Consider the following 72,089-nt stretch of genomic DNA (forward strand, 5'->3'; position numbering starts at 1 on the left):
CTGGACTATAATTCTAAAATTCAAAAAGTTTGTTTTAGTCTCAATGAGCAGCAAGACCAGATGTGATCTGAACTCACATAGTGGCAAAAAACATCCATTCAAACAGAGTTTAATTTATAATCTTTACTTACCCCACTTAAGGTAAATACTATAGGCCCTGAAGAAGTATTGTGTTTGATTGCAGTGTCATATGACACACTCCATGTGTACTATGTTGTCTCTCTAAAAGAAACATCATAGGTCTAAATTCTGAGACACAACTGTCTCAGAGAATTAGCATTCTCGTGCTAACAATTTAGTCTTCACAACCGCCTTATAAAGTTGGCACTGTTAAAATCTCCATTTCACAGAGAAAGACATTGAAACAGAGATATCAATTATGAAATATTTAACAATAATGGCTGTTTTAAAGTCTGCATTTCTTTGGTTAGAAAATTCTTTGAAAAATTTCTGAAGTGTCATCAGTCTTCGTGACACCTTTTAGATTCACCAGAGGAAAAGGTGACTTACCATATTAGTACCTGTTAAAACTGCTAGGCTTTATTACAATACTACTGCTACTATTTCTAGGAAGTTACAAATGAATTAGAATAAAAATTTAGAAATATGTTTCTTTTGGGTGATTCCTACTGCCAAAGGATGATGTTTCTCTGTCGTGTGGAAGAGGCAGCTCACACTGGGATCACTTCACTAACATCTGGCTTTATTTTTGCTACACATCCAGTAACTGTTATGAGCTTTTAAATGTAGGTATTTATTGAGATTTAAGTTTAAACTGCAATGTAGTCATGTTTTTACATCAACTTCAAACATTTTTCTGAGTATAATGAATACTATATTTAATGATTTTACCAAGTTTCTTTCAGAGTTTATAATTTGTGTTAAAATAAACATAACTGTGATTAATTTCCCATATACTCTTATGATTTGTTACATGATTTGTTGATCTTTGTGCACTGATATATTTCATAGATGGTGGCAATGCACTCATAACTGTATTGAAGAGAAACTTTCAATACCAACTTAGGTTGTGCTATCATCCCTGTCAAAGTTGCTGCCTTTGGCACTTTTGCTGATCGTAAATGCAGTAGGATCCTGGCTTTGCCTTCAGAGGATAACCATGCAAAGATGCAGAGCATCTTACCAGTTGTTGGAGCAGAGGGTAGTCGTCTCAGATCACACTCCTGCCTGGGAAGAAGCCAATTGCCCAGCTGAAGAGTGATGCTGTCTATGATGCATATAGTTGCCGTTGTGATAAGCTTCCCAGGAATGTGTGGTGGAAGGAGGATGTAGTTTAGTTCAGGTTGCCTTGGAAAGTACTAATTTTCCCTTGGCTGTCATTGTATTAATGTGTTTTGATGTGTGAAAAAATTTATAAACAGAGATCTCAATTAAATAGGGTGTGGAGACCAGAAGGGGGATCTCTCACACTCTGTGGTGATAGGTGAGCCCAACAGGAAGGAGAAAGACTGCTCTTCTTTCCTGGCAATGACCCAGCCAATGAAAAGCCATGGACCCTTTGCTCACAACAGCCCTCCTGAATTCCTTTCCCTCTCTACAAAAGTGTTCTCTTTCTCTTGCCATGTGGGAATTTGCACTTGACTCACCATGTTTGCAGACCCCAAACTGCAATTCTCTGCTGATCCCAAATAAACCCATCTTTGCTGGAGTGTGCTTGTTTCAGCTCAACATATTTAATCATTTTGAATCCATCTGAAAATTGCCAGTGATTTGAGAAAATTTTCTGACCTACTGCAATTGTTTGGCCCACACTTTGAGTGTAGAATCCTTCCTTTCTGTCTGCTTACAATCATTTTGCCCTCATCACATTGTCACAATAGGTTCCCTCACATTCACATACCTGCAAGGAATATGAATCTCTGTCTTTCCCTTCTCTCCCTCAATTCCATCTTCTGTGCATGCATGCATGCAGGTGCACACATGTGCTCACGCACACACATACACACTTAGCTTTTCTTTATAAGCACACAGGATTCTTCTTTTATTAAGCTATTATTTGATGCTTCTCCTTATATTTTGTGGAGAGAAAATATTTTATCCTTTAAAAATATTCTACTTAAATTTTTTTGGCAAGAGTAGAACTTGATGTGGAATATGAGGCTAAAGGAAGCCATTATCTCTATGTCCGTCAGGGTTGTTAAAATGTCACAACATGTGTTAAAACGTATGAAGAAGTCACACGTGAATGACAAGCTGCTTGTGTAGTGAAGCATTATTAATTTGGAATTTCTTGATCAATTAAGGATAGTCATTGAGGTTTTTCAGTGAAGGATTGTATTTAGAATGGAGAAAATATTCTGCACCTGTTTCTTCAGCTTTGCCTCTGGGGAAAAATGAGAACTATTGATTGTGACCTTAAAAGGATGAATGTAGCTTTTTTCCTCATATAAGTTGTGTGTAGTCAATTGAGACTCTCCCACTGAAGAAGAAAGAGGGTTAAACAGATAGTGTCTCAGAGAAGCCTCAAATTAAAGTCAACTTAGTTTTTTTCTTAAATCTGAAGGAATGTTTAATTCAAGGTTGAGCAGAGATTGAAACATTTAAAATGCAAGCTTGTAGTGTTGTGTGACTAAATTGGGTTGGGAGATTAGATATAAGATAGTTCCTAGATTTCCTCCAAACCCATGGTTTCTGAACTATAGGGTGAGGCATCCCAGGGTACTGCATCAAACCCCCTGGAATGCCATAGGATATTTTAAATTTTCAAGGGAAATACAGCAATACTCCATACCACTTGATCACCACATGTTGCTTGAGGTAGTTCACAGTTTCAACAGTGGATCATGTTACCTTCTTTTTGCTGATGTCATATCTATGAAACTGCATTTTTAGTGATTTCTAACTTGTTAAAAATGAAGTTATTAAGCATTTCTGTTGGTCTAGAGGGTGCCACGAAAAAGTCACTGAAACACTAAGGATGCCATGAACAGGGAACATTTGGAAACTTTGCTCTCATTCTGTCTCTGTATGAATATAAGTATGTATGAATATACATATATACATACATGTATAATACAAATATATTAATAGTAGTTAATAATTATATATTTATTCTCACGCATATTTTATAGAACATTACTAATAATATGGAGTATTAGACCTAGAGTCCATAAATCATGTTTCTAGAAAGTCATTCTACCAAGATTATGAGAACTTAGACTAAGTGTTATCATTCACTTAGTGCACTTAACCAAAGTACACATCTAGTGCTTTGCACGGAAATTATAGAGCCTTCCTGACTAACATGGCTCTGAAGTGAGACCATATCTGCATTCCTTTGATTTTCTCATTCAGTTCTTGAGATTAAAAGAAACTTAAACTTGTCCAGTTGAGTACAATTCTCTCCATTTCCAGGGAGTCACATTTAGAGACTGCTCAACCTCAAGATCTCATGTTTTGACTCCCCTTAGGATGCAGACAAGAATTAGGTTAGTGAGTGAGATACTAGAACCAAAGTTGAACAGAGAGTCTGCACGTGATGAATTTGTGTCATAATATTGTGCTTACTCAGGATACCTGTTTGGTAATTCTTCAAAATTCCTGAGTCCTACAGCTGGTGAGTTAGTGGACAGTTTCATATGTTGTAATCTAATTAAAGTATCTAGTTTGCCCAAAATATATCAATTCCTTTGACATATAAGTTCTCTCTAAAAGGGAAAATTTGTGTCTCAGATTCTAGTTGTTGATGGCCTTCATTATGGCAGAGCTGTCAAAATTATAATAGTACCTTTAGTCTCTGGGTCAGGGGATTTTGAAACTCGATTTACATCTATGTTTCACATAACTCTCAATGAGAGTCATTTCTAAACACTTGTTCAGCTCTCCCCCTGTCTACACGGCCCATTACCCTATTCTCAGAACCCCCTTTGTCTACTCAGTTTTGGCTCTCACATGTGATCTGAGCACTGCTGGAAAGCTACAGCCTTTGTTGCATGATGTCTGTTAAAATCTGATAGGGGCATGAGGAGAAGCTTCTGAAACTTCAAGATGGACTGCTACCCACAAACCAGCCCTTGTCGTGACACTGCTAGCATCTGTCTCTTGTTGTCATTTCTTGACTCTCTAGAATTCTCTGCTAAGACATTGGACAAATGTATAGGTCTTCTTCACCCTACACTTGAAGCATCTCTGTCTGTGATCTTAAGATATATGTATGATCTTAAGTGGCAAATAGGGAGAGATGTTACTTATGCAAGTAATTTAGAGCAGTGATTTTCTAATATTTCAAAGTGAAATGTTTTTCAAATGAAATTTTGCATAGCTCTAATATATAAAGTAGGAAAAAGAATAATTAGGCTGTTTCAAGTCAGAGCATGACCAATCATTCCCATTTTCTTCTCCAAAAACCTTCTCTCTCCTCCATGTAAGGAACGTAGGCCGTAGGGGAACATCTTTTGGAAAGAACAGATTAAGACATGTTATTGGTAAATTTAGAAAGAGAACTCATCTGATTTTAAGGAAAATTTCTATTTATTAAATATATAAACCATCACATTCTTAGATGCTTACATGACAGTTGAGAGTCTGACATAGAGCAGGAGTTGGCAAATGACAGCTGGAGGGCCACATCTGACCCATCACCCCTCCCACTCCCTAGGTCTCCCCATGATCTGCACACACCATCTCCCCTCCTCTCTCCTGCACCTCCCAGTGCTGGGGCATATGATCTCATTCTTCCAAATCAGGGTTTGGCATGTGAAAATCACAAATAATTAACCAAGTAAATAACGAGCATCTTTAGTATCATTAGGTCAATGTACAGAAATCAGAGGGTAAGTGATCGTATCTAGAATTTTATTTACTTTTTCATCCTCAGTGTTCTAGGAACTCTAAGGATACCTCTGACAAAGGGCAAGCTTATAGATTCACTAGTGCTTACAGTTTCTTGACTCTTATTGGGAATTGTGAATGCCATTTTTATTTTCAGTTTTTAAATGAAGATGAATTTTTAATTTAGATACACTGGAAGATATTGTTTCAGTGGGCTAACATCTGGCTGCTTCCTCAGCATATGCTGAAGCCGGCATTTCTAGCACTGGGTAGTTTATTCCAGGAACACAAAGTGCTTGTTATTTACCATTTTAATTTTCTTGAACTCTTGAAAAAAATCAGTGCTTCAAAAGTGCAAACTTAAAGGAAAATAGGAATTAAAGCTGATAGAGTTCAAAATGTTGATTTTTTTTATTGTTTTCTCATGGGCTCATCCTAAAATGATTCTTTTTCAGAAGACCATAAAAGAAAGATGAAATTAGATTATTTTCTACTTCTTATATAGACTACAGCTAGTCATTCGTGATTCTAAAATTTCCACTTTATGGGCATGCCTTGAAATCATAGAATGCATCACTTGATCTTGAAGGGACCTTAGAGGTTATGAGTTTATGCCTCCTATGCAGTTCAGAATCATCCTCTGCTAAATCTTTGGCAAAGGACACTCAGGCTTCTTAAGCTCAATGTGCACTGTTCATAAGATGCTCTCCCTGGGGAAAAACCAGCCTCTCCATATATTTTTAACTTGCAAGTACATTATTAAACACCACTTATAATATGGAAAATAGATGCAATTAATCATTCATTTATTCATCAATTCACTCTCTCACTTGATCCAAGAGAGATTTACAATTTACTTGATATACGCTATCCGAAAGAGATTTAGTATTACAGTGAAAGTGGGATAGGGTGGTGGGTTTTGTAGTCAGATCTGATTCTTTCACAAATTTATTTCATGTGACAAGTTAGTTAAATTTCTAAGCCTAATTTTCTTTATCTGTTAATGGGAATTTAATAACAGGACCTACTTGAGTTGTTGTGAGGACTGAATGTGTATTGGGAAATTAATAAATAATTCATGTTAAACACTAGTATGAGTTACTAGTTTTTAATCACTTGTTGTAGCAGGAAGAGAAAATGTCAGACATTAACAATATACAGGAATGCATTTCACAGCCGTGGGCATCCACTAACCAAATTTCTGTCCCTATGGATTTGCCTATTATAGACATTTCATATAAATGGAATCATACAATAAAAAAATATACAGGGATGTAGCAAAATTCATTGGCTTATTTGACTGGGGGAGCTCTATTAAAGTTCTCTTTGTTTCTTCAAAGGAAATCTGAGAGGTTAGTTCACCTTTTCTAAGAAAGCAGATTTGAGATGCTGAGAATGGGTGAGGGTCATGGCTTATCTGACAGCTAGATTAGTGGAGGGAGACCTACCCCAGCAATTTGATACAAGAGGGGAAAACAGCAGAAAAGAAGTTCAGGAATTGTTCCCTCTTCCCATGCATTGATTTTTTTGGACTTTGTAAAAAAATTTCAGCAGTTAGTCCCATTTATGTGACAATGAGGGAAGAAAAGATGATCCCAGAAACATGGAGAGCATAAGAATATTAAAATTTATGATTACATCTAAGGAAAAAATAACAAAAATGAGACATAATTTTTTCAATAAATATTTATTAAGCTCCTATTCTTTTGTAGTTTCTGGAGATAATTCAGAAAAGAAAGATTAAAAAAGAAGGAAAATTCTTTCTTCATAATGTTTACATTCTAGTGAGTGGGTATGAAAATGGTAAATATTAACTACATTATAGTCAGACAGTAACTGCAATGTCAGGGTATAGAGAGTGATGGAAGATTCTTTGAAAAGGTAAGCAGAGATCTGAAAGTTGTAGGAGCAAGCTATGAGAAGATTAAGTGTTAGTGCATTTCAGGCAGAGGGAAGAGTAAATACATGTCTTGAGCTAAGATTATGCCATTGTGGCTGAGTGGAATAAGATGCTGGGAGTGTGAAGGAAATTAGTTCAAAGAGGCACACTAAAGCAGCAGAGAAAGAAAAGGAAAACTAAGGGTAGGAACAGAAATTGAAGTCAGGAATGGTCTTGTACATAATTAATATTTAAATAATTGGGGTGTACTAAAATCCATGAGGCTTCTCAATAGAACTCTTGTGGAAGAGTTTCTAGATGTTAAAAGATGAGGGTCAGCACTGGGATGGCATCAGTGGGAATGGACATGAAGTAATGAATCTGAAACTATTCAAGAAAAGAATAGAAGCCTTGGTAAATTGGACCTAGAAGATGAAGGAGAGGGCTGACCCAAAGACCATCTTAAAGGTCTTGTTGATTGGGAGAACTCTGTGGTGGTATCACTGACAGAGAAGAAAATTAGAGAATAATCAGATGATGAGCATGAGTATGGAATATGCCTAAAGGTGAGCTGGTGGCAGCATATTCCAGTGGAAATTTCCAATTAGATGTTAGGCCATTTACTGATGCCTTCTCATACCCCAGAAATGGTCACAGGCCACTGCTGACTCCCTCCTGGACCCCAGGACTGGTCACCCCAGGAGTGGTCACAGGCCCTAGCTGACACCCACCCAGACCTCAAGAGTGGTTGCAGCCCCCCCACAGTTCTTCCTAGAACACACAGTGGTCACAGATACCTGCCAATGACCATTTGGACCACAGGAGTGATCTCGGGTCCCTATGACCTACTGCCTGGAACAGGGATACAATGATAGTAGGAGACTTTAACACCTCACTCACATCAATGGACAGAACTTCCAGACAGAAAATTAATAAGGCAACAGAGATACTAAATGATACAATAGAAGAGTTAGACTTGATATTTTCAGGGTATTACACCTAAAAAATCCATAATACACATTCTGTTCAAGTTCACATAGAATATTCTCTATAATGGACCACATAGTAGAGCACAAAGGAAGGAAGCCTCAACAAACTGAAAAGAATAAAAATTATGCCAATCATCTTTTCTGATCATGCAACTAGAAATTAACCACAGAAAAACAAATGCGAAAAAGATAATTACATTGAGACTAAAAAACATACTACTAAAAAACCAATAAGTCAATGATGAAATCAAATTGGAGATTAAAAAATATGTTGGGACAAATGACAATGAAAACACAATCATAAAGAATCTATGGGATGCAGCAAAAGCAGTTATTAGAAGAAATTTCATAGCAATACAGGCCTTCCTTAAAAAACAAGAAAAATCTTAAATAAACAGCCTAACCTACCACTTAAAAGAATTAGAAAAAGAAGAACAAACAAAACTTAAAGTCAGCAGAAGGTAGGAGATAATAAAGATCAGAGAGGAAATAAATAAAATAGAGATTAAAAAATAGAAAAAATTCAAGAAAACCAAGAATTTGAAAGGATAAAAAAGATTGACAAACCTCTGGCCAGCTCACCAAGAAGGAAAGAGAGAACACAAATAAAATAAGAAATGAAAAAGTAGATATAACAACTGATGCCACAGAAATACCAAAACCCATAAGGGAAAACTATGAACAATTATAGGTCAACAAATTTGACAACCTAGAAGAAATGGACAAGTTTCTAGAAAAATACAGACTGCCAAAACTGAATCAAAAAGAAATAAATAGTTTGAACAGATCAGTCAATAGAACTTAAATAGAATCTGTAATTTAAAAAACTCCCTACAAACAAAAAGTTCAGGACCGGATGGATTCAGAGGCGAGTTCTACCAAACATACAAAGAACAACTTATACAGATCCTTGTCAAACTCTTCCAAAATATTGAAGAGAAGGGAACACTCCCAAGGACATTCTATGAAGCTACCATCACCTTAATACCAAAACCAGATAAAGATACCACCAAAAAAGAAAATTACAGGCCAATATCTTTGATGAATATAGATGCAAGTATTCTTGACAAAATATTAGCAAACTGAATCCAACAACACATAAAAAAAGATCATACACTATGACCAAGTGGGATTCATCCCAAATTCACAAGAATGGTTCAACATATGCAAATCAATCAATGTGATACACACACAAACAAAAGAAAATACAAAAACCACATGATCTTCTCAATAGATGTAGAAAAAGCATTTGACAAAATTCAACATCCATTCATGACAAAAACTCTTATCAAAGTGGGTATAGAGTGAACATATCTCAAAATAGTAAAAGCTATTTATGACAAACCCAAAACCTTTTTCACAGAACTAGAACAAATAATCCTAAAATTCATATGGAACCATAAAAGACCCAGAATTGCCAAAGCAATCCTGAAGAAAAAGAGCAAAGCAGGAGGCATAACCATCCCAGACTTAGGACAATACTACAAAGCTACAATAATCAAAACCACAAGGTATTGGCACAAAAAAAGACAAATGCATCAATGGAACTGAATAGAGAGCACAGAAAGAAACCCACACTGATGGTCAATTAAGTTTCAACAAAGGAACAAGAATATACAATGAGAAAAAGTCTCTTCAGCAAGTGCTGTTGGGAAACATGGACAGCTGTATATTAATCGATTAAGTTGGAACACACCCTCTCACCATACACAGAAATAAACTCAAAATGACTTAAAGACTTAAACATAAGACATGACACCATAAAACTCCTAGAAGAGAACCTAGGCAAAACATTCTCTGACATAAATCATACAAATCTTTTCTTAGGTCAGTCCCCAAGGCAGTAGAAATAAAAATAAAAATAAACAAATGGGAGCTAATCAAACTTTTACAGGCTTTGCACAACAAAGGAAACCATTAAACAAAATGAAAAGGCAACTACAGATTGGGAGAAAATATTTGTAGACAATGTGAACAGCAAGAGCTTAATTTCCAAAATATACAAACAGTTCGTACAACTCAACAACAACAAAAAAAAAGCCAAAAATCCAGTAAAAAAATGGGTAGAAGACCTAAAGAGATATTTCTTCAAAGAAGAAATAAAGATGGTCAGTGGGCACATGAAAAGATGCTCAACATTGCTAATTATTAGGGAAATGCAAAACAAAACTACAATGAGGTACAACTTGACACCAGTCAGAATAGCTATCATTAAAAAGTCTACAAATAACAAATGCTGGAGAGGGTGTGTAGAATGAGAAACCCTTCTACGCTGAAGGTGGAATGTAAGCTGGTGCAGCCACTGTGGAAAACAATATGGATATTCCTCAGAAAACTAAAAATAGAATTACTGTATGATCCAGCAATCCCACTCCTGGGCATATATCAGGAAAAAACTATAATTCAAAAAGTTACATGCACACCTATGTTCATAGCAGCACTATTCACAATAGTCAAGACATGGAAGCAACCTAAGCATCCATCAATAGATGAATGGATAAAGAAGAAGTGGTACATATATACAATGGAATACTACTCAGCCTTAAAAAATAACAAAATAATGCCATTTACAGCAACGTGGATACAACTAGAGATCATCATACTGAGTGAAGTGAGTCAGAAAGAGGAAGACAAATACCATATGATATCACTTATATGTGGACTGTAAAAGGTGACACAATTGGACCTATCTATGAAACAGAAACAATATCAGGAACATAGAGAATAGACCAGTGGCTGCCAAGCATGTGGGAATTGGGAGAGGGTTGGATTGGGAGTTTGAGATTAGCAGATACAAACTGCTGTATATGGAATGGGTGACGAACAAAGTCCTACTGTAGAGCACAGGGAGCTATACTCAATATCTTCTGATAAACCATAATGGAAAAGAATATGAAAAAGATTGTATGTATATATATATTTGTATAACTGAGTCATTTTGCTGTACAGCAGTAATTAACACACCATTTTAACTGAACTGTAATTTAATAAAAATAAAATAAATTCCAACAAGAAAAAAAATATATTGATTATACATTGAAACAATAATAGTTTAGATATATTTGGCTACATTAAATATGTTGTGAAAATTAATTTCACCTTTTGTTTTTATTTTTTTTAACGTGGATAGTAGAAAATTTTAAATTGTATGTTTGATTCATTTGTGGCTTACATTCTCTTTCTTTTTCTTTTTGAAGCGATATATTTAACATTTTCATTAAATTGTGTCAATACAATTTTAAGCAAATGCCAACTGGAAGACTAGGCCCAGAAATTCCTAAAGGAAATAATCTTCCAAACAACAAGGAATGCCAACACGCTCTTCCACTCCAGCTGCACCATTAATGGCCATGATGGTGCCAGTCAGCCAGTGTTATCCGGATTACTGTGTGTTTACCACATCATCAATTTTCAGAATGCTCCGGACAGTTTCAGTTGCTAGAGTCAGTGCACCAACTGAAACCAACAGAGGCTGGACAACCACTTCCTCCAGCATGTTGGAAATACTACCCTTTTGGATATTAATGCCTGTAGTTTTTTCTTCTTAGGCATGTCAGTTCCTTAGTTCTGTTACTGTAGAAATGGGATTCAGGCCAGCATTTTCAGCTAGTGCAGATGGAATGACCTCCATAGCATCTGCAAAAGCAGGAAATCAGTAGGATTCCATACCACTCAATGTTCATGAGCATTCAGTTAACTGTAGGGACAACTCTATTTCTACAGCACCACATCCTGCAATAAAAGCTCTCTTCTTCACTGAACAGCAAATAACACATAGGGCATCATGAATGGAATGCTCAGCTTCTTCAATCACCAATTTGTTAGAATCATGAACAACAATTGTAACTGTTTTTCCAGGGCTTGCACAGCCTGTAATCTTGATCAGTTTGCCAGAACCACTTAAGTTGACCTCCTCAGCTATCTCAGCCAATCCCAGCATGTCAGCAGTGAACTAGCCCACAAGAGCAACTGATTTGTTTCCAATAGTCTTAAAAATGAGTTCAGTGTTTTCCCTTTCAATATCTTTAACCACCATAATCTTCATTTTTTCTTGTAACTTTTTTTTCTTTAAGAACTTTTATTGAGATACAATTGACATACAATAAACTGCATATATTTCAAGTACACAATTTGATATTTTTTTCTTATTACTAATGTATATATGACAAATGCAAACTTCCAATTCATCCTATCCCAACCCCCAATGCCTCCCCCACTTGGTGTCCATATGTTTGTTCTCTACATCTGTGTCTCCATTTCTGCCTTGCAAAGTGGTTCATTTGTACCATTTTTTAAATCTTCTGCATGTATTAATATACGATATTTGTTTTTCTCTTTCTGACTCACTTCACGCTGTATGACAGTCTCTAGGTCCATCCATGTCTCTACAAATGTCCCAGTTTTGTGCCTTTTTACAGCAGAGTAATAGTCCATTGTATATATGTACCACATCTTCTTTACCCACTCATCTGTTGATGGACATTTAGGTTGTTTCCATGACCTGGCTATTGTAAATAGTGCTGCCATGAACGTTGGGGTGCATGTATCTTTTTGAATTAAGTTTTCTCTGGGTATATGCCCAACAGTGTGATTGCTGGGTCATATGGTAACTCTATTTTTTCTTTTTCAAGGAGCATCCACACTGTTCTCCATAGTGGCTGTATCAATTTACATTCTCACAAGCAGTGCAAGAGCTTTCCCTTTTCTCCACATCCTCTCCAACATTTACTGTTTGTAGATTTTCTGATGATGCCCATTCCAACCGGTGTGAGGTGATACCTCATTGTAGTTTTGATTTGCGTTTCTCTAATAATTAGTGATGTTAAGCAGCTTTTCATGTGCCTCTTGGCCATCTGTATGTCTTCTTTGGAGAAATGCCTATATAGGTCTTCTGCCCATTTTTTGATGAGGTTGTTTGTTTTTTTGATATTGAGCTACATAAACTGTTTATATATTTTGGAGCTGAATCCTTCATCTGTTGATTCGTTTGCAAATATTTTCTCCCATTCTGAGAGTTGTTTTATTGTCTTGCTTCTAGTGTCCTTTGTTGTGCAGAAGGTTTTAAATTTCATTAGGTCCCACTTATTTATTTTTGTTTTTATTCCCACTCTAGGAGGTGGGTCACAAAACATCTTGCTGTGATTTATGTCAAAGAGTGTTATTCCTATGTTTTCCTCTAGGAATTTTTATAGTATTTGGCCTTATATTTAGGTCTTTAATCCATTTTGAGTTTATTTTTGTGTATGGTGTTAAGGAGTGTTCTAATTTCATTCTTTTATGTGTAACTGTCCAGTTTTCCAAACACCACTTATTGAAGAGGCTGTCTTTTCCCCTTGCCTCCTTCATCATAGATTAGTTGACCATTGTTTATCTCTGGGCTTTCTATCCTTTTCCATTGATCTATATTTCTGTGTTTGTGCCAGTACCATATTGTCTTGATTACTGTAGCTTTGTAGTATAGTCTGAAGTCAGGGAGTCTGATTCCTCCAGCTCCATTTTTTCCCTCAAGATTGCTTTGGCTATTCAGGGTCTTTTGTGTCTCCATACAAATTTTAGGATTTTTTGTTCTAGTTCTGTAAGAAATGCCACTGGTTATTTGACAGGGGTTGCATTGAATGTGTAGATTGCTTTGGGTAGTATAGTCATTTTCACAGTGTTGATTCTTCCAATCCAAGAACATGGTACATCTCTCCATCTGTTTGTATCATCTTTGATTTCTTTCATTAGTGTCTTATAGTTTTCTGAGTACAGGTCTTTTACCTCCTTAGGTATGTTTATTCCTAGGTATTTTATTCTTTTTGTTGCAATGGTGAATGGGATTGTTTCCTTAATTTCTCTTTCTGCTTTTTTGTTGTTAGTGTATGGAAATGCAAGAGATTTCTGTGTGTTAATTTTGTATCCTACAACTTTACCAAATTCATTGATTAGCTTAAGTAGTTTTCTGGTGGCATGTTTAGGATTTTCAATGTATAGTATCAGGTCATCTGCAAACAGTGACAGTTTTACTTCTTTTCCAATTTGGATTCCTTTTGTTTCTTTTTCTTCTCTGATTGCCATGGCTAAGTCTTCCAAAACTATGTTGAATAGTAGTGGTGAGAGTGGACATCCGTGTCTTGTTCCTGATCTTAGAGGGAATGCTTTCAGTTTTTCACCATTGAGAATGATGTTTGCTGTGGATTTGTCATATATGGCCTTTATTATGTTGAGATAGATTCCCTCGATGCCCACTTTCTGGAGAATTTTTATCATAAATGGGTGTTGAATTTTGTCAAAAGCTTTATTTTCATCTATTGAGATGATCATGTGGTTTTTATCCTTCAGTTGGTTAATATGATGCATCATTGATTGATTTGCGTATATTGAAGAATCCTTGCAATCCAGGGATAAAGCCCACTTGATCATGGTGGATGATCCTCTTGATGTGTTGTTGGATTCTGTGTGCTAGTCTTTTGTTGAGGATTTTTGCATCTAAATTCATCAGTGATATTGATATGTAATTTTCTTTTTTGTAGTATCTTTGTCTGGTTTTGGTATCAGGGTGATGGAGGCCTCATAGAATGAGTTTGGGAGTGTTCCTTCCTTTGCAAAATTTTGGAAGAGTTTGAGAAGAATGGCTGTTAGCTCTTCTCTAAATGTTCAACAGAATTCAGCTGTGAAGGCATCTGGTCCTGGACTTTTGTTTGTTGGGAGATTTTTAATCACAATTTCAATTTCATTCCTTGTGATTGGTCTGTTCATATCTTTTTATTTCTTCCTGATTCAGTCATGGAAGGTTATGCCTTTCTAAGAATCTGTCCATCTCATCCAAGTTATCCATTTTATTGGCATATAGTTGCTTGTAGTATCCTCTTATGGTGTTTTTTATTTCTGCAGTTTCCATTGTAACATCTCCTGTTTCATTTCTAATTTTATTGATTTGAGTCGTCTCCCTCTTTTTCTTGATGAGTCTTCCTAGATGCTTATCAATTTTATTTATCTTCTCAAAGAACCAGCTTTTAGTTTTATTGATTTTTTTCTATTTTTTGTTCCTATTTCATTTACTTCTGCGCTGATCTTTATGATTGCTTTCCCTCTACTAACTTTGTGTTTAGTTTGCTTGCTTTCTCTAGTTTATTTAGGTGTAAGGTTAAATTATTTATTAGGGATTTTTCTTGTTTCTTGAGGTAGGATTGTATTGCTATAAACTTGCCTCTTGGAACTGCTTTTGCTGCATCCCATAGGTTTTGGATTGTTGTGTTTTTGTCATCATTTGTCTCCAGGTATATTTTGAATTTCCCTTAGATTTTTTTCAGCGATTTCTTGGTTATTTAGTAGTGTATTGTTTAGCCTCCATGTGTTTGTGTTTTTTACAGTTTTTTTTTCATATAAATGATTTTTAATCTCATAGTATTGTGGTGGGAAAAGATGCTTGATATGATTTCAGTTTTCTTGAATTTACCAAGGCTTGATTTGTGACCCAAAATGAGATCTATCCTGGAGAATGTTGCATATGCATTTGAGAAGATCATGTAATTGCTGTTTTTGGGTGTAATGTTCTATAGATACCTATCAAGTCAAGCTGGTTTATTGTGTCATTTAAAGCTTGTGTTTCCTTATGAATTTTCTGTCTGGATGATCTGTCCATTGGTGTAAGCGGGGTGTTAAAGTCCCCCACTATTATTGTGTTACTGTCAATTTCCTCTTTCATAGTTGTTAGCATTTGCCTTATGTATTGAAGTGCTCCTATATTGAGTGAATATTTATTTATAATTGTTATCTCTTCTTCTTGGATTGATCCCTTGATCTTTATGTAGTGTCCTTTCTTGTCTCTTGTAACATTTTTTATTTTAAAGTCTATTTTATCTGATATGAGTATTGCTTCTCCAGCTTTCTTTTGATTTCCATTTGTATGGAATACTTTTTTCCATCCCCTCACTTTCAGTCTGTATGTGTCCCTAGGTCTGAAGTGGGTCTCTTGTAGACAGCATATATATCGGTCCTGTTTTTGTATCCATTCAGCCAGTCTGTGTCTTTTGATTGGAAAATTTATTGCATTTACATTCAAGATAATTATCAATATGTATATTCCTATTACCATTTGTTAATTGTTTTGAGTTTATTTTTGTAGTTCCTTTTCTTCTCTTGTGTTTTGCACTTAGAGAAATTCCTTTAGCATTTGTTATAGGGCTGATTTGGAGGTGCTGAATTCTCTTAGCTGTTGCTTGTCTGTAAAGCTTCTGACTTCTCCATCGAATCTGAATGAGATCCTTGCTGGGTAGAGTATTCTTGATTGTAGGTTCTTCCCTTTCATCATTTTAAATATATTGTGCCACTCCCTTCTGGCTTGCAGAGTTTCTGCTGAGAAATCAGCTGTTAACCTTATGGGAGTTCTCTTGTATGTTATTTGTTGTTTTCCTCTTGTTGCTTTTAATAATTTTTCTTTGTCTTTTATTTTTGTCAATTTGACTACTATGTGTCTTGGTGTGTTTCTCCTTGGGTTTATCCTACCTGGGACTTTTTGCAGTTCCTGGACTTGGGTGACTGTTTCCTTTCCCATGTTAGGGAAGTTTTCAACTATAACATTTCCAATATTTTCTTGGGTCCTTTCTCTCTCTCTTCTCTTCTGGGACCCCATAATGTGAATTTTGGTGTAATTAACATTTTTCAAGTTGTCTCTTAGGCTGTCTTCATTTCTTTTCATTCTTATTTCTTTATTCTTTTCTGCATCAGTGATTTTCACCATTCTCTCTTCCAGGTCACTTATTCATTCTTCTGCCTCAGTTAATCTGCTATTGGTTTCTTCTAGTGTATTTTCATATCAGTTATTGTATTGCTTATCTCTGTTTGTTCTTTAATTCTTCTAGGTCTTTGTTAAACTTTTCTTGCATCTTTTCAATCTTTGCATCCAGGCTTTTATCAAAGTCCTGGATCATCTTCATTATCATTATTCTGAATTCTTATTCCAGAAGGGTGCCTATCTCCACTTCATTTAGTTTTTTTTCTAGGGTTTATCCTGTGTCTTCATGTGGTACAAAGTCCTCTACCCTTTCATTTTCTCTATCTTTCTGTGGCTGTGGTTTTCAGTTCCGCAGAATGATATACTGCTGATACTACTTGATAATGCTTTCTGCCCTCTTGTGAAGGAAGATATCTAAAAGGCTTGTGTGAGCTTCCTGATGGGAGGGACTGGTGGTGGGTAAGGCTGGGTGTTGCTTTGGATGATGGAGCTCAGTAAAACTTTAATCTTCTTGTCTACCAATGGGTGGGGCTGTGTTCCCATTCTGTGGGTTGTTTGGCTTAAGGGGACCCAGCACTGGAGCTTACAGTGTCTTTGATGGGGCTAATGGTGGACTCTGGGAGGGCTCATGCCAATAAGCACTTCCCAGAACCCCTGCTACCAGTTTCCCTGTCTGTGCTGTGAACCACAGCTGCCCCCCACCTCTGCAGGCAACCCTCCAATGCCAGCAGGTAGGTCTGGTTCAGTCTCCCATGGGGTCACTGCTCCTTCCCCCTGGGTCCTGGTGCACACACTACTTTTTGTGTGCCCTCTAAGAGTGGTGTCTCTGTTTCTCCCATTCCTGTGGAAGTCCTTCAATCACATGTCACTGGCCTTCAAAGTCTGATTCTCTGGGGATTCCTCCTCCTGTTGCCAGACCCTAGTTTGGGAAGCCTGACGTGAGGCTCAGAACCCTCACTCCAATGGGTACATTTCTGTGGTATAACTAGTCTCCATTTTGTGAGTCACCCATCCAGAGATTATGGGATTTGATTTTATCATCATTGCACCCCTCCTACCATCTCATTGCACCTTCTCCTTTGTCTCTGGATGTAGACTGTCTTTTTTTTTTTTTTTTTTTTTTGTGATTTCCAATGTCTTTCTGTCAATGATTGTTCAGCAGTTAGTTGTAATTCTGGTGCTCTTGCAAGAGGGTGTGAGCACACATCCTTCTACTCTGCTATCTTGAACCGTCTCCTCATAATCTTCATTTTGTTCAGGTAATGTAATGCAAGAGCACTAAGAGCATCTCTTAGAATAGACTTCTGCATGAGAAGAATATTGCATCCTGTTTTTTTTTTTTTTAATTTGTTTCACTAAATTTAGAATATAGGCTCTCTCCTGTTTTAGTACTCAGTCCATTTGGACAAAGTCAGAAACTACTATTTGATTGTCCATATCTGTTTTGGGTGCAGATAAGCAGAACTGAATAAGCCTTTTCAACTCTGGTTATGCCAGAATTTGCCACCTTTTGAGTAAGAACCAGACCTCCCACCAACTCACATGCATCAATTGTCCCACCAAGTTTCTTAACTTTTTAATATCTCTGGGATCTACACTAGTAGCTGTGACTGGGTCAATCACTTTCATCACTGCATTAACACTCATTGGAGAAAGGAGACTTGAATATTGAGAGACAACCTTTGAGTTCAATGAAGTGGTTGCACTATTTAACAAAGTTTCTCTGTCACTCAGTTCCACAGCTCGAGACATTTCAGTCAAGATTTCAATACCCTTTTCCAAAGCCTTATTGAATGACCCAGAAATAATGGTGGGATGAATCCCTTTATGAATAAGCTTGGTACAAGAATCTAAGAGTGCACCAGCAATAATGACCACTGGTGTGGTGCCATCTCCCGCTTCTATATCCTGAGCCTCAGATAGCACCACCAGCATTGTGGCTGCTGGATGTAACACCTGCATTTGTTTCAGAATGGTGGCACCATCATTGGTATTGGTAACATCACCTTTTCCATCTTGAATCATTGTATCCATTTCTTTTTGTCCAAGGCTTGTTCTAATAGCATCAGCAACAGCTTTGGCCATGGAGATGTTGCTGAAGTGGATCTGGGCCGGCTTTTCACCGTCTTAATAAGTGCTCTTCCTGCTGCTGTCAGCAGCCTGGGCAGGTGACCAGCTCCAAGGAGCTATTTTCTCCAGCATGGCAGGCTTGGATGAGTCTGCGTGAGCTCAGGAAGGACGGTTGGAGGCTGATTCTGGCTGGATGCACACTAACAGTAAGCACCGACTGCCTTCACGAAGCTTCCAGAAAGTGGTCTCACATTATATTTCTATTAGACAGAACTGTAATACATTAGCTCGTTATTTCCCAGTAGGAGTTAAGTAATTGATAGGTGTTTAATGAAAAGCAAGTTGTGATTAGTGCAGTACTTACCAGACTGTGTCATGAGTTGCTAAGCAGGCAATGATTTCTTCCTGAACAGTTGACATGTTTGCTCAACTGAGTCAGTTTGCTGTACAGCAGTGAGTAACACAAAATTGCAATTCAACTATACTTCAATAAAAAAAAAAAGGCAGGCCATTTATTCAAAAATTCTGGCAATGAAAGGAAGAGAGAAAGAGCACTGTATTTAGAGGATCACAAAAAGGGCCTACAGAACGGAGCTATTGCAGATGGATAAATGCAGAGCAATATCTTTTGAAAATTGGAGAATAAAATCTAGGATTCTGTGCTGTGAATGAATGGGTAGATTATAGGATTTTAAATAAGATTAATTTTGCTAATAGGATCTGGGTTTTCTACATGTATTCATCCTTGTGAAGAGTTGACAAATACTAATCTAGGAGCAAAAATTCCTTTGAGTTTAATATCAGGAATTGGGGATGGTAGGAATGCAGCTTGTTGATAATTAGCCATATTCCCACAAATCTAAATCAGAGGACAAATAATTTTATAAAACCAAACCAAAAGATGAGATTAATGAGAGGAGCAGAGTGATGTAGAGAAGATAAAGCAGATTGCAAGCTACCTAAGGCTCTTTGAGTTTCTGAGATCCAACTTCATTTATTTCTTTACTCAACAAATGTTTGTTAATCACCTATTATGTGATGGTCATTGTGCTGAGTCTGAGGATAGTTGGAAAAAGCAGAGTAATATGGCCCTGCTGTCATGACGCTTTCGTCTAAAGTAGAAACAAGGTATTAAACAAATAGTTATATAATTAATAATAAATGTGTTCGCATTCTAATGCAATGAAGCAGAGCATAAAGAGATTAGCCATTATGTTCAGCTTCATAACTTTTTCTACATAATCATGAGAGTGTTTGCCTCAGTACATTGTCTGCTACTTTAATTTTTCTTTTAAAGTAAGACACCAGCCCAATCAGTGTCTTAAAGTTAAGATAACTGTATTATTTATTGTTCAAACCAGTTCCCTGGTGTTAATAATTATGTTGGGGTAATGGGCATAAAATAGAACCAATGATCACTGTCTTTAATGGGTGTAGAGAGAGAAGTCAAAGTAAAAAAGTGATGAGAAGGACAAGGATAAATTTGTCAGGCAAGTGAGCAGTGTTTTTCCCATGATGAATCAGGGTGTAAAGAAAAGAACTGTTCAGAGGAGTCCAATGGAATGTAGTTAACCATGAACCTAAAACAAAGGAAAAATTGAGCTGAGTAAATAAAAATTTCTGACAAACAAGACTGATTATAAAAGATATTCCCAGGGAAAGGTATTTTAACCAATGTGAGCTGAGATATTAAAAATTAAAATGGAGACTATGTTTATATATGTGTGTATATATATCCTGTAAGAAATATGCCTTCCCCATGAAAAGGCAATTGAGTTGAGAGATCTTTTCTACCTCTAATTTTAATATCTTTGAATTTCCGAAGTATTTTTGTTGTTGTTGTTGTTTGTTTTTTGTTTTTTTTAACACAAAGATCCCATCTTAGAGATTGTGGTTAGTAATTTCACTTGAGATACTGAAAATACTAAGACCAGTCATTGGCACAGCTCAGATCATACCCTAGCTATAATCTGTTCACTTTGTTTCTGCCTAAAAAAAGTAGAACCTATGACTGAAGGGCCCAAGATTTCATTCTTTCTTTTTTTAAATTTATTTACTTTTGGCTGCATTGGGTCTTCGTTGCTGTGTGCAGATGTTCTCTAGTTGCGGTGAGTGGGGGCTATTCTTTGTTGTGGAGCATGGGCTCTAGGCAAATGCGTTTCAGTAGTTGCATCAAGCAGGCTCAGTAGTTGTGGCACATGGGCTTAGTTGCTCCACAGCATGTGGGATCTTCCTTGCCCAGGGATCGAACCCGTGTCCCCTGCATTGGCAGGCAGATTCTTAACCACTGGGCCACCAGGGAAGTCCCCCAAGAGTTAAGTCTTAAGTCTTAAGAAGTCCCCTTAAAAGATTAACTTACAAAAGACATAACTTAAATGAATGTCTTCACTGGGCACCACAGAAAGACCATCTGACATATATGAGATTTAAGTGCATATTTTAAAAAAACAAGGAAAACTGGTTTTGTCTGGAATGGGAAGGAGAGTAAGGCAGAGGTTTAGACTCTATAAATATTACATAATCCTTTTAATTTGAAAAGAATCAAAATTCATTTGGCCTAAAATATTTGGATGCTTGTCTCAGTTACTCTGTTAGTGTAAACCTGGTCTTCTCTGCGTAGCAACAAGGATTGGCAGACAAATTAAACGGTGATGGTGACTCAGTGTAAGGTGATCTCTCTACCTTGGGGAGGAGGAGATGGGGCGTAAAGAACACTGAAACCCAGGACTCTGACTTAAAGTGGAATATCTGATCCTTAAATATCCCCTGGTACTTGCTGTCAGATATGTCAGCTGGATTTCAGTTCAGATAATTATATTTTGCTTGTCTAATGCCCCTAGCAGTTTCAAGTGGGATCTTCATTTCCCATCAGAAATTACTCTGCATGTGATGCCATGTTTAATTAAACAGCTTCCGTGTGGTAGTCTACAGGTGGTGTTGGTCAGCTGAGTGATCTCTCTACATGCCCATGCCAGCCACATTACCCAAGCTGGAATTCTCTCCAGGGAAGTTTCTAATCCAAGATTCTCAGTAAAATAAAACAAAATAAAATAAAATAAAATAAAATAAAATAAAATAAATCAATCTTTAAGAAAGAAAGGTGAGTTTAGAAATGTAAGAAGACATAGTGGGTTTGTTGGGTCTCTATCTTTGTTTCAGCAGGCTGAATTTCAAGGTGTCTCCTCAGCATGTATTCCACTGAACCAATTTAGTCTGGGTTGTCTATGCTTGCCCCTTTTACAAGAACCTTGGGGTCATTATTAGTCTTGGTACGAATGTGAATGATGTGAAGGTCTCAGGCAATTTGTTGGCATTCATTCCAAGGATTTGGGAGAATTTGGATGATTAAATGGTCAGGGGATTCTAGACATATTTTCTTTATTTTACACTTACTGAAAATATTCTTAATTGAACAATTTAGTTAGATGGAAGTAAGCTTAAGAATCCAGATGTAAACCCCCCAAAGTAAAAATTACTGTACTGAACTCAAGGCCAATATCTCACCTCAGAACTTTTATTGTTCTTTTAAATGGATTCAATTAAAACTTTTATCTATAGGTATAATTCTACCTCAGAAAAATTTCTAAATTTTTAAAAAATGTAAATCACTTTCATATTTTTCATCTAAGATAAGCAGAATGAGTCCTTTTGAAGGAGTATATTCTGATCAACACAATATATTGTATGTATGTTAAAATGACAATTTTTTTATAAATTGAAGTTACAGAGAGGATATTGTGATTGTGAAAAAAATAGAATATTAAGATTTTATAATCTTACCTATTTAAAAAAAATTGTAAGGGATGTTTATGAGAGAAGAGGGAGAAAAATCTGGTAAGTTTTGGAGCTAATTTCTGTACTGGTCCATTTAGATGCATTATCTTTTAATGATTTTAATGGTAATACTACAGAGCATATTGAAATAAAAAGTCTTTTGTCATTGGTTATTTATTTGTGTGGTCCTCATTTGTTGTAATAATAACAATATTGACAATTTCAGTAATTCTTGTAATTTCATAGTATTTGTGATTTCAAAATATCAAATTGTTACAAATGGTATCATTGAATTGGTCAGTAAATGAGTTATTTATTATCCAGGAGAAATGGTGCCATGTTTTGGTTTGCTGGAGATTGATGAAGGAAGGAGAAAGAGCAGAACTTCTAGGGTTTTCTGTGATTTCATTTTTTTACATTTTACATTTTTTTTTTTTTTATTATTTTATTTTATTTTTTTGGGGGGTACACCAGGTTCAATCAACTGTTTTTATACACATATCCCCATATTCCCTCCCTTCCTTGACGCCCCCCCCTCGATTCCCCCCCACCCTCCCTGCCCCAGTCCTCTAAGGCATCTTCCATCCTCGAGTTGGACTCCCTTTGTTATACAACAACTTCCCACTGACTATTTTACAGTTGGTAGTATATATATGTCTGTACTACTCTCCCGCTTCTTCTCAGTTTCCCCTTCACCCCCCGCCCCCTCCCATACCTCGAGTTCTCCAGTCCATTCCCTGTATCTGCTTCCCTGTTCTTGTCACTGAGTTCATCAGTACCATTTTTAGATTCCGTATATGTGAGTTAGCATACAATATTTGTCTTTCTCTTTCTGACTTACTTCACTCTGTATGACAGATTGTAGTTCTATCCACCTCATTACATATAGCTCCATCTCATCCCTTTTTATACCTGAGTAATATTCCATTGTATATATATGCCACATCTTCTGTATCCATTCATTTGTTGATGGGCATTTCGGTTGCTTCCATGTCCTGGCTATTGTAAAGAGTGCTGCAATAAACATTATGGTACAAGTTTCTTTTGGGATTATGGTTTTCTTTGGGTATATGCCCAGGAGTGGGATTACTGGATCATATGGTAGTTCTATTTGTAGTTTTTTAAGGAACCTCCAAATTGTTTTCCATAGTGGCTGTACCAACTTACAGTCCCACCAACAGTGCAGGAGAGTTCCCTTTTCTCCACACCCTCTCCAACATTTGTTGTTTCCAGACTTTGTGATGATGGCCATTCTGATTGGTGTGAGGTGATACCTCATTGTGGCTTTGACTTGCATTTCTCTGATGATGAGTGATGTTGAGCATCTTTTCATGTGTTTGTTGGCCATCTGTATGTCTTCTTTGGAGAAATGTCTATTTAGGTCTTCTGCCCATTTGTGGATTGGGTTATTTGCTTTTTTGGTATGAAGCTGCATGAGCTGCTTGTATATTTTGGAGGTTAATCCTTTGTCCATTGTTTCATAGGCAATTATTTTTTCCCATTCTGAGGGTTGCCTTTTAGTCTTGTTTATGGTTTCTTTTGCTGTGCAAAAGCTTTTAAGTTTCATGAGGTCCCATTCATTTATTCTTGATTTTATTTCCATGATTCTAGGAGGTGGGTCAAAAAGGATGTTGCTTTGATGTATGTCAAAGAGTGTTCTGCCTATGTTTTCCTCTAGGAGTTTGATAGTGTCTGGCCTTATATGTAGGTCTTTAATCCATTTGGAGTTTATTTTTGTGTATGGTGTTAGGAAGTGTTCTAATTTCATTCTTTTACATGTTGCTGTCCAATTTTCCCAGCACCACTTATTGAAGAGGCTGTCTTTTTTCCATTGTATACTCGTGCCTCCTTTGTCAAAGATAAGGTGCCCATATGTGTTTGGGCTTACTTCTGAGTTCTCTATTCTGTTCCATTGATCTTCCTTTCTATTTTTGTGCCAGTACCATACTGTCTTGATCACTATGGCCTTGTAGTATAGTTTGAAGTCAGGAAGCCTGATTCCACCAACTCCATTTTTCCTTCTCAAGATTGCTTTGGCTATTCGGGGTCTTTTGCGTTTCCATACAAATCGTAAGATTTCTTGCTCTAGTTCTGTGAAAAATGCCATTGGTAATCTGATCGGGATTGCATTAAATCTGTAAATTGCTTTGGGTAGTACAGTCATTTTCACAATGTTGATTCTTCCAATCCAGGAACATGATATGTCCCTCCATCTGTTTGTGTCGTCTTTGATTTCTTTCATCAATGTCTTAAAGTTTTCTGCATACAGATCTTTTGCCTCCTTAGGCAGGTTTATTCCTAGGTATTTGATTCTTTTTGTTGCAATGGTGAATGGGAGAGTTTCCTTAATTTCTCTTTCTGCTCTTCCGTTGTTCGTGTATAGGAATGCAAGAGATTTCTGTGCATTAATTTTGTATCCTGCTACTTTACTAAACTCATCAATGAGTGCTAGCAGTTTTCTGGTAGAGTCTTTAGGGTTTTCTATATATAGTATCATGTCATCTGCAAAGAGTGATAATTTTACTTCTTCTTTTCCAATTTGGATTCCTTTAATTTCTTTTTCTTCTCTGATTGCTGTGGCTAACACTTCCAAAACTATGTTGAATAACAGTGGTGAGAGTGGACACCCTTGTCTTGTTCCTGTTCTTAGAGGGAATTCTTCCAGTTTTTCTCCATTGAGAACAATGTTGGCTTTTGGTTTGTCATATATGGCTTTTATGATGTTGAGGTAATTTCCTTCTATGCCCATTTTCTGGAGAGCTTTTATCATAAATGGATGTTGAACTTTGTCAAAAGCTTTTTCTGCATCTATTGAAATGATCATATGGTTTTTATCCTTCAATTTGTTGATATGATGTATCACGTTGATTGATTTGCGTATATTGAAGAATCCTTGCATCCCAGGGATAAACCCCACTTGATCGTGGTGTATGATTTTTTTAATGTGCTGTTGCAGTCTGTTAGCTAGTATTTTGTTGAGGATTTTTGCATCTATATTCATCAGTGATATTGGTCTGTAGTTTTCTTTTTTTGTGACATCTTTGCCTGGTTTTGGTATCAGGGTGATGGTAGCCTCATAGAATGAGTTTGGGAGTGCTCCGCCTTCTGCAATATTTTGGAAGAGTTTGAGAAGGATAGGTGTTAACTCTTCTCGAAATGTTTGATAGAATTCGCCTGTGAATCCATCTGGTCCTGGGCTTTTGTGTGTTGGGAGATTTTTAATCACTGCCTCAATTTCTGTACTTGTGATTGGTCTGTTCATGGTTTCTATTTCTTCCTGGTTCAGTCTTGGAAGATTGTATTTTTCTAAGAATGTATCCATTTCTTCCAGGTTATCCAATTGATTGGCATATAGTTGCTTGTAGTAGTCTCTCATGATGTTTTGTATTTCTGAGGTGTCCGTTGTGACTTCTCCTTTTTCATTTCTAATTCTGTTGATTTGCATCTTCTCCCTTTTTTTCTTGATGAGTCTGGCTAATGGTTTATCAATTTTGTTAATCTTCTCAAAGAACCAGCTTTTAGTTTTATTTATTTTTCTTATGGTTTCTTTCCTTTCTTTTTCATTTATTTCTGCTCTGATCTTTATGATTTCTTTCCTTCTGCTCACTTTGGGGTTTCTTTGTTCTTCTTTCTCTAGTTGTTTGAGGTGTAAGGTTAGGTTGTTTATTCGATCCTTTTCTTGTTTCTTAAGGTAGGACTGTATTGCTATAAACTTCCCTCTTAGAACTGCTTTTGCTGCGTCCCATAGGTTTTGGGTTGTTGTGTTTTCGTTGTCATTTGTTTCTAGATACTTTTTGATTTCCTCTTTGATTTCTGTAGTGATTCCTTGGTTGTTTAATAGTGAATTGTTTAGCCTCCATGTGTTTGTATTTTTTGCAGTTTTTTTCCTGTAATTGATATCTAGTCTCATGGCGTTGTGGTCTGAGAAGATGCTTGATATGATTTCAATTTTCTTGAATTTGCTGAGGTTTGATTTGTGACCCAAGATGTGATCTATCCTGGAAAATGTTCCGTGTGCACTTGAGAAGAAAGTGTAGTCTGTCGTTTTTGGATGGAATGTCCTATAAATATCAATTAAGTCGAGATGGTCTAATGTGTCATTTAAAGCTTGTGTGTCTTTATTTATTTTCTGTTTGGATGATCTGTCCATTGATATAAGTGGGGTGTTCAAGTCTCCCACTATAATTGTGTTACTGTCGATGTCCCCTTTTATAGCTGTTAGCATTTGCCTTATGTATTGAGGGGCTCCTATATTGGGGGCATAGATATTTACCATTGTGATATGTTCTTCTTGGATGGATCCCTTGATCATTATGTAGTGCCCTTCCTTGTCTCTTTTAATAGTCTTTACTTTCAAGTCTAATTTGTCTGATATGAGTATTGCTACTCCAGCTTTCTTTTGACTTCCATTTGCATGGAATATCTTTTTCCATCCCTTCACTTTCAGTCTATATGTATCCCTTGGTCTGAAGTGGGTTTCTTGTAGGCAGCATATAGAAGGGTCTTGTTTTTGTATCCATTCAGCCAGTCTGTGTCTTTTGGTTGGAGCATTTAATCCATTGACATTTAAAGTGATTATTGACATGTGTGTTCCAATTACCATTTTCTTAATTGTTTTGGGTTTGTATTTGTAAGTGTTTTCCTTTTCTTGTGTTTCCTACTTAGAGAAGTTCCTTTAGCACTTGTTGTAAGGCTGGTTTGGTGGTGCTGAATTCTCTTAACTTTTGCTTGTCTGGAAAGCTTTTGATTTCTCCCTCAAATCGGAATGAGATTCTTGCTGGGTAAAGTATTCTTGGCTGTAGGTTTCTCTCTTTCAGGACTTTCAGTATATCCTGCCATTCCCTTCTGGCCTGCAGAGTTTCTGTAGAAAGGTCAGCTGTTATCCTGATGGGTTTTCCCTTATATGTTGTTTGTTGCTTTTCTCTTGCTGCTTTTAATGTTTTTTCTTTGTGTTGAATTGTCGTTAGTTTGATTAATATGTGTCTTGGTGTATTTCTCCTTGGGTTTATTCTGTATGGGACTCTCTGTGCTTCTTGGACTTGGTTCATTATTTCCTTTCCCATGTTGGGGAAGTTTTCCACTAGAACCTCTTCAAATATTTTCACAGACCCTTTCTTGTTTTCTTCTTCTTCTGGGATGCCTATAATTCGAATGTTGGTACGTTTAAGGTTATCACTGAGGTCTCTGAGGCTGTCTTCTAGTCTTTTTATTTTTTTATCTTTTTCCTGCTCTGTGGCGTTTATTTCTTCCATTCTATCTTCCAACTCACTTATTCGTTCTTCTGCCTCAGTCATTCTGCTGGTTAGAGCATCTAGAGTATTTTTAATTTCAGTTATTTTGTTATCCATTGCTGTTTGTTTTTCTGAGTTCTTATGAACTGTTTCTTGTACTTTCTCTAATTTGTTATCGAGATTTTGTATCATTTTTACTATCATTACTCTAAATTCTTTTTCAGGCATTTTTCCTATTTCCTCCTCATTTATTTGGTCTTGTGGGTTTTTTTCCTGCTCCTTTGCCTGCATGGTGTTTCTTTGTTTCCTCATGGTTGTCCAAGCTTTTGGGGTTGCTTGTCCTGGTGATAGAGGTGTTTATAGAAGACTGTCCAAGCCTCAGACTAATGTCCAAGTATTGGATTAGACGAATATTCAGTCTGAGTCCAGAGGAGATGGGACAGTGTTTTTAACCAGTTCTCCAGAATGACTCTGATGGCAGATTCAAGGACTCCTATCCTCCAGGATGACTCTTCCCTCCTAATGAAGGACCCTTTTCTCTTTTCCTCGCTGCCTAGTCTGGTTTCACTGGCTCAGAGGGGGCCACATACAGAGGCCTCGCACCTGGCCCTTCACACCCGAGTTCCTGGTGTGAAACAGCTGCGCCAGCACCTCAGCTCTGGGGCGTGTGCAGAAGCGTGTGCGGACGCACCTCACAAACCACGGCAATTCCTCATTTTTTTAAATGAGAAGAGTAATGCAAGTATTCACTTACATGCTAGGCTATGAAATATACTCCAGTATATAATTTTAGAGAAAAAAGAGACATACCTAGTCATTCTGTTTTGCCCAATGAAGGAAAAACCCAGAAAATAGCAGCAACTTTTTCTCTTACCAACTCTCCCTTGTCCTCACCACTGAGTTTCATTTTTACATGTTTTCTAGACAATTTCAGAAGAAAAGCTAAGGTTGAAATTTTCAAGTTATTTTGGAGATGGCAAAGCTCTTTTGATTAAAGTTGATGTTCTAACATTTGAGAAAGTAATCCTACCAACAACTTTAGTCTCTCAGAATAAATTTTTGCTTTGACCCTTGTGAGTTATCCACTATGCTGGTGATCTGAAATAATTTTTCAACATAGGGTGACATCTTTTAATAATAATCTTTCACATTTCTAGACTACTATCATCCCAATTTTGTTTCTTTGTTTATACATTTATCTCTTTTGTGTTCCAGAAAAACTTTCAGATACCAATTATGGACACAAAAGATAAAACAAGATCAAATGAAACACAAACTACACAAGTGAAGAAAATGGGCTCGAGGGAAAATGAGAATGGGAACACAATGAAGATGCTAGGAAGACTTACTGGGTAAATGCTTTTTATTTCACTGCTTCAAGAGGGCTGTGAATTTGGCTATACAATTTTTAGTAGGCAATATAAGAATAAGAATAATCATTTACTCAAGAGAAGCTCAATTATTCTTGTTACTGAGACCAACAGTGGTTTCTGCCATAAATCTTTATAAAGAAGAAATATCAATGTAATGAGTAATATCCTTGCTGCATCTTTACTTATGGGGAGAGTGAAATATAATTATGGTCTGTCTAGATCTGTACTTTAATGGCTAGCTATGTGACCTCAGGAAACTTCTTTAACTTAGTTGCTAAGTCCCACTTTTCACATTTGTAAACTGTGTCCTCCTCATAGGCTGAGGTGAGGATTAAGTGAGATGATGAACATAAAGTGGCATGTGGCAGATGCTCAATACATGTTAGCTCTTCCTAATCTGTGGTCACCTGGGGTTGCAAAGGCACTTGCTTCAATGTTAACAATAACTATGGTTACAGGTAGTGTATTGTAATAATAAGTAATATGAAGACTTGGAGTCTTGAATGTATGTTTTAAATAAGCCACACACACACACACACAATTTTTATTTTTGTCTGTTTCTTGGATCCTTTCTATACAGTAATCTTAGCTTAAGTATCTGACATATGTTGAAGAAAGTTTAGTATGTTTTTTTTAATCAACTCCCAGCTTGGTTATGAGAAAAAAAAATTGCAAAATAGCTGGTTCTGTTAAGTGGTTAGAAGGGATTTGAGGAGTTCCCAAAGTCAGGAAAGATGTGAATTAGGAGATAATTCAGACCAGCTAAGTAGACAATAAATGAATCCTTTTACTGTTTTTTTTCCCTTTCTACAAATCATTTCCTCATTTTAAGTAAAGAAGGAAATAGAAGGCTGAGAACTTTGACTGGAAATGGCTTTTTCAAAGCATTTCTCACAAGTGAGGAAAGGAACTTGAGGTTGCCAGCTTCTGTAGGAAGAGCTGTGTGTCCACTACCACACAGAGATGAAAGAGCCACATTTTCCTAAGTATTTTTCTGTGATTGGAATTACAAAGAGTGATGAATTTAAAAGGTCAGCAGTTGATACTTGTTTTTTAGTGTAGTTCTGGCTGGGAAATGGTAAGTTCAGAGAATGGAACTTACAAGTGAATTCTATGTCTTACACAGAAATAACTTCAATCAGAGCAAAAAATTTAGGTGATCTATCGAATTTACTGAATAATCAGTTTTGCGTAACAAAAGCTGCTAATCCTTTTGGTAATCTCTTAAATAGACTTCACTTTAATTCCTCAAACAATATAATGTGAGTAACTTTCTTAATTTTCTTTCTTTCTCAGAGCATAAAGTAGCATAAAACTATTCGCTGTATATTTCTATCCTTTATCTTGTTCATGACAGAAGTCTTACTGGGTATACTACATGTTACTTACTTTTGGCATATCCCTTAGACCTTCTTTCTACACTGTTAGTAGCTTTTTGCTCTAAAAGGATCCCTTTTTCCTTCCTCTATTCTAAAGGAGAGAAAGTGATATGTGAAAAGACCAGTTGAGTTGGGAGACCTTAGATTCTTATTCTAACTCTGCCACTAGCTAACAGTATGATGTCATTCAAATAATTTATCTTTAATCTTTTTCATATTTATATTATAGACAAACAGTGATTGTGCTTTTTAAACATAAAACATTCCTTGAAGCAGAAATATTCCTTGAAGTAAATTTTTCCTTACAAATTCAATATGTAAATGAGATAAAAGCTAAATCCTCTTGTTGAAATGAGGTATCTTCTGTTCTGCCAGCCACTCCTTCCTCTTGCCTTTTGTTGTATTCCCTGAGATACCTGCAGTGAACCCCCAAGGCAATGTCTCTTAACAGTCTGTGAAACATTGGTGACTCCTGATGGTCTTTGGGTAGTTAGTAAGAGTTTTGGTGATTTAGGACAATAAAATGAAATGTTTGCTTACATACATTTCATAAATTTGAAATGTAACGATAATAATGCATAACATAACAAATATAATACAGAAACATCTTCAAGTTCTGAATAGTAATTATGTTTCAAAGATTGTATATGTGCTACAATTCCACATTAATCTATTTGTTTCTATAACTTATGTTCACATCATTTGTGTATTACTTTTGTTCATTGCTAACCCTATTTTGCTGTTGTGATCATAGAGCTGTATATATTCTGAATTCACAAAATGGATCAATAATTTAACTATACTTTACTGAGGCATCTAGTTAATGACAAAATAGTAGTATAAATGATGTAATTCAAAATGGTTCTATAATCATTAAGAATGAAGAAGACTTCAGTTTCATTATGAATATGAATCTTTTGCTGCCGGGACAAGTGAAAGTGTAAGTTCGATGATTTTATAAGAATAGCCAAAGCAAAAGCTTGACTAGAAAACATGTTCATGAATAGCTGGAATCAGACTTATTTATATTAGTAGGACTTTTGACCCTCCCTAATGTGTTGTCTGTTACTGAACTTTTGGGAGCCACAAAAGATTTTATGTAATTTTCAGAATTACGTAGTGAAACTTCTGACAAAAGAATTGAGTATATCCGTGGAAAGAAAAAAACAACAACAAATATTGATATTAATGTAGTGTCAGAAAGAAGAAAGCTAAAAGTAGATTTAAATTATTAGTTCTTATGTTAAAAATATATAAAGATACATTCTAGCTGAAAAGTTTATGAATTCATACTCAGATTAAATGGCAATATCATGCTTGGAAAGAAAGCATAATAAACATTTTGCAATATTATTTTATCACTTGTCAATGGCATACACTGAAAGAGAAATTTATGCTATATGCCTATGAGAATGGGAATTTGTTCTAAATTGGATGCAGTAACTAACATGTGGATTATGAATAAGTTTTGAGTATATATATATGTATATAACAAGTATATAAAGGAGATGTGTTTTACAATTTTTTGTTTATAACTTAAACCTCTTTGTGTTAGTTAATTTTATGTGTCAACTTGATTTGGCCACCATGTACCTAGACATTTGGTCAAACATTGTTTTGGCCGTGTCTGTGAGGGAGTGTTTTGGATATTAACATTTCAATCAATAGACTAGCATGATCAAGATGGTAGAGTAGGAGGACATGGGATTCACTTCCGCTCCATGAACACATCAAAAATACATCTATACGTGGAAAGTTCTCACTGAAAACTCACTGGAGACCAGCAGAAAGACTATTGTACAGCCAAGGCTGTAAGAAGACCCACACAGAACTGGGTGAGAAGGGAAGAGAAGTGGCCAGGTCAGGACCTGTGTTCCTGGGAGGGAACTCAGAGGAGAAGGGAGAGATCCTCCCTGGGGAGTGAGCAGTTCCAGCTATATCTTGTCCAACTCAGGGAAGAAAAGCCCCTTTGGCTTGCTAAAAGGCTTGTGGGACTAACAGGAGGGCTGTGGGAAGCCTGGGCTCTGCTCATGAGGAGTGTGCATGCTGGCTAGCACCCAAGGTGGGGCAGAGAGAGTGGACTAGAAACTGCAAGGTGGCTGTCCAAGGTCTTATGACCACTGTGATGTGTGACCCAGCCTGAGCTGAATGAATGTTCCCGTCTCACTGACCTCACATTACAGCTCCACACAGAAGTGAAAGCTGCCATGACCAAGGGAAGAATTTGACCATGAATGCAGAGGTGACTCAGACATGAGGTGGCATCAGAGAAGGGCAGGGGCAGCCATTACTGGCACAGGGGACACATTAGGGGCAGTCCAAATCTCTGACAGCAGCTGGACCCCCAAAGCCCATGCCTGACACACATCTAGAAGCCATATGGGCCCCACCTGCACTGTGGTGCAGCTCCACACCAGGGCAGGGTTGGCAAAGGCTCAGGGGAAAGGGCAACTGTAGGGACAAAAGAGACTCAGATCTAAACCAATGACTGAGCAGAGTAGGGGCAACCATAGCTGGCACTCACACAAGCACCATATCAGAGGAAGCCAGGACTTCTGTGTGTGGCTGGACCACTGAAGCCTGCATTCCATCACAAACAAAGAGCCTGCACAGCTCCCCTTGTTCCAGGACTGTTTCCTTCTGGAGAGAGGGTGCTGGAACTGGGAGAGGGGAGGGCACACATTTGAAGGAAACTGAGCCAGCTCAGACCTGAACTTCAGGGCTTCTGCTCCAGCAACTTAGGACCTGATCCCCACCTCAGTAGGATGGTGATGGCCACTGGGCAGAGGGGAAGTGCTGGCTCATGCCTGGCTCTGGCTCTAGTCCCTCCATCTCCAGCCTCACCTCCTACCAAGGTGATAGCTTCCAGCACATCCTGGGGAATGATGTGAGTTGTGCACATGCAGAGTGTGTGGGTATCCTCTCACACAACAGCACCCCTTCAAGATCACAATAGGTAACTCTTTTACTTAACTTTATAGAGAAACAGAAGGGTAAGAAAAATGAGAAGACAGAGGAATTTGTTTCAATTGAAACAATGAGAGCAAACCCATAAAAAATAACTAATGAAACAGAAATAAATAATTTACCAGACAAAGAGTCCAAAGCATTAGTAGTAAGAACACTAACTGAATCCAAGAAAAGAATAGATGAACACAGCGAGAATTTAAACATGGAACTAGAAAATACACAAAAGAACTAAAGAATACAACTAAAATGAAAAACACATTAGAAGGAATCAACTGTGGAGTAAGTGATACAGAAGAAGACACTAATGATCTGAAAGAATAGTGGAAATCACCCAATCACAATAGGAAAAATAAAAATAAATAAAAAGATGAGAACAGTTTAAAAGATCTTTGGGATAATGTCAAGCATACCAACATTCCCATTATAAGATCCTAGAAGGAGAAATGAGAGAAAACAGGGTAGAAAATGTATTTGATGAAATTACGTCCCAAACCCAAAGAAGGAAACAGACACCCAGGTACAAGAAGCACAAAGGGTCACAACAAGATGAACCCAAACAGACCCACACCAAGATGCAGCATAATTAAAATGGCAAAAGTTAAAGAGAGAATTCTAAATGCAGCAAGAGAAAAACAATACAAGGGAACCTCTATAAGGCTATTAGCTGATTTCTCTGCAGAATATTTGCAGGCCAGAAGGGAGAGACATGATACATTCAAAGTGCTAAAAGGCAAAACCCAGCAACCTAAGATACTGTACACAGAAAAATTATCATCTAGAATTGATGGAGAGACAAAGAACTTCTCAGACGAGAAAAAGTTTTAAAAGTTCATCAATATTAACCCTACCCTAAAAGAAATGGAACTTAAATAAGATAGTACAAAGATTGTAAATGCAAATATGAAGATGCAAAATATGACATCAAGAAACAAAAAAAGTAGGGTAAAGGAGTAAAAACATGTATATCTTTAAGAATGCATTTCAATTTAGAAGACAGCAAGTTAAGAACAAATATATATAGTTATAGGTTGACATATATGAACCCCATGGTAAGTATAAATCAAAAGCCTACTATACACAAAAACTAGAAAAATGGAACACAAGCATACTACTAAAGAAAATCATCAAAGCACAAGGGAAGAAACAAAAAGAAGAAATGAACAGAGAAGAACTAGAAAAATGACTGGAAAATGAATAACAAAGTTTCAATACATATGTAACTATCAATAATTGCTTTATCATTCATCTGTCATCTATCTATCATCTATCTCTCTATCATCTATCTATTTTTGCAGATTATATTTCATTATAGATTACAATAGATTCAAAATTACAAAATATTGAATACAATTCCTTGTGCTATACAGTAAATCATTGTTACATATCTATTTTATGTATAGTAGTTTATATTTGTTAATCCCATACTCCTAATTTGTGTCTTCCTGCCTCTCTTTCCCCTTTGGTAACCAAAAGTTTGTTTTCTATATCTGTGAATCTGTTTCTGCTTTGTACAATATGTAGATTCATTTGTATTATTTTTTAAATCCCACATATAAGTAATAGCATATAATATTTGTCTTTCTGTGACTCATTTTTCTAGCATAATACTGTCTAGGTCCATCCACGTTGGAACAAATGTCAATATTTCATTCTTCTTTATGGCTGAGTAAAATTCCACAATATATATGTGTGTTTGTGTAAATATATACATATATATTTAATTATTTATATATATTAAATATTAAATATATATTGTATGTATGTTTACCAAATCTTCTTAAGTTATCATCTGTTAATGAGCCCTTTGGTTGTTTCCATATCTTGGTAGTTGTAAATAGCGCTGCTATAAATATTGGGGCACATATATCTTTTTGAATTAGAGTTTTTGTTTTTTCTGGATGTATACCCAGGAGTGGGATTGCTGAATCATATGGTATCTCTATTTTCAGTTTATTTATGGAATCTCCATACTGTTTTATATAGTGGCTGCACTGAAAAGAATGTATATTCTCAAATAGCTCATACAACTCAAAAACAAACAAAAAAACCCCCAAATCCCAAACAGAAAATGGGCAGAAAACCTAAATAGATAGTTCTCCAAAGGAAGACATACAGATGGCCAATAGGTCATGAAAAGTTGCTTGATATCATTAATTATTAGAGAAATGCAAATCAAAACTATGGTGAAGAGCAATCAAGATGGCAGTGTAGTAGGACATGAAGCTCACCCTCTCCCACATCTACAACAAAAATACACTACATGTGAAACGATTCAGACAGAATACCTACTGAAGGCTGGCAAAAGACTTTAGACTGATAAAGCAGCAAAAAAAATTTCCATGTAACTGGGTAGGAAAAAAAAAAAAAAAAAAGAAAGCAAGAAAGGAATCAGGAAGGGACCTGTGCCGCTGAGAGGAAGCTGTGAAAGAGGAAAGGTTCCTGCACCCTGGGAAGCCCCCTCACTGGTCGGGAGATTAGCAAGGACAGAGGGGCAGCTTCAAAGCCCCAGAGGAGAATGCAGAATCTTGTTTGCAGCAGCCAGAGCAGAGGGAGAAATGCACAGATGGGTCAGTGACACCTCCCTGCACTCTCCAGGCTGACACATATGTCCATCACTGCTGGCAGGGGCTGGGTGCTGGAACTCAGGCTCCAGAGGTCAGAACCGGGCAGAGGACTGGGATTGGCTATGTGGAGACAGACGGGGGTTGGGGGCAGGAATTCAGTGCGACCATGGCTGGAATGCAAAGCCTGAGCCACCTTAGAGGCCAGTCTGCATTGTTTAGGGGGTGAACAAGGAGAGAGGGGATCTAGACTGTAGCCTTTTCCTCTGTGTGCTCCAAGAGGGCAAGACACTGCATGCATGGGCTCCAGGAGCAGTCACAAGCTTCCACTGCCATCTTCTCTGATTCCAGGAGCAGTTGAGAGCCCCCATCGATGCCCTCCCATGCCCAATGAGTGGTCACATGCCTCTACTGACTCCCTCCCGGGAGACAGGAATGATCCTGGGCCACTAATGACTCCCTCCTCTATCCCAGGAGTGGTTACAAGCTTCCACCACTCACATTGTATGCCCTGGGGGTGTGCCTGAGCCATCCACTCTTACCAAGAACCACAAGACTGGGCACCTGCCACCACATCTGAACACCCCCTATCAAGGAGATAAAGACAAGCACACAGTGAGGAAAGAGGCAACAGGTATCCATACTAAAAACAGCCCTTCCATCAAATATATTGAACCCACACAAGCTACACAGGGATGATCCCACATACAAATAGCCCACCAAGACCACAGTAAATAATTGTTTCTCCTACATGCACAGAGTGAGAGAATTATGAGTAAAATAAAGATGCAGAGGAACCACTCCCAGTTAAAAGACCAAGACCATTCTCCTGAAAGAAGAAACAATGAAGCAGGTGTGTCCAGTGTAATGGACACCAATTTCAAAAATAAAATAATAAAAATACTGAAGAAATAAAGAAATGCAGAGTACTGTAAAAAGGAACTATAAAATATAAAGAAGAACCAAGAAAAATTGGAAAACTCATTTGCAGAGACAAAAGCTGAGCTAGACGTAATGAATAGCAGAATGAATAATGCAGAAAAAAAAAAAAAAGTGACCTGGAAGGTAGAATAATGGAAATCACCAAATCAGAACATCAGGCAGAAAGCCAAATGAAAAAAATATGAAAGTGATATGAGACCTAAAGGATAATATAAAGCATGCCAACCTATGCATAATAGGGATCCCAGAAGGGGAGGAAAGAGAAAAGTGGATCAAAAACATATCTGAAGAATTTATGGCCGAAATCTACCCAAACCTAAAAAAGGAAACAGATAGCCAGGTATAGGAAGCACAGAAGGTCACAAACAAGATAAACCCAAGCACACCTACACCAAGACATATAATAAAAATGGTAAAAGTTAAAGAGAGGATTCTAAAGGTGACAAGAGAACAACAAAGAGTTAATTATAAGGGAACCCACATAAGGCTATCAGCTGATTTCTCTACAGAAACATTACAGGCCAGAAGGGAGTGGCAAGATATATTCAAAGCCCAGAAAGGGGTATATCTGCAACCTAGGATACTCTACCCAGCAAGATTATCATTTAGAATAGAAAGAGAGATAAAGAATTTCTCAGACAAGCAAAAACTAAAAGAATACAGCAAAACTAAACCTATCCTAAAGGAAATATTGAAAGGTCTTCTCTAAATAGAAAAGAAATAAGAATCTATACTAAAGAGAAAAATCATAATTGGAAAATAAGTCACTTAAATGAGCCAGTACACAGATTAAAACATTAAAAAAAAATTCTGTGAAAGTGATGATAACCACAATAAACAGCAAAAGAATGACCATAAGCATGTAAAAGAGGGCATTAAAATAATAAAATGTGGGGGAGGAGAGTAAAAAAATGTAGGTTTCCCCCCTAGAATGTGTTTGAGCCTATATGACTACTAGTCTGAGGCAAGTAGATAAAAGAAGGGGTTAACATACTTGAAAAACAGGGTAACCACAAATAAAAAACATAAAATAGATTTTAAAAAAAGAACAAAAGTATTATACAAAAGAACATCATCAAGGCACAAAAGGAAAAACAAAAATAAAAAGACAGGAACAAAGAAGAAATATAAAATCAATAGGAAAACAAGGTTTAAAATGACAGTAAATACATATCTATCAATAATTACCTTAAATGTCAGTGCACTAAATGCTCCAATCAAAAGACAGAGTGGCAGACTGGATAAGAAAAACAAGAGCGTATGATATGCTGCTTAAAAGACACATTAGTGCAAAGGACACACATAGATTGAAAGTTAAGGAGGGGATGGGGAATAATATTTCATGCAAACAGAAATGACAAGAAAGTGGGGGGCACCATACTCATATCAGACAAAATAGACTTTAAAAAAGGCCATAAAGAAAGATAAAGAAAGACATCATATAATGGTAAAAGGATCAATACAAGAAGAGGATTTTACAACCATCAACATATACGTACCTAATATGGTAGCACCCAAATACCTAAAACAAACACTATCAGATATAAAAGGAGAAATTGACAGGGATACAATAATAGTAGGAGAATGTAACACCCCAGTCACATCAACGAACAGATCTTCCCGGCAGAGAATCAATAAAGCGACAGAAATAATAAATGATACAATAGAAGAGTTAGACATTATTTTCAGGACATTGCATCCAAGAAACCCATATTACACATTTTTTTCAAGTACACATGGAACATTCTCTAGAATTGACCACATACTAGGGCACAAAGGAAGCCTCAACAAATTTAAGAGCATAGAAATTATCCCAGGCATCTTTTCTGACCTCAATGTCATGAAATTAGAAATTAACCACAAAAAAAGACATGAGAAAATAAACGATTACTTGAAGAATAAACAACATACTACTAAAAACCCAATGAAATCAGAGGAAATTAAAAAATACATTGCAACAAATGACAATGAAAACACAATCATACAAAATTTATGGGATGCAGCAAAAGCAGTTATTAGAAATAAATTCATTGCAATACAGTCCTTCCTCAGAAAACAAGAAAAATCTCAAAGAACATAACCTATCACTTAAAAGAATTAGGAAAAGAAGAACAAACAAAACCTAAAGTCAGCAAAAGGAAGGAAATATTAAAAATCAGAGAGGAAATAAATAAAATAGAGATTAAAGAAACAGTAGAAAAAGTCAATAAAACCAAGAGCTGGTTCTTTGAAATGATAAACAACATTGATAAACCTCTATCCAGGCTCACCAAGAAGAAAACAGAGAACACAAACAAAATAAGAAATGTCAAACATATATGTCAAACAATTTGACAATCAAAAGAAACGGACATGTTTCTAAAAACATACAGCCAACAAAAATTGAATTAAGAATCAATTTCTCCCTTTATATTTGTTAATATATGCTTTTTTAAATGTAGCTGCTCCTGTATAGGGTACACATATGATAACAAGTGTAATAACTTATTCTTGTATTGAACTTTATTTACTTATTTATTTATTTATTGGAATATAATTGCTTTACATTACAGTGTTAGTTTGTGCTGTACAACAAAGTGAATCAGCTGTAGTATAAATATATCCCCTTCCTCTTGGACTTCCCTCTCACTCCCCCCATCCAACCCATCTAGGTGATCACAGAGCATTGTGCTGAGCTCCCTGTGCTAATAGAGCAGGTTTCCACCAGCTATCTATTTTACACATGGTAGTGTATGTATGTCAATCATAATTTCCCAACTCTCCCCACCCATTCCTTCACCCACTATGTCCACATGTCTCTTCTCTAAGTCTGCGACTCTATTCCTGACTTGGAAATAGGTTCATTTCTACCATTTTCCTAGATTCCACATATAGGTGTTAATATTCAATGTATGTTTTTCTCTTTCTTGCTTACTTCACTCTGTACGACAGACTCTCGGTCCATCCAAAAATGACCCAATATCGTTCCATTTTATGTCAGTGTAATGTTCCATTGTATATATGTAACACATCTTTTTTATTTATTTATTTATTTTTTATTTTTTGGGGGTACACCAGGTTCAATCATCTGTTTTTATACACTTATCCCCGTATTCCCTCCCTTCCTTGACTCCCCCCCCTCGAGTCCCCCCCCCACCCTCCCCGCCCCAGTCCTCTAAGGCATCTTCCATCCTCGAGTTGGGCTCCCTTTGTTATACAACAACTTCCTACTGACTATTTTACAGTTGGTAGTATATATGTGTCTGTGCTACTCTCTCGCTTCCTCTCAGTTTCCCCTTCACCCCCCGCCCCCTCCCATACCTCGAGTTCTCCAGTCCATTCTCTGTATCTGCATCCTTGTTCTTGTCACTGAGTTCATCAGTACCATTTTTAGATTCCGTATATGTGAGTTAGCATACAATATTTGTCCTTCTCTTTCTGACTTACTTCACTCTGTATGACAGATTGTAGTTCTATCCACCTCATGACATATAGCTCCATCTCATCCCTTTTTATAGCTGAGTAATATTCCATTGTATATATATGCCACATCTTCTTGATCCATTCATTTGTTGATGGGCATTTAGGTTGCTTCCATGTCCTGGCTATTGTAAATAGTGCTGCAATAAACATGATGGTACAAGTTTCTTTTGGGGTTATGGATTTCTTTGGGTATATGCCCAGTAGTGGGATTACTGGATCATATGGTAGTTCTATTTGTAGTTTTTGAAGGAACCTCCAAATTGTTTTCCATAGTGGCTGTACCAACTTACAGTCCCACCAACAGTGCAGGAGAGTTCCCTTTTCTCCACACCCTCTCCAACATTTGTGGTTTCCAGATTTTGTGATGATGGCCATTCTGACTGGTGTGAGGTGATACCTCATTGTGGCTTTGACTTGCATTTCTCTGATGATGAGTGATGTTGAGCATCTTTTCATGTGTGTGTTGGCCATCTGTATGTCTTCTTTGGAGAAATGTCTATTTAGGTCTTCTGCCCATTTGTGGATTGGGTTATTTGCTTTTTTGGTATTAAGCTGCTTGTATATTTTGGAGGTTAATCCTTTGTCCGTTGTTTCATAGGCAATTATTTTTTCCCATTCTGAGCGTTGCCTTTTAGTCTTGTTTATGGTTTCTTTTGCTGTGCAAAAGCTTTTAAGTTTCATGAGGTCCCATTTGTTTATTCTTGATTTTATTTCCCTGATTCTAGGAGGTGGGTCAAAAAGGATGTTGCTTTGATGGATGTCATAGAGTGTTCTGCCTATGTTTTCCTCTAGGAGTTTGATAGTGTATGGCCTTACATGTAGGTCTTTAATCCACTTGGAGTTTATTTTTGTGTATGGTGTTAGGAAGTGTTCTAATTTCATTCTTTTACATGTTGCTGTCCAATTTTCCCAGCACCACTTATTGAAGAGGCTGTCTTTTTTCCATTGTATACTCGTGCCTCCTTTGTCAAAGATAAGGTGCCCATATGTGTTTGGGCTTACTTCTGAGTTCTCCATTCTATTCCATTGATCTTCCTGTCTATTTTTGTGCCAGTACCATACTGTCTTGATCACTATGGCCTTGTAGTATAGTTTGAAGTCAGGAAGCCTGATTCCACCAACTCCATTTTTCCTTCTCAAGATTGCTTTGGCTATTCGGGGTCTTTTGCGTTTCCATACAAATCATAAGATTTCTTGCTCTAGTTCTGTGAAAAATGCCATTGGTAATTTGATGGGGATTGCATTGAATCTGTAAATTGCTTTGGGTAGTACAGTCATTTTCACTTTGTTGATTCTTCCAATCCAGGAACATGGTATGTCTCTCCATCTGTTTGTGTCGTCTTTGATTTCTTTCATCAATGTCTTAAAGTTTTCTGCATACAGATCTTTTGCCTCCTTAGGCAGGTTTATTCCTAGGTATTTGATTCTTTTTGTTGCAATGATGAATGGGAGAGTTTCCTAAATTTCTCTTTCTGCTCTTCCATTGTTAGTGTATAGGAATGCAAGAGATTTCTGTGCATTCATTTTGTATCCTGCTACTTTACTAAACTCATCAATGAGTGCTAGCAGTTTTCTGGTAGAGTCTTTAGGGTTTTCTATATATAATATCATGTCATCTGCAAAGAGTGACAATTTTACTTCTTCTTTTCCAATTTGGATTCCTTTGATTTCTTTTTCTTCTCTGATGGCTGTGGCTAAAACTTCCAAAACTAGGTTGAATAATAGTGGTGAGAGTGGACACCCTTGTCTTGTTCCTGTTCTTAGAGGGAATTCTTCCAGTTTTTCCCCCTTGAGAACGATGTTGGCTTTTGGTTTTTCATATATGGCTTTTATGATGTTGAGGTAATTTCCTTCTATGCCCAATTTCTGGAGAGCTTTTATCATAAATGGATGTTGAACTTTGTCAAAAGCTTTTTCTGCATCTATTGAGATGATCATATGGTTTTTATCCTTCAAGTTGTTGATATGATGTATCATGTTGATTGATTTGTGTATATTGAAGAATCCTTGCATCCCAGGGATAAACCCCACTTGATCATGGTGTATGAGTTTTTTAATGTGCTGTTGGAGTCTGTTAGCTAGTATTTTGTTGAGGATTTTTGCATCTATATTCATCAGTGATATTGGTGTGTAGTTTTCTTTTTTTGTGACATCTTTGCCTGGTTTTGGTATCAGGGTGATGGTAGCCTCGTAGAATGAGTTTGCGAGTGCTCCACCTTCTGCAATATTTTGGAAGAGTTTGAGAAGGATAGGTGCTAGCTCTTCTCGAAATGTTTGATAGAATTCGCCCGTGAACCCATCTGGTCCTGGGCTTTTGTGTGTTGGGAGATTTTTAATCACTGCCTCATTTTCCGTACTTGTGATTGGTCTGTTCATGGTTTCTATTTCTTCCTGGTTCAGTCTTGGAAGATTGTATTTTTCTAAGAATGTATCCATTTCTTCCAGGTTATCCAATTGATTGGCATATAGTTGCTTGTAGTAGTCTCTCATGATGTTTTGTATTTCTGAGGTGTCCGTTGTGACTTCTCCTTTTTCATTTCTAATTCTGTTGATTTGCATCTTCTCCCTTTTTTTCTTGATGAGTCTGGCTAATGGTTTATCAATTTTGTTAATCTTCTCAAAGAACCAGTTTTTAGTTTTATTTATTGTTCTTATGGTTTCTTTCCTTTCTTTTTCATTTATCTCTGCTCTGATCTTTATGATTTCTTTCCTTGTGCTCACTTTAGGGTTTCTTTGTTCTTCTTTCTTTAGTTGTTTTAGGTGTAAGGTTAGGTTGTTTATTCGATCCTTTTCTTGTTTCTTAAGGTAGGACTGTATTGCTATAAACTTCCCTCTTAGAACTGCTTTTGCTGCATCCCATAGGTTTTGGGTTGTTGTGTTTTCGTTGTCATTTGTTTCTAGATATTTTTTGATTTCCTCTTTGATTTCTTTAGTGATTCTTTGGTTGGTTAGGAGTGAATTGTTTAGCCTCCATGTGTTTGTATTGTTTGCAATTTTTTTCCTGTAATTGATATCTAGTCTCATGGCATTGTGGTCTGAGAAGATGCTTGATATGATTTCAATTTTCTTGAATTTGCTGAGGTTTGATTTGTGACCCAAGATGTGATCTATCCTGGAAAATGTTCCGTGTGCACTTGAGAAGAAAGTGTAGTCTGTCCTTTTTTGATGGAATGTCCTATAAATATCAATTAAGTCAAGATGGTCTAATGTGTCATTTAAAGCTTGTGTGTCTTTATTTATTTTTTGTTTGGATGATCTGTCCATTGATGTAAGTGGGGTGTTCAAGTCTCCCACTATGATTGTGTTACTGTTGATGTCCCCTTTTATAGCTGTTAGCATTTGCCTTATGTATTGAGGTGCTCCTATATTGGGGGCATAGATATTTACCATTGTGATATGTTCTTCTTGAATGGATCCCTTGATCATTATGTAATGTCCTTCCTTGTCTCTCTTAATAGTCTTCACTTTCAAGTCTAATTTGTCTGATATGAGTATTGCTACACCAGCTTTCTTTGACTTCCGTTTGCATGGAATATCTGTTTCCATCCCTCTGCTTTCAGTCTTTATGTATCCCTTGGTCTGAAGTGGGTTTCTTGTAGGCAGCATATAGAGGGGTCTTGTTTTTGTACCCATTCAGCCAGTCTGTGTTTTTTGGTTGGAGCATTTAATCCATTTACATTTAAGGTGATTATTGACATGTGTGTTCCAATTACCATTTTCTTAATTGTTTTGGGTTTCTATTTGTAGATGTTTTCCTTTTTTTGTTTCCTACTTAGAGAAGTTCCTTTAGCACTTGTTGTAAGGCTGGTTTGGTGGTGCTGAATTCTCTTAACTTTGGATTGTCTGGAAAGCTTTTGATTTCTCCCTCAAATCTGAATGAGATTCTTGCTGGGTAGAGTATTCTTGGCTGTAGGTTTCTCTCTTTCAGGACTTTCAGGATATCCTGCCATTCCCTTGTGGCCTGCAGAGTTTCTGTAAATAGGTCGGCTGTTATCCTGATGGGTTTTCCCTTGTATGTTGTTTGTTGCTTTTCTCTTGCTGCTTTTAATATTTTTTCTTTGTGTTTAATTGTCATTAGTTTGATTAATATGTGCCTTGGTGTATTTCTCCTTGGGTTTATTCTGTATGGGACTCTCTGTGCTTCTTGGACTTGGTTAATTATTTCCTTTCCCATGTTTGGGAAGTTTTCCACTATAACCTCTTCAAATATTTTCTCAGACCCTTTCTTATTTTCTTCTTCTTCTGGGATGCCTATAATTCGAATGTTGGTACATTTAAGGTTATCACTGTGGTCTCTGAGACTGTCTTCTATTCTTTTTATTCTTTTTTCTTTTTCCTGCTCTGTGGCGTTTATTTCCCCCATTCTATCTTCCAACTCACTTATTTGTTCTTCTGCCTCAGTCATTCTGCTGGTTAGAGTCTAGAGTATTTTTAATTTCAGTTATTTTGTTATCCATTGCTGTTTGTTTTTCTGAGTTCTTATGAACTGTTTCTTGTACTTTCTCTATTTTGTTATTGAGATTTTGTATCATTTTTACTATCATTTTATGAATTCTTTTTCATGCCTTTTTCCTATTTCCTCCTCATTTATTTGGTCTTGTGGGTTTTTTTCCTGCTCCTTTGCCTGCATGGTGTTTCTTTGTTTCCTCATGGTTGTCCAAACTTTTAGGGTTGCTTGTCCTGGCGATAGAGGTGTTTATAGAAGACTGTCCAAGCCTCAGAGTAATGTCCAAGTATTGGATTAAACGAATATTAAGTCTTGAACCAGCTGTCCGGTTCCCACGCTCCCGCTCCTGGACCCTCCGTTCAGCAGCGGATCGATGTCTCGGTCCGGGAATGCTGAGCTGCGCTGTGGACCCTCCGTATGTTTCTCACTCCCTCCCGTCTGCCACAGCTCCGCCGCTTCACCCTCTTTGAGCTGGTGTAGATGCGTCCCTACCGGCTATGTCGGGCTCCCCGCAGCCCTTTCTGATGTCTGACACTGTCTGCTGGTGTTCAGCTGGCTCTCTGTGGGAATTACTGCGTCCTTCTGTGCATTCGCAATGCATCTGTGGAGAGGGATGCACTCCACGTCTCTCTACTTCGCCTCCATCTTTTTTTTTTTTCTGTAACACATCTTCTTTACCCATTCCTCTGTTGTTGGACATTTCGGTTGCTTCCATGTCCCTGCTATTGTAAATAGTGCTGCAATGAATATTGGGGTGCATGTATCTTTTTGAATTAAGGTTTTCTCTGGGTATATGCCCAGGGATGGGATTGTTGGGTCATATGGTAATTCCATTTTTACTTTTTTTAAGGAATCTCCATACTGTTCTCCACAGTGGCTGTACCCATTTACATTATCAGCAACAGTGCAAGAGAGTTCCCTTTTCTCCACAGCCTCTCCAGCATTTACTGTTTGTAAATTTTTTGATGCTGGCCATTATGAGTGGTGTAAGGTAGTACTTCTTTGTAGTTTTGACTTGCATTTCTGTAATAATTGGTGATGTTGAGAACCTTCTCATGTACCTCTTGGCCACTTGTATGACTTCTTTGGAGAAATGTCTAAGTCTGCAATCCATTTTTGGATGGGGTTGTTTGTTTTTTTTTTTTTCATATTGAGCTCCATGAGCTCTTTATATATTTTGGAAATTAACCCTTTGTCAGTTGTTTCATTTGCAAGTATTTTCTCCCATTCTAAGGGTTCTCTTTTCACCTTGTTTATGGTTTCCTTTCCTGTGCAAAAGATTTTAACTTTAATTAGGTCCCATTTGTTTATTTTTGTTTTTATTTTCATTACTCTAGGAGGTAGGTCAAAAAAGATCTTTCTGTGGTGTATATCAAAGAGTGTTTTTCCTATGTTTTCCTCTAAGAGTTTTATAGTGTTTGGCCTTATATTTAGGTCTTTAATCCATTTTGAGTTTATTTTTGTGAATGGTGTTAAGGAGTGTTAAAATTTCACTCTTTGACATGCAGCTGTCTAGTTTTCCCAGCACCACTTCTTTTTACTGTCTTTTTTTTAATTTTTGTTTTATTTTTTTATCTTTTACAATAAACTGCATATATTTACAGTGTAAAATTTGGTATCCCAATCTCCCAATTTGTTCCCCCACTCCTTACATTCCTTTTTATTTTAAATTTTATTTATTTATTTATTATTTTTTTAGGGTACACCAAGTTCAATCACCTGTTTTTATACACATATCCCCATATTCCCTGCCTCCCTTGACTCCCCCCAACCCTCCCCGTCCCAGTCCTCTAAGGCTTAATCCATCCTCGAGTTGAACTCCCTTTGTTATACAGTAACTTCCCACTGGCTATCTATTTTACAGTTGGTAGTATATATATATCTATGCTACTCTCTCACTTCATCTCAGCTTCCCCTTCACTCCCCGCCGCCCCAAACCTCGAGTTCTCCAGTCCATTCTCTGCATCTGCGTCCTTTTTCTTGTCTTGTCACTGAGTTCATCAGTACCATTTTTAGATTCTGTATATGTGAGTTAGCATACAATATTTGTCTTTCTCTTTCTGACTTACTTCACTGTGTATGACAGACTCTAGGTCTATCCACCTCATTACATAAAGCTCCATCTCATTCCTTTTTATACCTGAGTAATATTCCATTGTATATATATATGCCACATCTTCTGTATCCATTCATTTGTTGATGGGCATTTAGGTTGCTTCCATGTCCTGGCTATTGTAAATAGTGCTGCAATAAATATTACGGTACATGTTTCTTTTCAGATTATGGTTTTCTTTGGGTATATGCCCAGTAGTGGGATTACTGGATCATGTGGTAGTTCTATTTGTAGTTTTTTAAGGAACCTCCAAATTGTTTTCCATGGTGGCTGCACCAATTTACATTCCCACTAACAGTGCAGGAGAGTTTCCTTTTCTCCACACCCTCTCCAACATTTGTTGTTTCCAGATTTTGTGATGATGGCCATTCTGATAGGTGTGAGATGATACCTCATTGTGGCTTTGACTTGCATTTCTCTGATGATTAGTGATGAGCATCGTTTCATGTGTTTCTTAGCCATCTGTAAGACTTCTTTGGAGAAATGTCTATTTAGGTCTTCTGCCCATTTGTGGATTGGGTTATTTGCTTTCTTGGTATTAAGCTGCATGAGCTGCTTTTATATTTGGGAGCTTAATCATTTGTCCTTTGTTTCATAGGCAACTATTTTTTCCCATTCTGAGGGTTGCCTTCTAGTCTTCTTTATGGTTTCTTTTGCTGTGCAAAAGCTTTTAAGTTTCATGAGGTCCCATTTGTTTATTCTTGATTTTATTTCCATTATTTTAGGTGGTGGATCAAAAAGGATCTTGCTTTGATGGATGTCATAGAGTGTTCTGCCTATGTTTTCCTCTAGGAGTTTGATAGTGTCTGGCCTTACACGTAGGTCTTTAATCCATTTGGAGTTTATTTTTGTGTATGGTGTTAGGAAGTGTTCTAATTTCATTCTTGTACATGTTGCTGTCCAATTTTCCCAGCACCACTTATTGAAGAGGCTGTCTTTTGTCCATTGTATATTCGCGTCTCCTTTGTCAAAGATAAGGTGCCCATATGTGTTTGGGCTTACTTCTGAGTTCTCTATTCTATTCCATTGATCTTCCTGTCTATTTTTGTGCCAGTACCATACTGTCTTGATCACTATGGCCTTGTAGTATAGTTTGAAGTCAGGAAGCCTGATTCCACCAACTCCATTTTTCCTTCTCAAGATTGCTTTGGCTATTCAGGGTCTTTTGCGTTTCCATACAAATCGTAAGATTTCTTGCTCTAGTTCTGTGAAAAATGCCATTGGTAATTTGATGGGGATTGTGCTGAATCTGTAAATTGCTTTGGGTAGTAGAGTCATTTTCACTTTGTTGATTCTTCCAATCCAGGAACATGGTATGTCTCTCCATCTGTTTGTGTCGTCTTTGATTTCTTTCATCAGTGTCTTAAAGTTTTCTGCATACAGGTCTTTTGCCTCCTTAGGCAGGTTTATTCCTAGGTATTTTATTCTTTTGGTTGCAATGGTGAATGGGAGAGTTTCCTTAATTTCTCTTTCTGCTCTTCTGTTGTTAGTGTATAGGGATGCAAGAGATTTCTGTGCATTCATTTTGTATCCTGCTACTTTACTAAACTCATCAATTAGTGTTAGCAGTTTTCTGGTAGAGTCTTTAGGGTTTTCTATATATAATATCATGTCATCTGCAAAGAGTGACAATTTTACTTCTTTCCCAATTTGGATTCCTTTGATTTCTTCTACTTCTCTGATTGCTGTGGCTAAAACTTCCAAAACTATGTTGAATAATAATGGTGAGAGTGGACACCCTTGTCTTGTTCCTGTTCTTAGAGGGAATTCTTTCATTTTTTTCTCCATTTAGAATGATGTTGGCTTTTGGTTTTTCATATATGGCTTTTATTATGTTGAGGTAATTTCCTTCTTTGCTCATTTTCTGGAGAGCCTTTATCATAAATGGATGTCAATCTTTGTCAAATGCTTTTTCTGCATCTATTGAGATGATCATATGGTTTTCATCCTTCAATTTGTTGATATGATGTATCATGTTGATTGAATTGCATATATTGAAGAATCTTTGCATCCCAGAGATAAAACCCACTTGATCATGGTGTATGATTTTTTTAATGTGCTGTTGGAGTCTGTTTGCTAGTATTTTGTTGAGGATTTTTGCATCTATATTCATCAGTGATATTGGTGTGTAGTTTTCTTTTTTTGTGACATCTTTGCCTGGTTTTGGTATCAGGGTGATGGTAGCCTCGTAGAATGAGTTTGGGAATGCTGCTCCTTCTGCGATATTTTGAAAGAGTTTGAGAAGGATAGGTGTTAGCTCTTCTCTAAATGTTTGATAGAATTCGCCTGTGAATTCATCTGGCCCTGGGCTTTTGTGTGTTGGGAGATTTTTAATCACTGCCTCAATTTCCATAATTGTGATTGATCTGTTCATGGTTTCTATTTCTTCCTGGTTCAGTCTTGGAAGATTGTATTTTTCTAAGAATGTATCCATTTCTTCCAGGTTATCCAGTTGATTGGCATATAGTTGCTTGTAGTAGTCTCTCATGATCTTTTGTATTTCTGAAGTGTCCGTTGTTATTTCTTTTTCATTTGTAATTTTGTTGATTTGCATCTTCTCCCTTTTTTTCTTGATGAGTTTCACTAATGGTTTATCAATTTTGTTAATCTTCTCAAAGAACCAGCTTTTAATTGATTAATTTTTGCTATTGTTTCCTTCCTTTCTTTTTCACTTATCTCTGCTCTGATCTTTATGATTTCTTTCCTTGTGCTCACTTTGGAGTTTCTTTGTTTTTTTTTTTTTCTCTAATTGTTTTAGTTGTAAGGTTAGGTTTTTTATTCGATCATTTTCTTGTTTCTTAAGGTAGGACTGTATTGCAATAAACTTCCCTCTTAGAACTGCTTTTGCTGCATCCCATAGGTTTTGGGTTGTTGTGTTTTCATTGTCATTTGTTTCTAGATATTTTTTGATTTCCTCTTTGATTTCATTAGTGATGTCTTGGTTGTTTAAGAGTGAATTGTTTAGCTTCCATGTGTTTGTATTTTTTGCAGTTTTTTTCCTGTAATTGATATCTAGTCTCATGGCGTTGTGGTCTGAGAAGATGCTTGATAGGATTTCAATTTTCTTGAATTTGCTGAGGTTTGATTTGTGACCTAAGATGTGATCTATCCTGGAAAATGTTCCATGTGCACTTGAGAAGAAAGTGTAGTCTCTCGTTTTCGGATAGAATGTCCTTTAAATATTAATTAACTCAAGATGGTCTAACGTGTCATTTAAAGCTTGTTTGTCTTTATTTATTTTCTGTTTGAATGATCTGTACATTGGTGTAAGTGGGGTGTTCAATTCTCCCACTGTTATTGTGTTACTGTTGATGTCCCCTTTTATAGCTGTTAGCATTTGCCTTATGTATTGAGGTGCTCCTATGTTGGGGGCATAGATATTGACCATTGTGATATGTTCTTCTTGAATGGATCCCTTGATCATTATGTAGTGTCCTTCCTTGTCTCTTGTAATAGTCTTCACTTTCAAGTCTAATTTGTCTGATATGAGTATTGCTACTCCAGCTTTCTTTTGACTTCCATTTGCATGGAATATCTTTTTCCATCCCTTTCCTTTCAGTCTATATGTATGCCTTGGTCTGAAGTGGGTTTCTTGTAGGCAGCATATAGAGGGGTCTTGTTTTTGTATCCATTCAGCCAGTCTGTGTCTTTTGGTTGGAGCATTTAATCCATTTACATTTAAGGTGATTATTGACATGTGTGTTCCAATTACCATTTCCTGAATTGTTTTGGGTTTGTATTTGTAGGTGTCTTCCTTTTTGTGTGTTTCCTATTTAGAGAAGTTCCTTTAGCACTTGCTGTAAGGCTGGTTTGGTGGTGCTGAATTCTCTTAACTTTGGCTTGTCTGGAAAGCTTTTGATTTCTCCCTCAAATCTGAATGAGATTCTTGCTGGGTAGCTTATTCTTGGCTGCAGGTTTCTCTCTTTCAGGACTTTCAGTATATCCTGCCATTCCCTTGTGACCTGCAAAGTTTCTGTAGAGAGCTCGGCTGTTATCCTAATGGGTTTTCCCTTATATGTTATTTGTTGCTTTTCTCTTTCTGCTTTTAATATTTTTTCTTGGTTTTCAATTGTTGTTAGTTTGATTAATATGTGTCTTGATGTATTTCTCCTTGGGTTTATTCTGTATGGGACTCTCTGTGCTTCTTGGACTTGGTTAATGATTTCCTTTCGCATGTTGGGGAAATTTTCCACTAGAACCTCTTCAAATATTTTCTCAGACTGTTTCTTTTCTCTTCTTCTGGGATGCCTATAATTTGAATGTTGGTATGTTTAATGTTATCACTGTGGTCTCTGAGACTGTCTTCTGTTCTTTTTATTCTTTTTTCTTTTTCCTGCTCTGTTGCATTTATTTCCCCCATTCTATCTTCCAACTCACTTATTTATTCTTCTGCCTCAGTCATTCTGCTGGTTAGAGCATCTAGAGTATTTTTAATTTCAGTTATTTTGTTATCCATTGCTGTTTGTTTTTCTGAGTTCTTATGAACTGTTTCTTGTACTTTATTTTGTTATCGAGATTTTGTATCATTTTTACTATCATTTTATGAATTCTTTTTCATGCCTTTTTCTTATTTCCTCCTCATTTATTTGGTCTTGTGGGTTTTTTTCCTGCTCCTTTGCCTGCATGGTGTTTCTTTGTTTCCTCATGGTTGTCCAAACTTTTGGGGTTGCTTGCCCTGGCGATAGAGGTGTTTATAGAAGACTGTCCAAGCCTCAGACTAATGTCCGAGTGTTGGATTAAACAAATACTAAGTCTAGGAAACACATACATGTATAAGACACGCAAGTACTGAATCCATTAGGACAGAAGGCTCTGGAAAGACCTGACAATAGAACCCCTGTATGTTATCAGATATTCAAAGAGAAACCGAATAGAAATTGAGAACCAAAACAGAACAAATTAGAAACAAAAGCAAAAGCAAACAAACAAACAAATAACACCTTACACATACAAACACTAATCCAGGGAGATTTTGTAAGCTAGCATCAAATATAGAAAAGAGCTAGAGTACCAGCAGACAGAATGGTTATTCTCAGAATGGAATTAGACAATTGTACTAAGAACTAAGATAAAGACTAAAACCTAATATTAAGTACTAAGGTGGTGTGTCATCTGAAGAATAGAGCGAGGAGTCTGAGCAGATCGATAGTGTTGCTTATAAGTATGTTAAGATAAAATAAACTAAAAATGGATGTTAGAAAGAGGAACAGAAGACTGTAGTGTGATTGGAAATATGCAAATAAGAAGAAAGGAATAGAAATGTATGAAAAATAGAGATGAAAGGAAAGTATGAGTGGTATATTGTCCATACTACCAAAAACTAAGCTAAAAATAAAAGTATATAAAAAGGCAAAAAAAATAGAATTAAAAAATATGTTATAAAACTTGTAGAATCCCTTAGGGCTAAGATTATAATTAATAAAGGAAAAAAAAATCCAGAACTGATCCCAGAATGGACCAGTTCAATAGGATTGATACTAACATTTCTGTTTCCTTAGAGTCTCAGCTGTAAGTGTCCTTCTACTCACCTTGGGTTTTTTTGCATTTATCTGTGACCAGCAGAGATTCCTTTATTGTTGGTCTGTAAGCATTGACGTGTGGTGAGGGAGAGGGTACAATAGTGGCTCCTTTCCCTGGGAGTGAGTGAACAGTGGTGCACTGTTGTTTCAGTTGGGTTTGGAGGTCCCTGTTGCAGAGGGATGCCAGTGGCTCAGGTGTAAACAAAAAGTCTCAGAGTTGGGCCTCTCTCGGGTTTTTTTTTTTCTTCTTCTCAGCAGCATCCCTGCTGCCGGTGTTCCAAGGGGTTTTAATCTAGCCCCGCCCAAATTCCTGAGGGTACTTGTTATCCCTGAGTGCCTTAGGTGGCCCACAGGGCGCCTCTCCACTGCCTGTTGCAGAGGTGCCAAAAGAGAGAGAGAGAAGCTATGCCCATTGCTCCTCCCCCCCGCCCATGAGCCTACAGCATCCAGCTGCCATCATGGCTGGGCTACCCTCAAGGGCAGGCACTCCTCACCGCAGACCTCATCCCTCCTGTCCTCTCGGTCTGTCACCTTACTGGCAACAATGTTTCTCACCCTGAGCCAGCTCTCCAGTTCCCACGCTCCTGCTCCCAGACCCTGTGTTCCTCTGTGAATCGACGTCTTTGTCCGGGAATGCTGAGCTGTGGTGCGGACCCTCCGTATGTTTCTCACTCCCTCCCATCTGCCACAGCTCCGCCACTTCACCCTCTTTGAGCCATCGTAGATGCCTCCCTACCTGTTATGTCAGGATCCTTGTGGTCCTTTCTGGTTTCTGAAGTCATCTGCTGGTGTTCAGTTGGTTCTCTGTGGGAATTGTTGCATTTTTTGTTGCATTCCCATTGCATCTTTGGAGAGGGATGCATTCCACATCCCTCCACTTCACCGCCATCTTTTTCTCCAGCACCACTTATTGAAGAGGCTGACTTTTCTCCAATGTATATCCTTGCCTCCTTTGTCATAGATTAGGTGAACATGGGGGCCTGTGTTTATCTCTGGGTTTTCTATCCTGTTCCATTGATCTATATTTCTGTTTTTGTGCCAGTATCATACTGTCTTGATTACAGTAGCTTTGTAGTATAGTCTGAAGTCAGGGAACCTGATTCCTCCAGCTCTGTTTTTCTTTCCCAAGATTGCTTTGGATTTTCAGGATCTTTCATGTTTCCATACAAATTGTAAAATATTTTGTTCCAGTTCTGTGAAGAATGCCATTGGCAATTTGATAGGGACTGCATTAAATCTGTAGATTGCCTTGGGTAGTATAGTCATTTTGTCAATATTGATTCTTCCATTCCAAAAACATGGTATAGCCTTCCATCTGTTTGTGTCATCTTCAATTTCTTTCATCAGTGTTTTATAGTTTTCTGAGTAGAGGTCTTTTGTCTCCTTAAGTAGGTTTAGTCCTAGGTGCTTATATTTTTTGATGAGATGGTAAATGGAATTGTTTCCTTAATTTCTCTTTCTGATCTTTTGTTTTTAGTGCATAGGTTTCCAAGAGATTTCTGTGCATTAATTTTGTATTGTACAAATTTACCATATTCATTGATTAGCTCTAATAGTTTTCTTACAGCATGTCATCTGCAGACAGTCACAACTTTACTTCTTTTCCATTTTGTACTCATTTTATTTCTTTTTCTCCTTTGATTGTCATGGCTAGCACTTACAAAACTATGTTGAATAATAGTGGTGAGAGGGGACATCTTCGTTTTGTTTCTGATCTTAGAGGAAATGCTGCCAGCTTCTCACTATTGTGAATGATGTTTGCTGTGGTTTTGTCATATATGGCCTTTATTAGGTTGATGTAGGTTCCCTCTATGCCCACTCTGGAGAGTATTTATGGGAAATGGGTGTTGAATTTTGTCAAAATCTTTTTCTGCATTTATTGAGATGATCATATGGTTTATATTCTTCAATTTGTTATTATGGTGTATCACATTAATTGACAAGTATATTGAAGAATGCTTTCATTCTTGGCATAAATCCTACTTGATCATGGTGAATGATCCTTTTTAATGTATTGTTAGACATTGTTTGCTAGTATTTTGTTGAGGATTTTTGCATTCTTATTCATCAGTGATATTGGTCTGTAATTTTCTTTTTTTGTGATATCTTTGTCTTGTCTTGGTATCAGGGCAATTGTGACCTCATAGAACATGTTTGGGAGTATTCTTCCCTCTGCAATTTTTTGGCAGATTTTGAGAAGAGTAGGTGTTAGGTCTTCTCTAAATGTTTGATAGAATTCGCCTGTGAAGACATCTGGTCCTGGACTTTTTTTTGTTGGAAGATTTTTAATTACATTTTCAATTTCATTACTTGTGATTGATCAGTTTATATTATCTAATTCTTTCTAATTCAGTCTTAGAAAGTTTTACCTTTCCAAGAATTTGTCCATTTCTTCCAGGTTGTCCATTTTATTGGCATAAGAGTTGTCTGTAGTAGTCTCTTAAGATCCTTTGTATTTCTGCAGTGTCTGTTGTAATTTCTCCTTTTTCATTTCTAATATTATTTATTTGAGTCCTCTCCTTTTTTCTTAATGAGTCTGGCTAAAGGTTTATCAATTTTGTTTATATTCTCAAAGAACCAGCTTTTAGTTTTATTGATCTTTACTATTGTTTTCTTCATCTCTATTTCATTTATTTTTTTCTCTGATCTTTATGATTTATTTCCTTTTACTAACTTTGGGTTTTGTTTGTTCTTCTTTTTTTAGTTGATTTAGGTGTAACATTACATTGTTTATTAGAGATTTTTCTTGTTTTGTGAGATGAGATTGAATTGCTATAAACTTCCCTCATAGGACTGCTTTTGCTGTATCCCACAGGTTTTAGGTTGTTTTGTTTTCATTGCCATTCATTTCTGTGTATTTTTAAATTTTCTCTTTGATTTCTTCAGTCATCTCTTGGTTATTTAGCAGCACATTGTTTATTCTCTGTGTTTGTGTTTTTCACATTTTTTTCTGTATTTGATTTCTAATCTTATAGTGCTGTGGTTGGAAAAGATACTAAATACAATTTCAACTTTCTTAAATTTTATGAGGCTTGGTTTGTGACCCAAGATGTGATCTATCCTGGAGAATGTTCTGTGTGCACTTGAGAAGAAAGTGTATATTGCTGCTTTTGGCTGGAATAACCTATAAATATCAATGAAATATATCTGGTCTATTGTGTCATTTAAGGCTTGTGTTTCCTTATTTTGTTTTCTGTCTGGATGATCTGTCCATTGGTGTAATTGGGGTGTTAAATTCCCCCACTATTAATGTGTTACTGTTCATTTCCCGTTTTATGGCTGTTAACATTTGTCTTATGTATTGAGGTGCTCCTATGTTGGTTGCATAAATATTTATAATTGCTATATCTTCTTCAATTGATCCCTTTATCACTATGTAGTGTCCTTCTTTATCTCTTGTGACAGTCTTTATTTTAAAGACTATTTCATCTGATATGAGTATTGCTACTCAAACTTTCTTTTGTTTTCCATTTGCATGGAATATTTTTATTCCATTCCCTCACTTTCAATTTCTATGTGTCCCTAGGGTTGAATTGAGTTTCTTGTAGACCGCATATATACATGTCTAGTTTTTGTATCTATTCATCCAGTCTGTGTTTTTTGGTTGGAACATTTAATCCATTCACTTCAAGGTAATTATTGATATGTATGTTTTTATTACCATTTTCTTAATTGTTTTGAGTTTGTTTTTGTGGGTCTTTTTCTTCTCTTGTGCCCCTCCCCCCCCAGGGGGAATTCCTTTAGAATTTGTTGTAAAGCTGGCTTGGTGGTGCTGAATTCTCTTAGCTTTTGCTTGTCTGTAAAGCTTTCGATTTCTCCATTGAATCTGAATGAGATCCTTGCTGGGTAGAGTAATCTTGGTTGTAATTTTTCCCTTTGATCACTTTAAATATATTTTGCCCCTCCCTTCTGGCCTCCACAGTTTCTGCTGAAAAATCAACTGATAACCTTTTTGGAATTCCCCTGTATGTTATTCCTTTTCCCTTGCTGCTTTTAACATTTTTCTTTGTATTTAATTTTTGATACTTTGATTAATATGTGTCTTGATGTGTTTCTTCTAGGATTTATCCTGTGTGGGACTATCTGTGGGACTTGGGTGTCTCTTTCCTTTCCCATGTTAGGGAAGTTTTTGAGTATAACTCTTCAAATGTTTTCTCAGACCAGTTTTCTTTCTTTTCTTCTTCTAGGATCTTATAATTTGAATATTGGTGTTTTTTCTGTTGTCCCAGAGGTCTGAGGCTGTTGTTAATTTTTTTCATTCTTTTTTTCCTTATTCTGCTCCATGACAGCTATTTCCACTATTCTATGTTCCCACACACTTATTTGTTCTTCTGCCTCAGTTTTTCTGCTGTTGATTCCTTCTAGTATTTTTTTTTTTTTCTGGGAAAGTAACTTTAATAAAGTTTACTTTATATGTGTTGTCTGTTTCTTCCCAAATTGTATGATTCTCTCTGTACAACTTGAGACTCTTTGAGTTATCTAACAATAAGTAAAAACTGGACATTCTAAAAAAATGATATGGTCAATCAACTACTTTTTCTGCCTATTTTTAATTTGGAAAACAGGATGTAGAAAATTATTTAGTCATATGATAGTTTTTTTTCTTAAACACTACTTAATCTAGTCTGATGTGAAGGTATACAATGTAATGAAATGTTGCAATAAACAAATATAAGAACAGAAATTCCACACACATTGGCTTTCTGAAGCATTTCAAAAGAAGTATTTTAGAAACTCTAGACTGAAAGGCTCTCAGACGTAGGTTGCTTTATTATGTGAGAACATAAAAGACATAATTTTAAGTATATGAAAAATTAGCATATTAGTGGTTATCATAAAGGATGGTATACAAAAATGAATTTTGAAGCATTGTATTAAAGATATTACTTTAAATCAAGACACATGTCAGATAAGAATGAGGTAAAGACTGTATGTGCATAGAATCAAAATCCAGGGGAATTACAAATTTTCATTAATCTTGAAGATTTTGACTAGGTATTCCTTCCTTAGCTATCACTGTGCAGCTCCAGTTGATGCATAGATTATGTATCCTGAGGAGAGCAATATGACTGTGAGGAGCAATGCTGAACAAATCCAGTCCAGAGTGCGGTGACCCACTGGCTTCATGGTAAGAAGATGGCTGTGGTTCATGGGCAGAAGCTGCAGGCCCTAGAGTAACCTCCATGGTAGCGGTGGTTATCTTTCAGCTGAGTGGGAGCACCCACCCAAGCTAGTGTATTTTTCATTTCAATTATTATGTTGTTCATCATTGTTTGTTCCTTCTTTAGTTCTTCTAGGTCCTTGTTGTACATTTCTTGCATTTTCTCAGTCTGTGCCTCCACTCTATTTCCAAGAGTTTGGATCATTTTTACTGTCATTATTCTGAATTCTTTTTCAGGTAGGTTGCCTATTTCCTCTTCACTTATTTAGTCTTATAAAGTTTTACCTTGCTCCTTCATCTATAACATTTTTTTTGTTGTCTCTTTTTTTTTTTTTCTTTTTTGGTGGGTGGGGTGTGTTCTTGTCTTACTGGTTGTTTGGCCTGAGGCTTCCAGGACTGGAGTTTGCAGGCAGTTGGATAGAGCCAAGTTTCGGTGCTGAAATGAGGACCTCTGGGAAACCTCACTCTGATTAATATTCCCTGGCTTTTGAGGTTCTCTGTCAGTGCAGCCATTTGGACTTCGTGTTCCCACCACAGGAGCTCAGGACTGACCCCCAGCCCATAAACCTGGATCTTGCAATCTGTGTAACATGACAAAAAAAAAAAAAAAAAAAAAAAAAAAAAAAAAAAGGAGCAGAACAATAACAAAGAATAAAAAATAAAACAAAATTAGAAAAATTAAAAAATAATTAGGAAAAATAAAATATAAATGAAAGAACAACAAGGTAAAACAAAACCACAATAACAACAACAACAATAAAAATGCTGTAAAAGGCCTTGACTCTGGGGGGTAGCAATTAGGCAGGGATGGGGCCTAGGCTCAGGACCCACATGGCTGAAAAAAGTCCTTGGGGGTGGGGCTTATGTGAGGAGAAGAGGGGGCATGCCTGGTCTCAGGGCCCACATTGCTGGAAAAGGCCATGGGAATTTGGGGTCTGGGCTTAAGCTCATTGTAGCTGGTGGGGGCCTTAGAGGGCAGAGGATCAGGCCTGGGAGCTCAGCAGGCTCACTGGGACCAGAAAGTGTGGAGGAAATGCTGGTCGTTTTCTCTTCTGGTCCTCTGATCGGAGGATCTCTTCCCATCTCTGTAGATTCCCTAACCATGGGTGAGTCCCTCTGGAGCATGGAAACCCATCCCCCAACCACACCTCAGGGATACTGATCCTGTCTTGCCTCTACTTTTCCTACCCCTTTCCTTCCCTGCCATGGCCCTAGGACCTGCATGGCCAGAGGGGGCCTTGGAGGGCAAAGGATCAGGTCTGGGACCTCTTCAGTCTTCCAGGTGCCTGAGTAGGCAGAGGAAGCACTGGCTGCATTCCCTTCTAATCCTCCAATCCCCTGAGGGTTTCTCCCCATCCCCATTGATCTCCCCCGTGGTGAGTGGGCCCCTCTGGGCATGAGAGCCCCTCCCCTCCTCCCCTGTTGCTCCTCAGGGGTGCTTGTCCCATCCCACCTCATTTCTCCTCCCTTCTTGCTCCTCCCCATGTCCTACCCAGTTGTTCAGGGGTTCCTCACATCCCCTTAGTTGTCTGAGGTCCCCCCCCCACCCAGTGCCTGGTAGATGCCCTAGTTATGAGGAGACACCAACTCTGCATCCTCCTACTCTGCCATCTTGCCTCTGCCTTCCCCTTTATCTTTATATACTGCCCTGCTTTGTCTTTTGTCATAGCTTTTGCTTTAAAGTCTACTTTGTCTAATAGGAGAATTGATGCCCCCACTCTCATGTCATTTCTGTTTGCATTAAATATCTTTATCCATTCACTCATTTCAGTCTGTGTGTGTCTTTCCTAAAGTGAGTCTCTTGTAGGCAGCATATAGATAGGTTTTATTTTTTTTATACAATCTGCCACTCTGTGTCTTTTGATTGGAGTATTTAGTCCATTGACATTTAAAGGAATTATTGAAAGGAGGGGAATCAGGATTTTGGAGTAGGAGGACATGGAGTTTACCTCCCCCCACAGACACATCAAAAATACTTCTACAAATGGAACAATTCTCATGGAAAACTAACTGGAAACTCATAGGACTTGACAGCTTCATGGGGAATTCTACAGAAGAGATAATACCCACTCTTCTCAAACTATCCTAAAAAATTTAAGAGGAGTGTACACTCCTAAATTCATTCTACCATGGCACCATTACACTGACAAAGACACAACAACAACAAAAAATTAGAGGGCAATATTGCTGAGGAATATAGATGCAAAAATCCTCAATAAAATATTAGCAAACTGAGTTCAACAATAAATTTAAAGGATGAAATACCATTATTAAGTGGAATTTATTCCAGAGATGCAAGGATGGTTCAACATATGCATATCAATCAATGTGACACACCACATTAACAATAGTTACAGAAAAAGCTTTTTGACAAAATCCAACATCCATTCATGATTAAGAGACAGTCTTATCAAAGTTATTATGGAGGGAATAAATCTTAACATTATAAAGGTCATTTATGACAAAGTCATAGCTAACATACTCAATGGTAAAAAGCTGAAAGGCTTTCCTTTAAAATCAGAAACAAGATGAGAATGCCCGCTCTTGCCACTTCTATTTAACATAGTATTGGAAGTTCTCCCCACAGCATTTAGACAAGGAAGATAAATAAGATGCATCCAGTTTGGAAGGGAAAATGTAAAACTGTCATTTGCAGATGCCGTTATATTCTATATAGGAAATGCTAAAGTCTCCACACACACACACACACACACACACAACCCCCCCCAACCCAAACAAACCAAAAAACAAAACAAAACAAAACAAAAAAACTATTAGAATGAATAAATGTATTCAGCACGGTTGCAGGATTTAAGACTAATATACATAAACTGTCACTTTTGTATTCATTAATAATAAGCTATCAGAAAGATAAAATTTTTAAAGATCCTATTTAATTGCATCAAAAAGAATGAAATATCTAGGAGTAAACTTAACCTAGAAGAAGAAAGACCTATACTCTGAAAATTATAAAACATGGGTAAAGAAAATTGAAGATTATTCCAAGAAATGTAAAGATTTCCCATGCTCTTTGATTGGAAAAAATTATATTGTTGACATGACCATACTACCCAAAGTAATAAACAGATTTAAAGAAATCCCTATCCAAATACCAATGACATATCCCACAGGACTAAAAGAAATAATCTTCAAACTTATATGGAACCAAAAATACCCAACAATGCCAAAGTAATCCTGAGAAAAAAAAGAACAAAGCTGGAGTTATAACCCTTCCAGACTTCAGACTACACTTCAAAGCTACAATAATCAAAACATCATGGTACTGATAGAAAAATGAACACATACACCAATGGAATAGAACAGAGGCCCCAAAAATAAACCCATGGACCTATGGTCAATTAATCTATGACAGAGGAGGCAAGAATGTCTATTCTACAATCTCTCTTCAATAAGTCATACTGAGAAAACTGGACAGCTAGAGGTAAGTCAATGAAATTAGAACACTCCCTCACACCATATAGAAAAATAACCTTAAAATGGATTAAAGAACTGAATGTAAGGCTGGAAACCATAAAACTCCTAGATGATAACATAGGCAGAGCAATCTTTGACATAAATTGTAGTAATATTTTGGGGGGATCTATCTTCTAAATCAAAAAAATTTAAAAAATAAATGAATGGGAACTAATTACAGTTAAAAGCTTTTGTACAGCAAAGGAAACCAGCAACAAAAGGAAAATATAACCTACTGAATTGGAGAAAAAAGATTTGCAAATGATGTGATCAGTAAATGGTTAATATTCTAAATAAAAACAGCTTATACAACTCAATATAAAAAAAATTTTAAATGGACTAAATACACAAATATACATTTTTCCAAAGAAGATATACAGATGGTCAACAGGCACATGAAAAGATGCTCAACACTGCTATTTATTAGAGAAATGCAAGTCAAAACCACAATGAGATATTACCTCACACTTGTCTGAATGGTTATCATTGAAAAATCTACAAACAAAAAATGTTGGAGAGAATGTGGAAAAAACAGAACCCTAGTACACTGTTGGTGGAAATGTAAATGGTGCAGCCACTATGAAGAACAGTATGGAAGTCCCTTAATAAACAAAAAATAGAGTTACCATATGATCCAGCAATGTCACTCCTGGATATATATCTGAATGAAAGAAAAACACTAATTCTAAAAGATACATGCACCCTAATCTTCATAGCAACATCATTTACAATAGCCAGAATATGGAAACAACACATGTCCATCAACATATTAATGGTTAAAGAAAATGTATATATATATGCAATGAAATACACTCAGCTATAGAAATGTATAAAATGCTGCTGTTTGCGATAATGTGGATGGACGTAGAGAGTATTGTGCATAGTGAAATAAGTCAGATAGCTAGAGAAAGAAAAATACAATATCTTATCACTGAATTGGAAACCTAAATGCAACAGAAGTAATTGGATCCCTGGGTGATGGAGGCTAAATGGTGGTGCTCAACCACCAAAGGCAAGGTGGACATGGTTACTGTGATGGGCATGCAACAGCATGCAGAACAGTCTGACCTATGGGATTGGTTAGTTGATTATGGTGTTCTTAGAAGTGAAAAAGATAAGAAGCCTACTAAATTCTTACTTTATATAAGCAGAAGTGTTCTAGTTCAAGTGAACACAATTTTAACCTGAATCATAAAAACAGAGAGTAGTGGCTCCTCAATCAATTCCCAGACTTGATCCACTTTACAGACATGGAATGCCTTGAGTAGAGAGAAGGCCAGATCCCCTGGAGGAAGGCCTCTGGAACACTGCCAAAATTTACACTGTTGCTCTTTCTCTAGTCTTCCCTAAATAGACCTATAGCTTTTTACCAGGGTAACTGTACTTTGGGATAAAGGAAATAGACTTTTTAGAGACTACTAGACACTGTCTTTGAACTGACTTCGATTCTAAGAAACTCAAAACATCACTGTTGTCTGCTAGCAGGGACTTCTAGAGGCCAGGTGATCAATGAAGTTTTAATACAGTTCCATCTAAAAGTGGGTCAAGTAGGTCTCTGTAGTTATTTTCCCAGTTCCACAATGCATAATTGGGATAGACATAATTAACAACTGACAGAATCTCCAATTGGTTTCCTGGCCTGTGGACTGAGGTCTATTATGGTAGGAAAGGCCAAGTGGAATCCATTAGAACTGTTTATATCTTGGAAAATAGTAAACAAAAAGCAGCATTGCACACCTGGAGGGATTGCAGAAATTAGTACCACAATCAAGGACTTGAAAGATGAGGGAGTGGTGACTTCCTCCACATCCCCATTCAACTTGCCTTTTTGGCCTGTGCAGAAGACAGATGAATTTTTGGAGAATGACAGTGGATTATCATAAACTTAACCAGGACTCCAATTGCAGCTGATGTACCAAATGTGATTTCACTGCTTGAGCAAATTAACACATTTCCTGGTACCTGACATGTAGATACCGAGCTGGTAAATTCTTTTTTGTCCTTACCTGTTCATAAGGACCACTAGAAGCAGTTTTTACTAGCTCTACATCATAATTTATTTCTCAGGGACCTTGAGCACCTTCCCCTCCCATAAGAAATCACATTGGTTAATTATGTTGATGACATTAAACTGACTGGACCTAGGGAGCAGGAAGTAGCAACTACTCTAGACTTACTGGTAAGACATTTGTGTGTGAGAGGTTGAGAAATAAATCTGACAAAGATTAAGGGATCTTCAACTTCAGTGCAATTTCTAGGGGTCCAGTAGTGCGAGGAAAGTTGAGATATCCTTTCTAAGGTGGAGGATGAGTTGTTGCATCTGGCCCTCTTAAGATCTCAAAAGGTACAATGCCTAGTGTGCCTCTTTGGATTTTGGAGGCAACATTTCCTTTATTTGGGGTGTTACTCCAGCCCATTTACCAGGGGATTTGAAAAAGCTTCTAGTTTTGAGTGGGGCCTGGAATAAGAGAAGGCTCTGCGACAGATCCAGGCTGCTCCACCACTTGGGTCATGTGATGCAGCAGATCTAATGGTACTTCGTGTTGATGGGAGACAGGGATGCTGTTTGGAGCCCCTATAAGTGGATTGAAGCTTGGGTTCTTAGGTTTTTAGAGCAAAGCCCTTCCATCCTTCACAGAATATCTCCTTTTGAGAAACAACTCTTGGATTGCTATTGGGCCTTAATAGAGACTGAACACTAAGCATGGACCAGGCTACCATGTGACCTGAGCTGCTCATAATGAACTGGGTATTATCTGACCCAACAAGCCATAAAGTTGGCTGAGCACATCAGAGCTCTATCATCTAATGGAAAGGGTTTAAATATGACTAGGACTAAGCACACCCTGAAGGCACAAGTAAGTTACATGAAGAAGTGGTCCAAATGCCCATGGTTGCCCCGCCCCCTCCACATCCACTCTGCCTTCTATCCCCCAAACTGCACCTATGGCCTCATGTGGAGTCCCTATAATCAGTCAATATAGGAAGAGAAGACTCGGGCCTGGTTTACAGATGCATCTGCATGGTACAAAGGCACCACCTGAAAGTGGACAGCTGCAACACTACTGTCCCTTTCTGGGATGTCCCTGAAGGATGGTGGGGAAGGGGAACCCTCCCAGTGGGAAGAACTTTGAGCAGAGCACCTGACTGCTCACTTTACTTGGAAGGAGAAATGGTTAGACTTGTGATTACACACCAATTCATTGCTATAGCTTATGGTTTGGTTGGATGGTCAGGGCTTTGGAAGAAACATAATTGGGAAATTGGTTACAGAAAATTTGGGGAAGAGGTATGTGGCTAGGTCTCTCTGAATGGACAAAAAACAGGAACATATTTGTGTCCAAAGTGAATGTTCACCAAAGGGTGACCTCAGCTGGGGAGGATTTTTATAGTCAAGAGGATAAGATGACCCATTCTATGGATACCAGCCAGCCTCTTTCCTGATCCGCCAAAAGGCTCATAGGCAAAGTGGCCATGGTGGCAGGGATGGAGGTGATGTCTGGGCTCAGCCGCATGAACTTCCACTCACCCAGGCTGACCTGGCACTAGGCACAGCTGTGTGCCCAACCTGCCAGTTGCAGTGACTGAGCATCTGTATGGCACCATTCCCCAGGGTGATCAGCCAGCTACCTGGTGGCAAGTTGATTACACTGGACTGCTTCATCATGAAGGGGCAGCACTTTTTTTTTTTTTTTTTTTTTTACTGGATACAGACTCTTACTCTGGATACAGACTTGCCTTCCTTGCATGCAGTGCTTCTGACAAAACTACCATTTGTGGACTTACAGAATACTTTATGTACAGTCACATATTCCACATAGCATTTCTTCCCACCAAGGAACTCACCCCACAGCAAAAGTAGTGGGCCTATGCTTATGGAACTCACTGGTCTTTCTATACCTCCTGCCATCCTCAGAGCAGTTGACTTGATAGAATAGTGGAATGGCTTTTGTGTGTGTGTGTGTATATAGTTAATTTACAATGTTATATTAGTTCCTACTGTACAGCAAAGTGATTCAGTTATACATATACATATATTCACTCTTTTTTAGATTCTTTTCCCATATAGGCTATTACATAGTATTGAGTAGAGTTCCCTGTGCTATACAGTAAGTCCTTATTAGTTATCTATTTTATATATAGTAGTGTATATATGTCAATCCTAATCTCCCACTTTATATCTCCTCCTACCTCCCCCCCACCACCCCAGTAACCATAAGTTTGTTTTCTACATCTGTTACAATATTTCTGTTTTGTAAATAAGTTCACTTGTACCATTTTTTAGATTCCACATATAAGCAATACCATATGATATTTATCTTTCTCTGTCTCACTTACTTCACTCAGTATGACAATCTTTAGGTCCATCCATATTGCTGCAAATGGCATTATTTCATCATTTTTTTATGGCTGAATAATATCCCATTGCATATTTGTACCACATCTTCTTTATCTGGACTGGTCTTTTGAAGACTCAGTTAAATGCCAGCTTGAGGGCAATAACTTGCAGACCTTGGCAACGTTTTCCAGAAGGCTGTGTTCTTTCTGAAGCAGTGTCCAATATATGGTGCTGTTTCTCCAACAGCCAAGATTCATGGATTCAGGAAACAAGGGGTTTCCTGAATGGGAAATGGGAGTAGCATCACTCACTATTACCTCTAGTGACCCATTAGCAAAATTTTTGCTTCCTGTTCCTGTGACCTTATACTCTGCTGGCCTAGAAGTCTTAGTTCCAGAGGAAGGAATGCTTCCACATTGAGACATAAAGTTAAGACTGCCACCTGGCTACTTGGGGCTCCTCAGGCCTCTGAAAGTATAGGCAAGGAAGACAGTTACTCTGCTGGCTGAGATGACTGATCCTGACTACTAAGGGGAAATTGGATGACTACTCTACAAGGAGGTGAGGAAGAGCATGTCTTGAATACAAGAAATCCCTTAGAACATCTCTTAATGTCACCATGCCCTGCAGTTAATTTAAGGTCAATGGGAAACTACAACAATCTAATCCAGGCAGGACTACTGATGGCCCAGACTCTTCAGGAATGAAGGTTTGAGTGACCACATCAAGTAAATAACCATGACCAGCTGAGGGGCTTGTTAAAGGCAAAGGAAATACAGAATAGATAGTGAAAAAGTAGTTATGCATACCAGTTATGACAATATGATCAGTTATTAAAATAACTGTAATTGTCATGAATATTTTATCCTTATTTTATCATAAAGATCCTTTCTAATGGGAGGGAGATCAATACCATCAGTCAACTCTGGCTGACAAAAACATGAGGAAGCAAGATGACCATGTGGAGAAGTGCATTAACCTGAATGTGACATTCTGAGGAGGAGCTGGGCCTGGTGGAGAGACCCATCACTGATGTCCCAAGTATCTGTGCTTGGAGCTGCTGACCAATATGCCCTCCAACCAGCAACCAGGAGAGCCTTGGCAAGCCCATGCACCCCTGACCTGTTGTAGGTGATTGTGAGCAGGCTTGCCTGCTGCCTGGAAGGAAAGATCTGACAGTTGCTGGAGCTTCCAACACACCTTTGTTGACTTTATTGCTACCTGATGGAAATTGGAGACTCTTGCCTCTGTGCCAACACCTGCTGGGTGCTCTTTGACTTCAAATGGTGGAGGATGGTGCCCTAGACCCAGGCCTGGTGCTGCCAGCCCTGCCCACCATGAATGACACATTATGACCATGCAACAGCATTCTGTTCCCTGCCTTGTTGGGGGTGGGGGTGGGGGGTGGAGAGCCAAGGCACCACTCCCATCCTTAGCCAGTTCATCCCTGTCCCTCAGTGTCCAGTGGGGTGGCAAATGTTCCCAGCTTGAATGCCTTGGAAAAAGATGGAAAACCATCTGCAGCTAAGTGGCTCTTAAACATCCATTAGAGCTCTAGCTCTTCTGAAAAAAAAAGGGGGATCTCTTGTGATGATTAATTTTGTATGTCAACTTGACTGGGCCCAGGGTGCCAAGATATTTGGTCAAACATTATTCTGGGTGTTTCTGCGAGGGTGTTTTGGATGAGATTAACACTTAAAGTGTCAGACTAAGTAAGGAAGAAACCCTGGCTAATGTGATTGGGCGCCAACCAGTCAGTTGAAACCTTGATAGAACAAAAAGGCTGACCCTCCCTGGAGTAGGGGAGGATTCTCCCTTCCTGGGTGCCCTTGAACTGGGACACTGGCTTTTGTCCTGCCTTTGGACTTGGGCTGAAATAGCGGCTCTTCCTGAGTCTCTAGCATGCCGACTCATTGTAGATCTTGGGACTTCCAAGGCTGCATAATTAGATATATATACCTCCTATTGATTCCATTTCTCTGGAGGACACTAACCAATACACTTTTGTTACACAAAAGCAATTTTCTTTTTACAATTAGTTAGCAGTTATCTTATGAGCTGCTTTCCAAATACCTGCATTTTTCTTCTATTAGTGGGACTTTTTGGCTCCTTCATTCTCTTCCTAACACAGCAGCTGGAGAAGTCCTCTTAAAGGTAATTCAGATCATGGCATCCTATGCTCAAAGACTCCCAATGCTCCCATTTCACACAGTAAGCCAAAGTTTTTTTTCTCACCTACAAGGCTCTACAGAGCCATCTTCCCACCCTCCCCTGTTTTCTCTCCTGCCCCACTTTCTCCTATGCTCCCAGCCTCCCTCTGTCTTCACCTCATTCCAGCCACTCAGAATTCTTTGTTGGCCCTTGAACTTGCTGGACATTCTTCCACCTTTGTTGTTCTCTGCTCAGACTGATCTTCCCCAAATCTTTATGGCTTCCTCCCCACTTTTGCTTTTTAACTTTTTACTCATAGGTTTCCTGCTTGTTATTCTATCTAAGATCACAAAATACTTATGCCTTCCCTGCTTTGTCTCCTTATAATTTACCACTATCTAACAGACATACATTTTTGTTTATCTTTTTTAAGATCTGGCTCTCCTAGAATACACTTTCTTCTCAAGTGCACATGGAACATTCCCCAAGATAGATCACTTCCCAAGCCACAAATCAAGCCTTGATAAATTTAAGAAAATTGAAATCATATCTAGCATATTTTCCGACAACATGCTATGGGCTTAAAAATCAATTACAGGAAAAAAACCTGTAAAACCATAAACACATGGAGGCTAAACAATGTGTTACTATACAACCAATGAATCACTGAAGAAATCAAAGAGGAAATAAAAATTACCTAGAGACAAATGACAAGAAAAACACGACACTGTGAAATCTATGGGATGCAGCAAAAGCAGTTCTAAGAGGGAAGTTTATAGCAATACAATCTTACCTCAAGAAACAAGAAAAATCACCAATAAACAATCTAACCTTACATCCAAAGCAACTAGAGAAAGAACAAAGAAAACCCAAAGTTATTAGAAATAAAGAAATCAAAAAGATCAGAGTAGAAAAAATGAAATAGAGATGAAGAAAACAACAAAGATCAATGAAACTAAAAGCTGGTTCTTTGAGAAAATAAACAAAATTCATAAACCTTTAATGAGACTCACCAAGAAAAAATGGAAGAGATCTCAAATCAATAAAATTAGAAATGAAAAAGGAGAATTAACAATGGACACCACAGAAATACAAACTACCATAAGAGACTACTACAAGCAACTATATGCCGATAAGATGGACAACTAGAAGAGACGGGAAAATTTGTAGAAAGATACAACCTTCCAAGACTGAAACAGGAAGAAATAGAAAATATAAACAGACCAATTACAAGTACTGAAATTGAAATAATGATTTAAAAAATTCAAATAAACAAAAGTCCAGGGTCAGATGGCTTCACAGGTGAATTCTATCAATCATTTAGAGAAGAGGTAACAGCTATCCTTCTCAAACTCTTCCAAAAATTGCACAGGAAGGAACACTCCCAAGCTTATTCTGCAGTCACCCTCACCCTGATACCAAAACCAGACAAAGATATCACAAAAAAAAGGTGACAGACCAATATCACTGATGAATACAGATGAAAAAATCCTCAACAAAATTCTAGCAAACTAAATCCAGCAATAGGTTGAAAGGATTATCCAACATGATTAAGTGGGATTTATGCTGGGGATGCAAGAATTCTTCAGTATTTGCAAATCAATCAGAGTGATACACCACAATAACAAATTGAAAAATAAAAACCATATGATCATCTCAATAGATGCAGACAGGCTTTTGAAAAAATTCAACTCCAATTTATGATAAAAGCTCTCCAGAAAGTGGGAATGGAGGGAACTTACCTCAACATAGTAAAGGCCATATATGACAAACCCACAGTTAACAGGATTCTCAATGGTGAAAACCTGAAAGCATTCCCTCTAAGATCAGGAACAAAGCAAGGACGTCCATTGTCAACACTTCTATTCAATATAATTTTGGAAGTCCTAGCCACAGCAATTGGAGAAGAAAAAGAAATAAAAAGAGTCCATTGGAAAAGAAGTAAAATTGTCACTGTTTGCAGAAGACATGGTACACTGCAGAGAAAATCCTAAAGATGCCACCAGAAAACTACTACAGCTCATCAATGAATTTGGTAAAGTTGCAGGATACAAAATTAACTCATAGAAATCAGTTCCATTTCTCAACACTAACAATGAAAGATCAGAAAGAGAAGTCAAGGAAACAATCCCATTTACCATCATATCAAAAAGGATAAAATAATGAGTAATAGGGAAAGGAAAGATGGCAGCAAAGTAAAAGGACATGGAGTGCATCTCTCTCCACAAATGCATCAGGAATACATCAATAGATGCAAAAATTCCCACAGAAAACCGGCTGAACACTAGCAGAAGACCTTGGATACTGGAAAGGACTATAAAGATCCCAGCATAGCTGGGTTGGGCAAAAAAAAAAAAAAAAAAAAAAAAAAAAAGATAGAGGAGGAGAAAAAAAGGAACAGGACCTGCACCCCGCTGTGAGTGGGAGCTGAAACAGAGGAGAGATTACCAAATTTGGAGAAAACCCTTTTACCTGACAGGGGAAGCCCTCTCCAATGGGGAATTTGGATCAGAAGGGAGGCATTTGGGACTGTCCAAAGAGGGTAATGTGGCTGATCAGTGGCAGGTGGGAAAGAGTGAGAAACACACAGATGGTCCATACCATGGCCCTGTGTGCTCCGGACTGAGACTTGGGTTCACAGCAGTACAGGGGGTCTGGGAGCTGGAACATAGGGACCAGAGAATAGGCCCAGTGTGAGAACCATTGTTGGCTGTTGGGAGATGGACTGAGGAGATGGGAGAGAAGAAATCAGCAGCAGGGAATGCCTAAGCAGAAAACTGGGCTGCCATGGAAACAGGGCACTACTGCTGAGTCAAACGCAGGGAGAGGAGCCACTGTTGTAGCCTCTCTCTCCCCACACACCTGCATCTGCCAATGAACAATAAAGGAGGCACTCACTAGGCAGACACAAGACCTGCAAGGCAGCTTCAGGACCAAACTCCTGCAGTTGGACCACATGCAGAGGTGGGGACAAAAAGAAAGCTGAATACGAGGGACAAAGGAACTAAGGAAGAGGTTCTAAAATCTTTCCATCAGCTATACAAGCTGCATACTAAATCCCACAATCAGATAGGTAGACTCTATAACTTTGGAATATCTGAGTAGATAATGAATGTTCCCACAAATGAAAAAGGTCTAGCCCTGGCAGCTGCAGACTTTGGGAGTAAGCACACACAGGAATTGGGTCAGATCAGAGCCTAAGTGGACCCAACAGGGCCCACAGCAGGTTCAAAGTCCAACTCAGAGGCAGAAGAGGGCCTCTTGGGGAGGTGAAGGTGGTCTGTGGCTCAAGGCATGTACAAGGACACTTACAGCTGAGACCCCAAGGAAACAGAATTATTATTATTAATTCTATTGATCTGGTCCATTCTGTGGTCATTTCTGGTGTTTTTTGCTTGTTTGTTTGTTTGTTTTTTACAATCTTAGTCCTAAGGGATCTTTGTGTTTTATAACATATTGTTTATTCTATTTTTTACTTTTATTTTAATTTTAATCCTTTCTATATATTTATATATTTCTATTCCTAGCTAGCTTTTCTGTAGTACTGAGTTCTTCTTCCCTATCTTTTTCTCTTTAATACATATCTATTTTAATATTTTTCTTTTTATATTTCCAGTTATAGTATGCTCTTCAGTTGCTCTGTGTTTTATCCCTTTTTATTTTATTTTATTTTATTTATCTTATCATACTTTTAATCATTATTATTGGTCTGCTCTGTTTCCTTGCTATATTCTTCAGATGAAAAACTGCTTTGGTTTTTGTTTTTAGGTTTTGTATTTATCTTAGTTCTCATCACAATTGTTTAATTTCATTTTGGGGATCTTTAGTCTATCTAGTTGTTCTCTTGCTCTTTGTTATATTTGGTACTTGTTTCTATATTTAGTCCTTGTTTCCACAATTCCTCTGGAGTTTTGTTTTTCTTTTTTCTTCTTCTTTTATCTTCTTCCTTTCCTTTTCTCTTCCTTTTTAAATTTTGTTTACATATTTACATATCTATGTTGCTCTTCTGTTGTATGCTTTCTTTCCTCTCTCTCACTCTCTCTTTTAACCATGCTTGTCAGTTTGTTTTGTTTCTTTGCCTCAGACTTTACTTGGCACTCTGCTTAGGTTTCTTTCTTTCTTCTTTTTTTTTTTTTTTTTTGGTTTTGAGTTTTTGTTGGTTTTCTCTTTAATTGTCTGATTTTGTTCTGGGGTTCTTCTGTTTGGTTGTCTTAGTGCTCTTTGTTCTATTGGGTTATGTTTTTGTTTTTCTTATGTATGTATGTATATCCTTAATTCAATATTCATTTGTTTGAGTTAACCTTTTATCATTAGTCTGGGGCTTGGATAGTCTTTTTTAATCTCATTTATTTCTGGGATGAGCAACATGTGGGATCTGGACTCCTTGACCAGAAGTCAAGCCTGAGGCTCTGGGGAGGGAGCACACAGTCCAGGATGTTAGACCACTAAAGAACTCCCAGCCACAGGGAATACTAATTACAGAGAGCTCTCATGGAGGCCTCTATCAGAGTCTAAGACCTGGCTTCATCCAACTGCCTGCAACTGCCAGTGCTGGATACCTCATACCAAACTAAAACAAGACAGGAACACAAACAGACCCTTCAGCACACAGACTACCTAAAGCCGTACTAAGCTCACAGATAACCCAAAGCACACCACCTGACACACCTCTGCTCATCAGAGCAAAAAGACTCAGATCCACAAACCAGAAACCAGGCACCACACCCTCCCACCAGGAAGCCTACTCA

The 72,089-nt window shown here is 37.5% G+C and overlaps 1 protein-coding gene and 1 pseudogene across 1 annotated transcript; both read right to left on the reverse strand.

The window, feature by feature from the left end:
* Nucleotides 1-11,041: 11,041 nt before the first annotated feature.
* Nucleotides 11,042-18,577, reverse strand: LOC130849998 (T-complex protein 1 subunit delta-like; annotated as a pseudogene).
* Nucleotides 18,578-57,175: 38,598 nt separating this feature from the next.
* On the reverse strand, nt 57,176-57,343 carry LOC130848068 (small integral membrane protein 27-like). Its single transcript, XM_057725938.1, is given in 1 exon segment — nt 57,176-57,343. A coding segment is annotated over 1 exon segment (168 nt).
* Nucleotides 57,344-72,089: the final 14,746 nt, after the last annotated feature.

The sequence above is a fragment of the Hippopotamus amphibius genome, chromosome 3 (assembly GCF_030028045.1).
Source record: "Hippopotamus amphibius kiboko isolate mHipAmp2 chromosome 3, mHipAmp2.hap2, whole genome shotgun sequence".
Classification (NCBI taxonomy): domain Eukaryota; kingdom Metazoa; phylum Chordata; class Mammalia; order Artiodactyla; family Hippopotamidae; genus Hippopotamus; species Hippopotamus amphibius.